We start from the raw sequence: 72,089 nt of genomic DNA on the forward strand, positions 1-72,089 counted from the left end.
AAAGTTGGTAATAGGAGATAGCGATGTTAGCGACTGTTTTCAGTCGCTAACATCTTGGCACGCCCACTTTGCAAGTCATTAGTGATAAATATCACTGACATGCAAAGTGGGGCCCAAGATGGTCGCTATCTCCTACTAGCTGTCGCTAACTGGTGTTAGAGACAGCTAGGTAATAGGGAGATAATTTTATCTCCGCTTTCTTGGCTTTTAAAGCCAAAAAAGTGGAGATAAACCCCCTTGATAATATGCCCCTAAGTTCCTTTCGCCGCCACTAAGCTCTGGCTCCAGGGTCTTCAGAGCCAGGCGAAGCGTCCTAGCTCCTGGAGGCCTCGCCGAGGGTACACAGCGCTGCATGAATTAAAGGGCGAGGGGCTGCCCCGGCAGGCCTCCGTCTGTAGCCCATCTACGGGCCTCGGTCCTGGGCCTGCACTCGCCCCTATGGTGAACCGCTATCGCTCTCCGCCAAGAGCCCGCGGTTGCCCAAGGTCACACTGGATCTCTCCGTTCCTTCTGGACGCGGGCTCCCTCCCTCGAGGCCGTTTCACACAGGCCCTGCCAAGTGGCCTCAGGGCCTCGGGACGGCGGCAGCAGAGATACCCCCGGCCTGGCCGCCGCTATAAAAGGGCCGGAGCCCGCATCAACAGCCATCTCGCCAGCACCTTCCCGGCGCACGCTGAAGCCCTTCTGTGATCTTGGGCGCACGCTGAACCCTCCAGTGATCTTGGGCGCACGCTGAAGCCCTCCTGTGATCGTGGGCGCACGCTGAAGCCCTCCTGTGATCTTGGGCGCACGCTGAAGCCCTCCTGTGAAGCCCTCCTGTGATCTTGGGCGCACGCTGGTTCTGCTCCGCTCTGCGCTCCGCAGCGCTTCGAGGCCTGCCGCGGATCATGCTGGCGGTGGCCCTGGTGCTGGCGCTCCTGCTCCCGGCGGCGGTGCACGGGGAGAGCCCCGACAACTCTCTGGAGAGCGGGGTGAAGCTGTGCGGGCGGGAGTTCATCCGCACCGTGGTCATGTCCTGCGGGGGGTCCCGGTGGAAGCGCTACTCCCCGGAGCCGGGCCGAGGCAGCACCAACCCCTACAGTGAGTACTCACGGTGGGGAGGGGGGTCTCCCCTTCTGCCCTCTCTGCCCCTCTACGACCCTCGGTAACTCTCTGTTTCTGCTCCTCTTTCTCTCTCAGCCCTCCTCGTCATTCCCCCCCCCACCCCTCACTGGGTCCTCGCACCTGCTGCCCGCTCCCCTCGGTGTCTCACACTCTGACACGCTTCGCCTCTCCCTCTCTCTCTCTCTCTCTTCCATGCTCTTCATTCCTCGTGTGTTCTCCCTTTTCTTACTTCCTCTTGTCTTCTCCCAACACTGATTCGTGCTCCGTCCTTTCAACTTCTCCTTCACTCTCTGTTGCACCCCCGCTGTCTCTCATCTCCTTCACTTTCTCTCTCTTCTTTTTTCTTTTGACTTTTTCTCTTTCTCCTGTTCTCCCCTTCCTTTTCTCCTCAGTTTTTCTTCTCCCCTCACTCTTTCTTTACCATTCCCTCCTTATTCTTCATTCCCTCCTCCACTCCCCTCTTTCTCCCTGATTGTTGCTCATAATAGGGCCCTCCTTTCGTTTCGTTTAGTGCGCCGAGAGCGTGACATTTATACTTGAAGTAAAGCCTTAAAAACGCATTTCAATGAGAGGACAACAGCCCAAGAGTAGCCGTGTAAACAAGCACTGGTAACTCCAAATAGCTCTCGTCTATGTAAGAGCGCTTGACTTGGCATTGGCTTGGTGTACACCAGCGTGGCTGCTGTTCAGCATGCCGACATGTTTGTGGCATAGAGGACGGCGGCGTAGAGTGGCCGCGCAGAGTGCGTGGCGTATAGTGGCGTGCCATAGAGTGGCGTGTTGTAGAGTGCAGGGTCGCAGCATAGTAGACTGCAGTGGCGTAGATTAGGGTGGTGCAGAGTAGACTGACAGAGTACCGTGGCGTAGAGGGCAGTAGTGCAGAGTAGAGTGGATTGGCGCAGAGTGCTGTGGCGTAGACTGGAGTAATGCAGAGTGGTGGCATAGAGTGCATTTGTGTAGAGTGCAGTAGAGGCGCGTAGAGAAGAATGGGGCAGAGTAGGCTGCAGTTGCGAAGAGTGCAGTGGTGTAGGAAAGACTGGCAGAGAGTGCTGCGGTGCAGAGTAGAGTGTCTTAAAGTGCACTATTATAGAGTTGAGTGGCGTAGAGTGGTATGATGCAGAATAGAGTGGTGTAGAGTGCAATGGTGCAGAGCGGCGCAGAACAAAGTGGCGTAGAATGTATTGGTTTTGAGTGCAGTGGTGTAGAGTGCAGTGATGCAGAGTAGAATAGAGTGGCGTAGAGTGCAGTGGCGTAGAATGTATTGGTTTTGAGTGCAGTGGTGTAGAGTGCAGTGGTTTAGAGTGGAATGGTGTATAGTGCAGTTGTGTGGTGCAGTGTAGCTTGAGGAATATAGCATGGAGTGGAACAGAGTGCAGTGTTGTAGATTATAGTGACAGAGTGGAGTGGCGTAGAGTACAGTGGTGCAGAGAGCAGTGGCGTAGAGTCAGTGGTGCAGTGACATAGAGTGCAATGGTGCAAAGAAGAGTGGCATTGAGTGCAGTGATGTAGAGTAAAGTCACGTAGAGTGCCGTGGTGAAGAGTAGATTGGCATAGAGTGAAGGTGAAGTGGTGTAGAGTGCATTGATTTGGAATAGAATGGCGTAGAGTGCAGTTGTGTGGTGTGCTGCAGACTGCACTGACATATAGTGGTGTGTGGCACAGAGTGTAGTGGTCTAGATTGCAGTGACATAGAGAGTAGAGTGGTGTAGAGTAGAGTGGTGTAGAGTAGAGTGGTGCAGAGTAGAGTGTCGTAAAATACAGTTGCATAGAGTGACAGAGTTCATTGGTATAGAGTACAGTGGCATAGTGTATAGTGTTGCAGAGTAAAGTGGCAAAGAGAGCAATGGCATAGATTCAGTGGTGCAGAGTAGAATAGAGTGGCGTAGGGTGCAGTGATGTAGAGTGTAGTGGTGCAGAGAAGAGTGGCACAGAGGGCAGTAGCATAGACTATAGTGGAATAGAGTTCAGTGGTGCACAGTAGATTGGCGTAGAGTGAAGTGGCGTACAGTACATTGGTTTTGAGTAGCATGGTGTAGAGTGCAGTGGTGAAGAGTGCAGTGGTGCAGAGTAGATTAGAGCAGGGTAAAGTGGATTGACGTAGAGTGGAGTGGTACAGAGTGGAGTGGTGTAGAGTGCAATGGTGTGGAGTGCAGTGGCATAGAGTGGATTGTTTAAGACTAGAGTGCATTGGCCTAAAGTAGAGTGGTGCACAGTAGAGTAGAGAGGCAAGAGTGAAGTGGCCTAAAGTGTGGGGGCATAGAATGGAGTGGTACAGAGTAGAGTGCAGTGGTGTGAAGTGGAGTGGTGCAGAGAAGAGTGCAGTGGTGTAAAGTGGAGTGGTGCAGAGTAGAGTCGAGTGGTGTAAGGTGGAGTGGTGCAGAGAAGAGTGGAGTGGTGTAAAGTGGAGTGGTGCAGAGTAGAGTCGAGTGGTATACAGTGGAGTGGTGCAGAGTAGAGTGCAGTGGTGTAAAGTGGAGTGGTGCAGAGTGCAGTGGTGTAAAGTGGAGTGGTGCAGAGTAGAGTGCAGTGGTGTAAAGTGGAGTGGTGCAGAGTAGAGTCGAGTGGTGTAAGGTGGAGTGGTGCAGAGAAGAGTGGAGTGGTGTAAAGTGGAGTGGTGCAGAGTAGAGTGCAGTGGTGTATAGTGGAGTGGTGCAGAGTGCAGTGGTGTAAAGTGGAGTGGTGCAGAGTAGAGTGCAGTGGTGTAAAGTGGAGTGGTGCAGAGTAGACTCGAGTGGTGTAAGGTGGAGTGGTGCAGAGAAGAGTGGAGTGGTGTAAAGTGGAGTGGTGCAGAGTAGAGTCGAGTGGTATACAGTGGAGTGGTGCAGAGTAGAGTGCAGTGGTGTAAAGTGGAGTGGTGCAGAGTGCAGTGGTGTAAAGTGGAGTGGTGCAGAGTAGAGTGCAGTGGTGTAAAGTGGAGTGGTGCAGAGTAGAGTCGAGTGGTATACAGTGGAGTGGTGCAGAGTAGAGTGCAGTGGTGTAAAGTGGAGTGGTGCAGAGTGCAGTGGTGTAAAGTGGAGTGGTGCAGAGTAGAGTGCAGTGGTGTAAAGTGGAGTGGTGCAGAGAAGAGTGGAGTGGTGTAAAGTGGAGTGGTGCAGAGTAGAGTCGAGTGGTATACAGTGGAGTGGTGCAGAGTAGAGTGCAGTGGTGTAAAGTGGAGTGGTGCAGAGTGCAGTGGTGTAAAGTGGAGTGGTGCAGAGTAGAGTGCAGTGGTGTAAAGTGGAGTGGTGCAGAGTAGAGTCGAGTGGTGTAAGGTGGAGTGGTGCAGAGAAGAGTGGAGTGGTGTAAAGTGGAGTGGTGCAGAGTAGAGTGCAGTGGTGTATAGTGGAGTGGTGCAGAGTGCAGTGGTGTAAAGTGGAGTGGTGCAGAGTAGAGTGCAGTGGTGTAAAGTGGAGTGGTGCAGAGTAGACTCGAGTGGTGTAAGGTGGAGTGGTGCAGAGAAGAGTGGAGTGGTGTAAAGTGGAGTGGTGCAGAGTAGAGTGCAGTGGTGTATAGTGGAGTGGTGCAGAGTAGAGTCGAGTGGTGTAAAGTGGAGTGGTGCAGAGAAGAGTGGAGTGGTGTAAAGTGGAGTGGTGCAGAGTAGAGTCGAGTGGTATACAGTGGAGTGGTGCAGAGTAGAGTGCAGTGGTGTAAAGTGGAGTGGTGCAGAGTAGAGTGCAGTGGTGTATAGTGGAGTGGTGCAGAGTAGAGTGGAGTGGTGTAAAGTGGAGTATGCATGGGGTGTTAGCGCGCATCGTTACAGACAACACATTTTCAATTACAGTGACCATTACATTTGCAGAGACATACCGTTTACTGACATAACTATACAGTGCACAAACTGTGTGGAAATGTCATCACCTATTGTATTGATTTGTTTTGATCATATTAAAAGATTGGTTTCCACCACACTTCAAAATTACAAAAAAAGGGCTACACTTTACACTTGTGCTCCCCTAATTCTGATACAATCTGAAATATCTGCACAGTTCATTTATAGACCTTCTTTTTAAATTGTGTGCTAGAAAAAGCCTTTCGTTTCAGAGCACCAGTGTCACATACATGCACCAACTTTGAAATCAGAGAAAGAAAAGTATACACCAAGCTCATTGGAAAGACAGTCTGACATTTGACCTCTGTCTTTGAATACAGAGCAAATGCGGCAAGATAAGAGCAGGATTTAAAGGCCTGTTTACAGAAAGCGAGCACTCGGGAGAATACAGTAAATAGGCTATGCTCCATGGGAGGGACAAACTTAAGCTGGGAACCCTAAAACAAATAAAGCCAGCAAATAAAAAGCAAGCACATGTGAGTTATAAAGCAAAAAGCCAATGGTAAGCAATGGGTGCAATGCATTGCGGGGGGAAGCTTTCAGAGTGTCCTCAAGAAGTCTTTAGCAAACCTAGGCTTTGACTGTACAGTAATTACACATCTTACACAGGGGACCCTCGCCAGATATTGTACTTCCCCGTTGTTTTCACCAGGCTCAATTTAGAGTTTCATGTAAAGCCAGGTCACGCCAATTTAGTAAATCTGGGTTTGCGTGAACATATCTGTGAAACCAAGCCATGTCGCGCTGCAGGCGCGTCATTCCCCACCATCCACTTCATTCCATGAAAATGTCGTCATTTGAAGTTACTTTGAACTCCCCCTAGACTCGGGCTCGCCCAGGATCACACCATTCGATCAACTGAAGGAGCCAGGACTCAATGTTAAACCCTTGTGTCCTCTCTTTGCTCCACATCAGCACAGGCGGCTCCGCCTAGGTCTGCAGGAGGGAGAGCAGAACACAATGTTAGATTGAGAACATGTTACAGCGCTTCGAAGCTTCGGTCTCAAACTACCAGGCCTGCGCAGGCGCAGAGCAGACAGCGACAAAGAGGCGCCGGTACCAACATCCACATGTCATTTCTTCTGAACAGTGATTCATTTCCCCGAGCTGCACCGTTGCTCACACCCAGCCCAGGTGCTTGGCAACACAGAACCTTTGCCAAGGGAAATATTGGTAATACAAACGCAAACACTGTGTTGGCACCAGTGTGCGGCCGCGCGGCTGCTGGCAGGGCAGGGCGGTGTTTAGGGCACCAGCATGCACAGAGGTGTCCACGTGAATGTCTCTAGGTATGGACTGGACTCTGTGGTTGGGAAGGGCAAAAGGACCAGCTGGGGCCATCGACAGGGGCAGGTGGCCTCTGTGGACTCATGACAGAGAAAACATGAATTGGCCAATAGTTCTTGGCTTTAAAAGGCAGAGCTATTGATTTAGTCAAGGCTTTTTTAATTGGCATTCACATGCAAATTCTTGTGTTATGAAGCAGGCATGCAGGTGACACCGACAGTAATCATGCAACGGATTCTCTGTTAAAGGCCACCATTGCGTTGTCGTGTGTCACGGCGCATGCACGTGTGTGCACCATGACTCATGTATGCAAGAGCACCATCAGGGGTTTAAGTGGGATGAACAAACTGGGGAGTCTCTCAAAGGGGTGTGGCCGCTGTAATTAAGGGCGTGGCTTAAAACATTTAAGCTAAAAATCTGTGCTTAGCATAGTGCGCCGCCCGACTAGTATTTTGCCTCTTCTGTCATTGTATCCAGATATATAATACAATATGTAACATTACACCTACAACAAGCCAGAACTATTGGCTTTGCCAGTGGTTGTTAGTTGCACAAGATAAATAAGCAACGACTATGGCTTCGTTGTGTACAATATTGAAAATGCTTCAGTTCTGAAATGATGAGACTGAAAGAACTATAACAAGTCTCTTTGACGTTCCATCAAAGGCAGTGAAGATTGGCGGCAGTGCTACTGCAGGGTTAAGATTTTTTTTCACCCTGAAGGTGTGGACAAAAATAGAGAGCCCGATAGAGACCCGTCTCGGAACCTGCTTTTTAGAACTGCTGGAGTTGAGCACCGGCAGGGCCCGGCCCACTTAAAGCCCTGTGCACCATGATGCATGTGTGTGTTCTGATTCACAGCAGCCACTGTTCATTTACTAGTATAGCATGGGGGCAGCCATTTTGGATTGGGAAATTAAAATTTGGAAGAGCACAAAAACAAGGGTACATAAGATCAAAAAAGGGAGTGAAAGGCATCATAGAACTGTTGGTTCTTGTCAAAATGCACGAAAATATTCAAATCTGGTATCAGTATGGGGAGCATCTGAGAGAGTACAAACTGTAGAATGGAGCAGTAAAGGAGAGAGATATTAAAGCATCAGTATGAAGTGCTCCATGTACAAGAAATATACACATCCCCTTTAGCTAGCACTGGAAGGACACAGCACATCCAATCAGAACACTGCAAGACCAAAGGGCTCTGGGAGGGACAAACGCCAAAATGGGGAGTGAAACCGCTGGATCAGAAAAGAGCAGACAACAAAGCTGTCCAAAGATGAGCAAGAGGCTGACCCAATGCCCACTCTAAGCGTATGTTATGTCTGCCAACATCCCAGATTCATCCGCACCATAGCCTCGCCGTGACCCGTTACTCTGAGGTTGCCGCTACACAGTCATACCCGACTGCGTTTCCTTCCTGATACTTTTTGTTACGTACCTACGACACGACAACTAACATTGACTGGGTCGGAAATATCACCGGTCTTTGGATTCTGAGCCACGCCATTTACAGCCCTGATGAGTCACAGGTATCGCCCTGTTGATGAAACACGTGCCGGCTGGCGTTTGTAAAATCTTTAAGAAAAGAACTACATAAAGCTAACGTGCTGGTTTTACCACATCACCGGTGTCAATCGCTTTTGTCTTTGACAACTGTATGATCAGAACTATTGACCATACGTGTGCCCAGTACTTGTTGTAAAAAAGGCAGCTACGGCTCTGTCGCCTAGACCTAAAAACACTCCTATTGACTAGCTAGCTGTTTTGAATGTTCAATACTGAGCAGATCTTTGCTAGCGCTACATTACACCTGTCTAGGCCTGTGCATACATTTATCACGCAAGGACAATCTTTAGAACAACTCTTTGCCCGCTTTAGCAGTAGTTCGTGGAAATATTCTATGAACTTTGCTTACACAGTATCGTAATTGTTTGTGCCGCTGGTGTCTGTCTGAGGTATTCTGGCATGGTTATTTGGCCAAGGGTAGTTTTGCAACACATGCGTAAGGCTTGGGTTATTTGTTCCACCAGATTTTGATTTCTGATGGTTAATGGCGTTTTTTGTTGTTGTAACAAATGGTAAAAAAAAAGCAAAATAAAACAAGTTTTACACCTAAAAGCACCGAGAACTACCGATTTTTATACAAACAGAATTTTTACTCAAAATACATATAAAACTCAATAGTTCTCACGTGAACCACGTGCACTCCTCATAAACAAACCTGTACAAATTCAGACAGCACTATTTTTGTCCCACACACACTTCTGTTGAGGGCAAGAGCCATCAAGATGTCAAAGTTTAGGATTAGAGTTTGGGCAAGGCAAGGGCTGGCAAATAAGAGAACTTTCCTTGAGTGACAGTGGCACAGTTTTACAACTAGACCAAAATGAAACTTCCTCGGCCAACTGGGCTGTTTACCAGGACCAGGAAGTCGTCCTTTGAGAGGTGGGACATCCTGCGCAGGGAAATCCGGGAAGGAGGCAGCATGGATGGTGGCTTGGGTGAGAGCAGGAGCCGAGGACGGCGAACAGTTTGCTCGCAGGGACCTCGGTGGAGGAGGTGTCGAGGCTGGGGACACATGTGCAGGGGATGAGCAGAGCTGGAGACATATGGATGTGGGACTCCTGATAAGCAATAGAAGTCCACCAGGGCCCTCTTTGCACGTTAATGACCTGTTATGCTTTGTTATGGGATTTTATAAAGCGCGCAGCTGCCCCAGCAACCGTGCATCCCAGTGCTATAATGCAACTGTCTTAGGCAAACAAGAAAACACACAAAGAGCAGTTATGCGGGGAAGAGGTGAGTTTTGATGGCTTTACGGAATAGAGAATGAATTTGGATGTGTCTGATCTGTGTGGGAAGGGAGTTCCAGAGCTTTGGAGCACGAACGCGGAAGGAGCGATCTTCAGCCCGTACTCTCTTAAACCGGGGGACAGCAGCCAAGTGCTGATCCATGGAGCGTAACTGGCGAGTGGGCATGCAGGGCAATATGAGACTGGCTAGAATAGAGGGAGATTGGAGAAACATGATTCTGTGGGCAATACAGAGGGTCTTAAATTGAAGACGTTTCTCCACTGGCAGCCAAAGCAGTTTGCTGATGCAGCCAGCGGTGCGACAGGTTCTCGGCAGGCCAAGGAGAGCCCGGGCCGCCGCATTTTGTACCCTTTGTAGACGTAGTATCTCTGCACCGTTGGCCCCAATATATAGGGAGTTAGCATAGTCCAGTCTGGAGAGTACTGTGGCCCGAATGATCACCTGACGGATGGTAGGATCAAAGAAACCCAGCATGGGTTTGAGCCCTCACAGGAGCCCGAAGCATACCCCGGCAACTACCTTAGTCTGGGCCTGAAAAGTAAGAGCGGAGTCTATCCAGACTCCCAGATTTTTGACTGCCGGTTCTGGATGCCAGCAGAAGACCCAGGGAGGATCGCCACTAATGCTCACTCCACACATGGTTGTCTTTGCCCACCAACAAGATCTCCGATTTGTTGGCATTAACTTGGCTGTCATCCAATCTGCAATGGCTGTTATATCTTCCTTAAACTTAAGTGCATCCTGCCCATACATAGTCCTCAGATAGTGCTACCGTCATCCCGCGTACAATACCACAGCTAAACCTCTGTTTTTGGCTACTGCTGCAAGAGGTTGGATATAGATGTTAAAAAGGGTTAGGCTAAAAGCCGAACCCTGCGGACTGCCTTGGTGGACAGCATGTACCTGGGACTAGAAGGGAGGAACAAACACCTGGTAAGTAAGCTCTACTAGAAAGGAGGTGAGCCAACCCAGGGCAGAACCGCCGACACCGATATCCTCCAAGCGCTGCATTACGATCTGATAGGACACAGTGTCGAATGCAGCACTAGGATCCAAACAAATTAACGCTGAGGTGCAACCGACATCTAACGTGCCCCTCAGATCTCCTGTTACAGGCAGAAGGGCGGACTAAGTGATGTGACGAGAGCGGAAGCCGTTCTGGGATGGGTCGAGCAGATTGTTATCTTCTAAAAACTTTGTGAGAGAGGCATTGATGTAGGCTTCGGTGATCTTACAGACCGACAGGAGGAGGGAGATAGGGCAGAAGCACTCTGGTTTGGAGGCATCCAGCATGGGCTTTGTTAACAGAGGGACCCCCTTGGTATGTTTACATGCAGTGGGAACCACCGCAGAAGATAGAGATAGATCGAGGAGTTTGCAAAAAGGGGAAAGAAGTTGAGGTAAAAATTTCTGGAATTGGTCCGGTTTGAGAGGATCTGCAGGGGATCCTGATTTAAGTTTGTTACAAATCGTGCGCATCACTTCTTGAGTGAGTGCCGGGAAGACAGAGAGTGCTGGGGCATCGCAGGACCGCAGGGAGGGGCTGGCCCTAGCCTCAGTGTGGCGGAAAGTTTTATAGATGATCTCGATCTTCTTGATAAAGAAGGCAGCAAGGCTCTTACATTGCTGATTAGAAGAAGGAGGGGTTACCTGAGGTTGCCCTGAGGATTTAAGGTCCTTGAACAGAGAGAAGACAGGTTTAGCAGGATTACTGCAGAGTCTGATCTCCTCAGCATAGTTGGCAGTGCTTTCCTTCTGGCTGGCTCTATGATAGTTCTTGATGGCTGCATGGTATTGCGTTTTCAGAATAGGGTCATAGTCGCGCCTCCATGCCCATTCCAGCCTTTTACAGCTTTTATGGATTGAGGTCCGGTTATCATTGTACCACGGGATGGGCTGAGTATTATGGCTCTGAGACCACCTGGCGGGAATGAGAGAGTCGAGGGAATGCGTCAGCCATTCTGAAAGGATACTCTCCACCACATCTGGGTTCTCGGGAAGACTGAGCGATTGACTCAAAAGAAGAGTGTGGAGCTGTTCGGAGTCGAGTTTAAGCCAGGGGTGCCTTAAAACTGATCTACACACTGTACCCTGAGAGGAGCCCACTCCCACTAGTGACACGGTTTCCAAATAATGGTCAGACCAGCTCATAGGAATAGGTGGATTAACTATGAGAGCGGGCAAGTTAAAAAGAACTGGTCCAGTAAGTGTCCGGCAGAAGGAGTACCTCCTGGGACGCGCTGGATCAGTTGCAAGATAAGCTGAGATTGCTGATTTCACAGTCACGACTGGCATCCAGATGTAGATTGAGGTCTCCAATTGGCTGGTCTGATGGCGAGCATACCAGAGGTTGCGATAAGCGCATCCCTGAGCCCTTTAGTGGCCCCGGAGGGCAATAGATGAAATTAGCATTGAGGAGAATCCTGAAGAGTGCACACTCACAGCCCACTAGGCCCTCTTTAATTAGGGGGGAAGTGTATCTAGTTTTAAAGATGATTGGGATACCACCACCCGGGCCCCTCTGTTGAGTGTCACAATGTTGTACCCCTGAGGCATGGCTAAGCCAGGTTCCGCCTCCGTGTTGTCAATGAGCCATGTCTCAGTAACAAAGAGAATATCCGGTGCCTCATTGTGAAGTAGATCAAACGCTTTACTAGGGAGTGGCAATTCACACTGAAAAGTTTGATAGAGTGCAGGGCAGGGGAAGGAGGGACAGCGTTAGCGAGAGAGCAGAATCCACACTGAATGCAGCAGAAGCCACATGAAATGTCAATCTGTAGTTCGGCATTATGTTAGCACAAAATGCATGCTCGGGTCAGTTTTTGGCACACGGGTGCATTTGAACAACAACACTGCAAAAAACGCTGCTTGTGTTCGTTCTGTTGTTCGCAGTAAGGGGAATATTTATGAAATATTCACGCAGCGCGCAGCATGTCACCGCGCTGCACTGCGTGAAAGGGAAAGGGCAGGAATGCGCCGTGCTTCACATCATACTGTGCACTCCTGTCATTTCCCTGCGCTGACGCACAATGCGCTGCCTGGCGCCAATGCCAGCCCCCTTGCACCACGGTGCAAGTGTGCTTGTGTTGTAAGCAGGATTGTTTTTGTGTGGGAAGGGGAACTCCCTGCACAAGAACAAACCCTCCAGGCATGTTCCTCTTTCTATGTGTGTTGCATTCTGCAGAACACAAAGAAAGAGGATTTAACAGGAAGAAATAATGATATTTCTCCTCGTTCCGCCTCACCTGAGGAGGCAAAGCATTTTGACGCATTCCCAGGCCTAGCACTGATGGTAACTCTGGGAATGTGCTGAAATCCATAGGTGAATGCATGGAAATACACATGGAACGCCGCCCTGGGGCAGAGTGAGGTAACCCAGCCATCTGCGCTGCATTGCATTACTATAGACTGATCAAGCCAAGTAAGAACAATAGTTACTTACCTGTAATCTGTGGTTCTCCAGTATTGGTGTCTTTCATAGATTCACATGCCTGCATCATTCTCCGTCGTCAGAGTGGGAGTCCCACGGTACATAAAAAAGCAATAATATGCCTATAGAAAACCCAAAACCTTGGTAATAACAAACCAGGAAGTAAAGTAGCCCTAAGCTACAGTGTAAAAAACTTCCACACTCATGACTATCCTAGTCATTTTGTATAGACCAAACTGCAGCCAATCAGGCGACAGGACCCACCAGAATGTTCTCCCCAGAGGCTCAGGCTCTCATATTTTCTCGCACAGGAGGGAAACCAACATAATTGCCTGAGGGAGCCTCTGGGGGGAGGTGGGTGGGCGCATGTGAATCCATGAAAGACACCAATACTGGAGAACCGCAGATTACAGGTAAGTAACTATTGTTCTTCTCCAGTATTGGGGTGTCTTTCATAGATTCACATGCCTGAATCAGAGTAGATAGCAGTACAAGAAAAAACATTATGCTTGTAAGACGCTTACAGCATACAGCAGATATGCATGCAAGGTAATAACCAATAACATGTTAGAAGCGTCTAAACAAGAGCATAGAGGAGGAGGGAGAACAGAGGCTCACCTTATTTGAAAAGATTGCGTAGAACTGCTCTTCCCACCAAAGCATCTGCATCACTTGCTGAGTCCAGACAGTAGTGTCTTGTAAAAGTGTGCCTGCTGGACCACGTTGCAGCTCTGCAGATTTGCAGGAGGGGCACACCAGCGAATAGAGAGGTGGAAGAGGAAACCGCCCTCGTAGAATGCGCTCTTGGTAAGGTCTGCAAGGGTCTTCCTGCCTGTTGATGACATAGCCCAATTGCTGACGAGACCCATCTGGCTATAGTAATGTAATGTAAATGCCGATTTGTATCGATGTGAGAAGGTGGCCTGATATGCAGTGCTCACTATTCTAGTGAACACTATGTATCAGTCCAGCAACCCTTATTGATGATTGGTTGTAAGTCAACCTTATAGACCAGCTATCCTAGTAGCGTGGATACGAGCAGTCTAAGGCTAAAGACTCGAGAGGGCGTGTTAAGCCAGCTGTTATACCACATATACCCCTTGAACACCAAGTGAAAGGACACCACACAAGTGTTATGAAAATAAACAGTTATTTATTAAGAATCACAACAGCCCTGTACTCTTTATGAGGACAGGGTACTTAGCACAAACCAAAACTCTTACAAAAATACTTAAGTTAGCACAGTATATACAAATGCCCGAGGGGCACGGAAAACCATATACTTGAAAAGTGGAATGCGAAATTACTAGCAGGTAAGTACAGTACTACTAGGCTTTGGAATCGCTAGGACTTGACTATAGAATCATTAGATTACTTCTAGGAGACCCAGGGGACTCGGGTGCAGTGTGTGCACTCTCACGCGAGATGCGGGACCAAGTCTATGGTAGCTAGGAATTGCAAAGTTAGTGTTCTCGGGCGAACCCGACCTGGTAGGAAGAAAACGAAAGTGGATTCTGACCCTTGGATACTGAGGCTATGCTGGGGCACCGAAATGCCGAAGTTACCTAGCCCAGGGGCTGCAGCTGCATAGGACTCAAAGGACGTCGGGAATCCTCGTTGACGGACCAGGAGCCTGGAAGAAAGAAGTTGCTGGCAGGCGACCAGTGAAGAAAGTTCGGTGGATCCAAGCCTGGATCGATGGAAGATGACACCTGAAAGCAGAGGGGACCAAGTTCGAGACTACTAGCCAGTAGTCAGTGGGCACCAGGAGGGCACCGGATGGTAGCCACCTCGACTAGGCGAGTGGGTGACGCTGTGCTCGGAGATCTCACGGACCAGGAGGCGTTGTCGGCGACCAGGATGGAGGAGCGAGCTGTCCCACGAAGATAGAAGCTGTCGGCGTCGCTGGACCCAGGATTGGGCAACAAAGCCTTGGCAAAATCAAGCCCACGCGGTGGACCTAAAATGGCGTCTGGAGTGGACCAGGAGGGTCCGGGGTGCCTCTCTTAAGGAAGGAAGCAAGGGCCAGTCTGGAGCAACCAGACCAGCAGCAGTGATGTCGTCGGGCGTCGTTCAGAAGGCCACAAGCCAGCCGGCTAGTAGCCAAACAACGCGGTGCACAGCAAACAGCAGAAGGGCCCCACGCAGATCGTGGAGATGCAGGGAGGCTGATCTTGGGTGCTGGAGCTGCGCAGGGTTAGGGCTTCTCGGACCCCAAAGCACTCACCAGTGGAAGACTCGGTGGGCTTGTTACAAAGAAGTCGTGCAGTCTTGGCGATCGTCGGTCCCTCGAGGTCTCGTCGCACTCACGGTTCTCAGCTTTGCTGTAGAGGTGAGTAGAGGTCAGAGGTGCCAGGGAAGCCGGGTCTCGTCGAGCTGGGTCGTCGGATTCGTGAAGAAGGACTTGCAGCAGACCGCAGTGTTCTTAGGATGGTGCCTGCGGATGCAGGGTGACTACTCCTTAGCCACAAGGGAGAATCTTGAGGAAGAAATCTTGAAGTCCTTTCGCAGAAAGTCGTGTCTTGATTCCAAAGATGATCTAATTTGAACAGGGGGCCCGCTCCCATCTTTATACTAAAAAAGGGGGCTGACCCGGTGACTAGGTCCTGCCTATGGGTGGGACTAGGAGGGGGGTGGTTACACCCCTCTGCCATGCCGGACTTCCCCAGGCCAGGGGCTGGTGTGCCCCTGGAACTGGTTCAGACCGGCCTATGCGTAGTGAGCACCGGGGTGCCACTCAGCAGTCACCTTCCTGAAAAGCCCTGCCTACCCAGGATACACAAAACCATGTCTGGGACGGTGCTAGCACCGCCCCTGACAGGAAACCCTTTGTCCAGGCTCCCCTCGCTGGAAGGACTCCCAGCTGCAGGGGGTCAGACTCGTGTCTGTGGTGGCAGCATCCATTTTGTGGAGCTGAGGCTTCGTTTAACTTTAACCGGGGTTCACAGTTACATACATGTCGTGTCCCTCTAGAAGGGTGGAATGCTAACCCCGTCGCCAGAATTGGCGAGGGGTTAGTATTCCAATTCGTATGACACCTTACTCGACATGTTTTGATAAAGCAATACCAAAGTTAGCATTTAACCACGAGGATTATAATGCACTTAAGAGTATATGGTATGCGTTATCATGGAACAGCTATTAGGACTTGGTTCCGCAAGCTGCAGACAGGCTGAGCTCATGCCAGAGCACCATCTCACACGATTCCAAGCACTCTGCCTTCAGGATTGTCAAGGCCTGCCATAGGAGTGACTGATAGGAATCTGTGTGTCCATTTTTAGGGTTAGATATAGGTATACTATATCTATAGCAAAGGGTGATTACACGACTTTGCCCCAGCTGTCATGCAGCCAGTTGTGTCAAATTTAGGAGGCCAGTCAGGGGTGGCATAATACATGCTTCAGCCCCTGGTAGGCCCTGGGTACACCTATGCCCTGAGTTACAGGGTCTGATAGGGTGGCCCAGTACCAATTGGAAATGCACCTAGGGTACATGGAATCCATTTTGAAGAGAGAGCAGTAGGCCTGGGGTCCTGATTGGCAGGGCCCCAGGTCGACTATGTCAAAAACCAGCTAAAACACAGGGCAAAAAGTTGGGGGCAACCATAGTCAGGAGGTACCTTCCTACAGTAATGTAATGTAAATGCCGATTTGTATCGCGCGACAATCGCTCCAAGGAGCATCTAGGCGCCCAAGAGAGGACCACCAGATGTTAGGTGGTCTCTATGCTTACTTGACCGAGACCAGGATTACACTAAGCTTCTGGCAGTTGTGTCTTGGAGATTAAAGATCCAGGTTTTTAGGTGTTTGCGGAAGTCTGTTTCTTTGTCCAATATTCTCAGCTGAGGGGGGAGAGTGTGCCATGCTTTTGCTCCCAGTACCGCCAGGGATTTGCCCCCTCGGGTTTTGAGTCTGAAACCCGGGACGGTGAGCAGGTTGGCAGTTGAGGAACGTAGTGCTCTAGTTGGACAGTATCTGCTGAATTTTTTCCTTAGATATAACGGGCCTAGGTTATGAACAGCTCTAAAGGTAATTAGCAGTACTTTAAACAAGACCCTTTTGTTTGTATTCCGTGCAGCCTTGGCGCAGTCTTCCATATGCCACAAACAGTTGGTCTGTCTTGCGAACAGTTGCCGTTCTTTGAAGATAGAATCTGAGACATCTCCTGATGTCTAAAGACTGTAAAGCTCTTTCAGCCGGTGATTGTGGATTTGGAAAAAATGTCTTGAGGATCACTGGCTCATTTAGGTGAAAATCCGATGGAACTTTGGGCATGTACCTAGGATTGGTACGTAGCACTACAGAGTCTGAGGTAAATTTCAAGAAAGGCGGTTTTGAAGTGAATGCTTGAATGTCACTGACCCTTATAGCCGATGTTAAAGCCAATAGCAAAGAGACCTTCCAAGTAAGAAACTTGAGATCAATCTTATGGATAGGTTCAAACGGGTGACGCATGAGTTGGGCTAGCACCACATTCAAATGCCAAGATGGAGGTGGTCGTCGAATCGGAGGAAACATACGAAATAGACCTTTAAAAAAATTGCTGGATTATTCTTGAAGAAAACAGAGAGTTCGGTCCGTCCAGACGGAATCTGGAAATGGCTGCCAGAAATACCTTTAGGGTTGAAAGTTCCAAACCCGATCTAGCCAAATGCAGAAAGAAAGGCAAAATTTGTTCTGGTCTAGCATGAATGGGATGCAGATCAGCAGTTTGACACCAGGCACAGAAACACTTCCATTTGAGTTTGTAGGTCTTAATCGTTGACGGCGCTCTAGCATTAGCGAGAACTTCTTGACAATCTTGAGGTATGTCTAAGTTGGCAAATTCCTTGTGTTGAGGAGCCAAGCTGATAATTTCAAAGAAACTAGGTCCGGATGGTACACTTGGCCCTCTTGAATTGTCAGGAGATTCGGTATTCGAGGTAGCTGTATCGGCCTGCACTTCCAGAGGAGGAGCAGCTCGGTGGACCAATATTGTCGGGGCCACCTTGGAGCAATCAGGATTAGACGACATGGTTGTCTCCTCATCTTCCTGATGACCTTGGGGATTAAAGGAATCAGCGGAAAAGCGTACACAAATATCCGACACCAGTTCATCGAAAGGGCATTCCCGCATGACTTCTTGTGGGGAATCCAGCTTGCAAAGCGTGGGCATTTCCGATTCTGATTTGTCGCAAACAAATCCAGGTCGGGATGACCCCACTCTTGGAATATTTGATCCAGGGTTGGTTGATGTAGCTCCCATTCATGATTGCATGCAGCAGACCTGCTGAGGGGGTCCGCTAGTACATTGGCAACCCCTGGGACATGGACCGCCGACAGATTGATGTTGTGATGCAGGGACCAATTCCAAATCTCCTGTGCCTGATGGGATAATCGGGCCAACCTTGTGCCTCCCTGTTTGTTCAGGTAATTCATGCTGGTTGTGTTGTCTGTTCGAATTAGAACCGTAGAACCCTCTAAAATTGCTTGAAATGATTTCAGGGCGAGAAAAATGGCTCGTAACTCTAGGAGGTTTATGTGCCACTTTTTCTGCTGTATGTTCCATTTGCCACTGATTGTCATTCCCTGAAGGTGGGCGCCCCAACCCTCCAGAGAAGCATCTGTGGTCACGATGAATCTGGGCACCTCTGTCAGGAATGCACATCCCACCTGTAAGTTGCACTTCTGCATCCACCATTGGAAGGAGTTCCTCATCCGAGTGGTTATGTTGATAACGTTTTCGAATGATCCTGCTACCTGTACCCACTGAAGAATGAGTTCCTCTTGCAAGGGCCTCATCCTTAGGCGGCAGTTGGGGGTGAGAGGAATACAGGACGAAATCATCCCTAGGAAAGACTTGAACTTGCGAACAGAAACACACTTTCTTGTTAGCAATGCAGAAGCCATTTTGTGAATCTTCAAATGCCTTTCTCTTGATATGAAAGGCGAGCTTTGTGTCCAGCGTCGCTCCCAAGAAAGACTTTCTCTGTGATTGAGTCAGATGAGACTTTTCAAAATTCACAGAGAAACCCAGGCTCTGAAGTAGTGACAGACATCTCTGAACGTGAGTTCTTGCTGTGACGAAAGAACTGGCCTTGATAAGGCAGTCGTCCAAATATGGATAAATCTGAATTCCTTCTAATCGCAGGTGGGCTGCCACCAGAGCTAAAATCTTTGTAAAAACTCTGGGGGCTGAACGTAGTCCAAAGGGGAGAACTTTGAACTGAAAGTCCCTGCCACCCACTCTGAACCGTAAGAACTTCCGGTGTCTGGGAAAAATAGGCACATGGAAGTATGCGTCCTGAAGATCGAGTGTTGCCATGTGATCCCCTTCTGAAAGAAACTGGAGGATTTCTTGAAGCGTCAACATTCTGAAGGACAATTTCTTTAGGTATTTGTTGAGGGCACGCAGGTCGAGGATGGGGCGCCATTCTCCCGACTTTTTGCGAATCAGGAAAAATCTTGAATAAAATCCTTTTCCTCTTTGATCGAATCATTGGATATATTTGGGAGAACAGCTCCTTGAGATGAGCTGGTGGTGGTCCTTTTGGGGGAGAATTTGGAGGGGCTTTGACGAATTCTAGAATGTGACCCCTGGATACCACGTCCAGGACCCATCTGTCCGTAGTAATGTTGGGCCAATTTGAGTAGTATAGGGATATTCTTCCTCCAATTTGCTTCAGGTTGGGTAAAAGTGGTGGCAGGATGTGTTTCTCACTTGCTCTTGTTGTCTCTTCCTCGATAAGAGGTTTTTCCTCTTTACTGAGAGTAATTGTTTCTCTTTTGACCTTACAATTGTTGTGGGTATGGTTGGTATCTTTGGATACCCTGCGAGTTGTTGTAGGAACGCTGTTGTGAATAACCTCCTCTGTAAGAGAAATTGCCTCTTCCTCTTGCGCCACGAAAGGAAGACTTACGAAATTGAAGAGATCCCAGTGACCGTGCAGTCTCTGTGTCTTTCTTTATGGCTTGTAAAGCCTCATCCACATGTTGCCCAAAAAGGAACTCTCCATCATAGGCCATGTCTATGATCTTAGATTGGACCTCCAGGCGAAAAGATGTAGATTTTAACCATCCCTTTCTTCTCAGAACAGCTGCACCCGCCAGCTGTCTGAAACCTGTGGCTGCCACGTCCACTGCAGCATCAATCATTTCAGATGAAACACATTCTCCCTCTTATAAAATCTTTTTGGCTTCAGATCTATCAGGCTCTGAAAGCTTTTCAATGTAAGGCGATATGTCCGACCACATCTGCCTGTCATATCTCCCAAGTATTGCAAGGGAGTTCGCGGCACGGACAGTAGTTGCCGCAATTGTTGAGACCTTCTTTCCTATTGAGTCGAGGCGTCTTCCCTCCCTATCCGGGGGAGCAGTGACCTGTGTAGATGGATTTTTGGCTCTCCTCTGAGCCACCTGGGTAACCACTGAATCCGTTTTAGCCTGGCAAATAAGGCATGCCGGTGACGTGTTAGGCGCCCTATACTTCTTATCTACCCGAGGTAGAACTGCAGGTAGAGAGTTTGGCGTAGCCATTACCTTCAGACCTTCCTTCCAGATAAAATCAATTATTGGGATGGACCAAACTTGTTTTTGCAGTAAATCTTTAAAATCATATAGGAAGCACTCATCCTGCTTAGCCTCCATTGTGAAGAGGAACCTCTTTGTTGCCCTGTCCATGATTTGGTGGAAGATTGCGATGTCCACCGGGGGAGAATCTGCCGTAGGTGGGCCGGCTGGAGAAGGAGTTTGTGGATTCCGGAGTTGGGAGCACACCACTGACCTCTTCCGCCGTATCGCCCCACTGCATCATGGTCTGTGTAGTTCAAGTATTTTCAGGAACGGTTCAAAGTTCAATTTTCAAAATATTTCACCTCAATCGGTGCAAGTAAGTACTTGTATTTAGATCATCTCTAGACACGAGCCTAGCTCGTGTTTCGGGATTGATTCCCTCATCAGTAGAGATAGTTTCGGGGTTGCAGAACAGGTGACGAGCCGTCACGGGCCTCGTTGCCCCTCTGGCGCGCAGGTGCATCTCCAACAAGCTCGTCAGCTATTATGGCTACAGGGAGCCATGAAAAGGGGATTCTGGAGTTGTGAGCACACCACTGACCTCTTCCGCCGTATCGCCCCACTGCATCATGGTCTGTGCAGTTCAAGTATTTTCAGGAACGGTTCAAAGTTCAATTTTCAAAGTATTTCACCTCAATCGGTGCAAGTAAGTACTTGTATTTAGATCATCTATAGACACGAGCCTAACCTAGAGAAGGAGTTTGTGCCTGATACTCGTCCCACTCCGACGATACTGACTTGTCGTCCACTTCGCCTTCTTCTCGTTCGTCCTCCGAAGTATTATTACCCTGCGTATGATGAGAAGGCCCTGGCGAAGGAGGTATTGCAGGTCGTGTCTCCGTAGTTAGCATCGGAGAAGCTGGTCTTGGAGGTCTTAGTGTTGCCATAGATGTTCTTGGCACAGGCGTGGAGAAGTGAGAATCACCTGATTCTGATGGGGTAAAGCGACAATAATAATCGCGTAACATATATTGGAGATTATGCAACAGGTCCAGGAGCATTTGCGTGGTAGCCGCAGACACAGGAGCCCGACCAGAAGGCTCAAGGAATTGTTCCTCCTCATCCTGCTCCACATCCTGAAGTTTTATAAGCAGCTCAGATGGGCTTCTGGCTGCACGGAAAGTGTCATCTTCATAGGATTCCTCTTCCTCAGAATCTAGTAATTTTTCTGGCAATTTTAATGGAGACAGAGTTGTTAAGGATGAACCACGCCTTTCCAAATTTTTATTTTTTTTTAAAATTTTTGAAAACCTTTATTGTGCATCAAGAAAAGAACAAATACGGGCCCACAACCAACCGGCCGGCCACGGATACGCCTGAAGCACCAAAGCATGCAATACGGCGACACAGTAGCATCTTATCACAAAAGCAAGCATTAGAAAATTATACTATCGGTCATAATGATACCGTGTCTCAGGAGTAATAAAGGTTTGTTTTATATTTTTTCTTGCAACCATTAAGTTCAACATTTGTGATTTTCGCATAAACAAAGTAACGAGAAGAGCGGAGTCCGTGCAGGCGTGACGTGACAGTAACAACACTATTATATGCAATCATCTACCCAAGCTCAATTCCTCCCAGGCGGCAGAGCAGCTCTGAATTTGTACAACAGGGTTACCATTACTAGCGTCATAAACAGCGTTCATCGCCACCCACCCATCAACAATCCCAAACACGGACCCAAGATATAGTAAAAGAAAAAGAGACGAAGGCGAAGAGAAATAAGAAGAAAAAGGAGAAAAAGAGGAAAAACAAGGCACCATAGAAACCGAAATCAAGAAACTAAAATCCCATCCCCCAACCCCCCACCCTACACGCATGCAGAGGCTACGGCCTACCCCCCCCCCCCCGGCAGTGTGTCTGTCGCCCCATAAACCCGAAATGTAGGTCAAGAAGAGGAGGAGAAAAGAAAAAGAAATATAACATCTGAAATATAGAGAGTAAGAAAAGATTATTCTAATCTAAAACTCCCATAAAAGAAGAAAAGTGAGGAGGAGCCCAACAAATATTAGGTCTCCCGGGCACCTCAGCCATACAACACCTCCTGCCCCATATACAATAACAAAAATAAACAACATACAGTACGGAATAAAATAGGGAGAGGCCTCACGTATCACAAGAGCTCGCATTGAGGAAGTGTCCCAACCCGAGTCACCACCCGCCAGTCAGATCCAATTCGTCACCCCCCCTCATGTGTATCAGCAAAAACAGTGAGCTGCGAGCGTATTATAAAGTGGGGAGAGTCACTACAGTCCGCACCAGTACACTGGAAAGAAGCGCTTCAATCTGAGACCTCACCGGCCAGGAATGTACAATTCGCCATGGTAATCCTCTAACCCTGGCCAGTCCGCACACGTCCCTCCGGCCAGAACCCTCGTAGGGCAACCCCCAGTGGCAGAACAAAGGAACAAAATGGCCGTTCTCGACAGGGAGATGTTGTTCCGAGACAAAATGGACGGGTCCCTTCTCGACCAGTTGCATGAACCCAACGGAGTGATGTTAATAGGTGCTCCCAATGTTGCAAGATAACATAGGACAGGAGCAGGGCCATCTGAGTGTGGGCATTCGAGCTAGCTAGATGCAGCGCCTGTGGCGCCGTCCTCGAGGGCAGCAAAACCACTGCAGGGATCATGAGCTCCAACAGGGGTGGAAACAGTGTAGCGCTAGTGGAGAAAGCAGGCAACAAACCACGTTCGCTAACACTGCCGGAGAGCTGAATTATGGAGCACTCGTGCGGCAACAATGTAGCCCGGGCAGGAGTCAGGATAGGCAAAGTGTTACAGTGAGGAAAGCAAACCGGCGGTGTAGCCTCCACCCTGGGCGCATCAGCCTCAAGTCTCTCGCACAGCGATAGGGAGCCTTCACACATTTCTGCCCTCCAGTCGGCAAGTGCAGCAAGGATCGAGCCATACGTTAGAGCAACCGGGGATTCCATCCCCTCCATAATCACAGGCTCGGCTCCCAAGTCGGTACAGTGCCCAGGGCTTCGCGGTACAGACCCATGCTGACCCGAGGCATCGTCAACAATCACCGCGCCCGGACCAGACATCTTCGAAGCTCCGCCGGGAGAATCACAAGGGCGTGTAGGCACAGCCAGCACAAGGCGAGAGGGACTTAGGTTGCTGCACCAGCCCAGGTCTTTTGGCAGCAGGCGATCCTTAAGAAAGCCACCCGTAGATAGAATCAGGCTTGTGGGGGAGCTGCGGTAAAGAGATGTCCGCCATCATGGGGGAGGCGCAGCGCACCTCACCTGTGGGTCCCGGCAACAGCGGCACTCTCGAGGACTCCCGGTCGGCAGGCACGCCGATTACAAGTTCAGGGCAGGCGCGGACATTACCAGAGAGTAACACCGGTCAGGACGCCAGGGTCGCTCCGCATCCGTCACCCCTCGGGACTCCAGCTGCCGCCAGCAACGCATCTCATCCTGGGTCTCAGACACGAGGGTAGAAGCGGCCGCCGCGGACAACTCGATGAGAACTCAGGATCGCAGGCAGGCAGGGACACCGGGGGAACACCAGTCAATGCGGCGCACTTTCGCCGTTCTCCCGCTATCACTCAACGGCAGGATCAAGAGCCTTTCCAAAATTGAAGCTGTGGTAGACGGTAGAGGTATTGTGGATGGCTTGGCTGACCATACTTGCATTTCCGTGCAGTTTGACAGTGGGGGCGTCGACGGTGCCACCGTCGACAGTGAAAAACCTGTATCCAACTGTGGAGCAAGAACCTTCGTCGAAATGTGTGTCCGTCGACGGTAACATTGTCGTCGACGATGTTTTCGTCGACGGAAGTGCCTTCTTCGTCGACGAGGAGGTCGTCGACGGGGGTATTTTTTTCGTCGACGGTAACTTCGTCGACGAGGATGTCGTCGACGGTATCTTCGTCGACGAGGATGTCGTCGACTGTAGGGCTAGCTTCGTCAACGCCATGATGTTCGTCGACGTTAGAGTCGACGACAGAGTACTCGTCAACGGTACCTTCAGGATCCTCGTCGACGGTGGGGGTCGACGATAGATGGTACTATCTTCGTCGAGGAGATGGGTCGAACTTGGACCTGAACCAACGTCGACGGTGAGGAGGCTGTAGACATCACCATAGCTGGTTTTGGTCACCGTAGATGTTGAAGAGGTGGCCACATGAAGAGATGACGACGGTGAAGCTGTATTTGACGCTGAAGTGGTCAAAGGTGCAGTCTGAGGTCAAATTTTATGAGAAGCTGCTTTGGAAGATGTAGATTTTCCAGTTTTCCTTGAGGTCGTACTAGGACCAGATTTAACAGGTGGAGAAGCTTTTTTTGAAGTAGAAGGCACGCCAGAATCCTGAGAGGATTGGGCTTTTTTCAACACCTTCGCCCCAGGAGAAGCTAACTCAACCTCCGCTCTTACTATAGGATATAGAAGACCCTGAGGCGATGCTCCCTACCTCAGAAACGGGGTTATCCTGGTCCTTTATCTTCTGGAGCCACAGGAGAAGATGACCCTCTCTGTACCTGAGGGTTTTCTGAGAAAAGGTTCTGCAGATTTTACACTCCTTCACCTCATGATCTGGATACAGACAATATGTGCATTTCTTGTGAGGATCCTCCTTGAACAGCAGCCTTAGCTTTCCACAAGAATCACAAGCCCTAAAAAGGGATTTAGAAGTAGACATCTTTAGAAGGTAAAAAACCAACCAAAGTAAGAAGAAACGGAGCAGAGCTCAGGGAGACTCCCTTCACATGACGTGCGGTAGAAAATCTGAGAGCCTGAGCCTCTGGGGAGAACATTCTGGTGGGTGCTGTCGCCTGATTGGCTGCAGTTTGGTCTATACAAAATGACTAGGATAGTCATGAGTGTGGAAGTTTTTTACACTGGAGCTTAGGGCTACTTTACTTCCTGGTTTGTTATTACCAAGGTTTTGGCTTTTCTATAGGCATATTATTGCTTTTTTATGTACCATGGGACTCCCACTCCGACGACGGGGAATGATTCAGGCATGTGAATCTATGAAAGACACCCCATTACTGGAGAACAGGGCCTTGCGTGGCTTGATGAATCAAACTTAAGAGTTGTGTCACTCTTGCACCCTGTTGCGTGGCCCAAGGGTAATGCAACATTTTATTATATATGCCCCTAAATTCTGATCACGAATCGTGCAATTAGGGGTACGGCGCATACGTTTGTAAAGTGCCACAATTTTGGGTGTTTTCACAAGCATAATGCAAAATTATTGACATTATGTACATTTCACCAACATAATATAAATATCAATTAGGCCAAATAAGATCACTTGGTCCTGCAGGATGAAACCCTGGTGAAAGATGTCAGCGGCCATTCGGGTAGAAAACCAGCAGGAAGAACACAAAGCACAATTATCAGAATTTAGGGGCATATATATTGAAATGTTGCATTACCCTTGCATCACAGTGATTCTTGACGTCCCCGGAGTCTTTTCAAATTTTCCAAAAATGAGTCTCACCTCCTCGATGGTCCGGTAGTTGAAGCCCATCTCCTGGTTTATGGAACACGCCTCTTCCTGATCCTAGATACACAGGATGCATGTATCAGAGCCCCTTTCACCTGAAGACCAGGCTCAGAGGGAACGGAGATAGTCCGTCCTCTCACCTCCAGGCTAGCCCTATACACCAAATGGTAACGAGTGTGAGTGACTATCCATAAGGGGAAAGGGGGGAAGAAGGAGAAGAGATAAGACATCTCTTGGATACTTGGCGGCTGTCGATATGGTACTCAACACAATTCGATCAAGGAAAAAACCCCAAACCAGACTGCAGTCTGCACGCCCGGTGACCATATATCCCTTGAACAAAGCAAACATACAATAGTTTACCAACACAGACCAAAACATACAGCACACATACTGTAGCCCCAAGGTCGGTCCCCTCCTAGTACAAGAGTCTAACTCATCCGTGATAATATAGAGAAGGGATACAAAGGTACACAATTCGCTATTTCTTCATAGGAAATAATCCAAGGATTCTTATTCCAATCATAGGAAAAAAAACAGGATACCCAGCACAGGAATAGGGACGAGGAAATACTTCTTCAGCGGTCGAGTCAAAGAACAAAAAGTCTCGTAAGAAATCAAGGTATAGAACCAGAAATAACGGTAGGCAACACGCCACAGTTCAAATGGGGAGAGAAAATGCCAGAATAAAGGACCCACAGAGCGAGGCTGCTACGCAACCATAGGCGGACTGTGGGACAGTGCACTGACCTAGTAACAAGTGTAGTGGAGGCAAGGCAAGAAAAGAGACAGCAAAAAACCAGAAGAGTCCTTTGTCCGGTGGTGTGGGTTTTCCAGGCATCCAGCGCAATGCAAGGAACTGCGCTGAGCAGGAATCCGAGCGTGAACCAGGACGTCTGAGGAGCCGGCAAGCCAGCACCCTTCTCCCGGACAGGAAAACGGAGGACGCGCTTTATATAGGTCACGCATCCTCCCACGTGACGTCCGCAATTAATGACAGCGCAAGTTCCTGCAAGAGCTCACATTCACATACACAAAACGGAGGCCTTCTGTAAGTCTGTGCTCCTTTTGGGCCCTCCTGGGGGCCTCAAGTGATCCCACCGGGGTCAGGCTCTGGTCAAAAGAAGCATTTTGCTGATAACAGTGCTTTGTTTTCAGTGTGAGCATCAGTAAGCCGCTCTGGTATGGGCCGTCACTAACATCTTTTGTCCTTTATATCTTGGCTGTGAGAAGGTGTCAAACAGGAAGGGACTCCAAATATCTCCCAAACCCCTGACCCCCGTTTCCAATAATCACACTGTGGATACTTGTGCGCATTAGTGAGGCCTGTCTGGCTCGAATAGTATGCCTGACAATCATGCATTTGATTGCATTTCTTCAAATGGTAACACAGAACTTAACTGCAGTGTTTAAGTCTAGACATATTCAAATATTGCCACTTTAATGGAATAATTATTATCTACATTAATGGCTTGGCCAAGGCACTAAAAGATGTAACTAGTGACGTACCATTTATCCAGGGGCATCCATTGCCAGTTTTATTATATGCTGACGACGCGGTCTTGATGGGAAGAACTCCCAATGCCCTTCGTCTATTGGTCAGAGGCTTTGTCCAATACATGGAGGGCTTAGACCTGCGCGTCAATTTTAAAAAATCCTTTATTATGCCCTGTGGCACCGGGAAATGTAAACTCAATACGATACATTTAGGGCCAGACAAATTAGAATCTGTTAGTTCATTTCCCTATCTTGGTTTGGTTTTCGCTGCGAACAGCTCGTGGTGTGGGCATAAGGCCCACGCCACGAGCAAGTTCTCGAAAGCCAACAATTCTATCCTGAGTTTGTCCCGACCTAAGAAAATAGGTGCCACTAGAGCTATTTAAAATTTTTTTAAGCTACAGTGTTTACCAGTAGTCACATACGGGGCTGAGGTTTGGGGAGCAGGAAAAAGTCCCGGGATCCAGCGTGAAGAAGCGCGATTTTGTAGGAAAATCCTGGGTGCCCCAATCTCCTCCACAGAATGGATTTGCCATGAGGAACTTAACCTTTCCTATGTATGCGACTTTATTAGATCTAGACCCGTTCTTTATTGGTTAAAGATCTGGAAAAATGATTCTGCAATTTTAACACAAAATATAATAAAAGACTGCCTTAAATGTGATCATGGCATGTCAATTCCCTGGCTCGCTGATGTTTTAAAAGCATTGAGCGATGTAAGCAGGGAACATCTTTTCTCCGATCCTAATAACATTGAAGTGAATGACAAAATTGAGGTCAAACAAGCACTGTATGCACTTTATAGTTCAGAACGAATGAAAAAAGAAACTGTCAAATCAACTGTTGTGCTTTATCAGAAAAATGAATTAAGTAGGAATAACCTTGCACAATACCTCACTTTACCGATGACGAATTGGGAAAGATCACTACTGTTCCGATTAAGGGCAGGCTCTATAAAAACTTTATTGGGATTTCCCTTGGGCTATCACCATGCAAATGATTACAATCCATGCCCATGTGATGGTATTAGTAAACAGAATGATTTGCATTTTTTATTCTTCTGTAAATTTTATTTAAAATATATTAATTGGTTTTTAACTCCGTATTTTATAAAACACAGACCCCTTTCATTAGGGGAATCCTATGCAATGTTATTGTCCCTGGATACAGATGAACTAATTTTTCACACTAGCACTTTTTTGAGAATTATCACATGTGCACGTAAAACCATGGAAAGCCCTTCTTAAATTGTTTACTTGCCCCATGAGAAATGCTTCAGTTTTTAAACTTATTATTCCATATCTGTTTTTAATGTATAAATTAATGTTTTTATTGTCTACTTTTATGAATTTTATGAAATTCGAATAAAGGTCTTTTGAATTGAATTGAATAGAATAATTGTGAAAACATTTGAAGGAAAGGCCCAAAGATTTCCCCCCTTCATGCTCTGGGGGAGGGGCACGGCATAAAAAAGCTTGAAGACTACTGCCCTAAACACTCCCAAAGGGGGCGCTGAATCGAAACGTCATGTCAATACATTGATAACCAGGAAATCAGGAGAGGAGGGTCAGAACCCAGGGGGTCATTTCCCCAATCTAATAGTAATGAGAAGGGGAACAAACTGTGCTTGAGGCGCGGGTCCTAACAGCAGGATTACCCATTACTGCTAGACCTCATGTACCCATTACTGCTAGACCTCATGTACGCATTACTGCTAGACCTCATGTACCCATTACTGCTAGACCTCATGTGCCCATTACTGCTAGACCTCATGTACCCGTTACTGCTAGACCTCATGTACCCGTTACTGCTAGACCTCATGTACCCATTACTGCTAGACCTCATGTACCAGTTACTGCTAGACCTCATGTACCCATTACTGCTAGACCTCATGTACCCGTTACTGCTAGACCTCATGTACCCATTACTGCTAGACCTCATGTACCCGTTACTGCTAGACCTCATGTACCAGTTACTGCTAGACCTCATGTACCCATTACTGCTAGACCTCATGTACCCGTTACTGCTAGACCTCATGTACCCATTACTGCTAGACCTTATGTGCCCATTACTGCTAGACCTCATGTACCCGTTACTGCTAGACCTCATGTACCCGTTACTGCTAGACCTCATGTACCCGTTACTGCTAGACCTCATGTACCCATTACTACTAGACCTTATGTGCCCATTACTGCTAGACCTCATGTACCCGTTACTGCTAGACCTCATGTACCCATTACTGCTAGACCTTATGTGCCCATTACTGCTAGACCTCATGTACCCATTACTGCTAGACCTTATGTGCCCATTACTGCTAGACCTCATGTACCCGTTACTGCTAGACCTCATGTACCCATTACTGCTAGACCTCATGTGCCTGTGTTTAAAGTCTATGCTTCTAGATATGCTATTTTATATTTTTTTTAACATACCATGAGCTGTGTCATCTTCTGAACACATTAAAGTAAAGGAAATGAAACAAATGCAGTACGGTAACATGTTATTGCGGAATGAAGTACTAATGCCTTATGTATGTCTTGCATTTCAGGGGAACTCCTGGATTGGCTGAATAGTGACCACTTCTTCTTGCTTCCTGACCATCTCAACTCCATTCCAGATGGTGAGGGGGAGGGCCAGGACCCCACAGGAGCAGCTGCACCCCTTGGAGGCGCCAAACTAGACAATCTTCTGGGACCCCAGGAAGGCCCGATGCACGAAGAGGAAAATGGCCAACTCATGGCTACGCCATCCCGTTCCAAGCGGAGCACGGGCCCTGCAGGCTCCTGCTGCAGGCGCGGCTGCACCAAAAGCGAGCTTGTGCGCTTCTGTTAGAGGCCACAGGGGAACCAAACCAACCCAACCAAACAAAACCTACCCGAAATCCACACAAAACCACAAGAGCAGAGCAGCCCTCTTTTCCCAGCGACAAGACTGACAGTGGGACTTTGTGCAATGCATTGACGTGAAAGATGACCCTGAAAATCTGTGCGAGAGACCCTTGAGGGGGCTACATTACATGATCAAATCTGTACCCAAGCAGGAAATAGTGCATTGATGTGAAAGATAACCCTCTAAAGATGTGTGAGAGAGTCTTGAAGAGGCTATAAGACATGATCAAATCTGCACCCAAGCAGGAACTAGTGCATTGATGTGAAAGATGACCTTAAAGGTTGTGTGACACTCTTGAGGGGGCAACAAGACATGATCAAACCTGTACCCAAGCAGGAATTAGTGCATTGATGTGAAAATGACCTTAAAGGTTGTGTGACACTCTTGAGGGGGCAACAAGACATGATCAAACCTGTACCCAAGCAGGAATTAGTGCATTGATGTGAAAGATGACCTTAAAGGTTGTGTGACACTCTTGAGGGGGCAATAAGACATGATCAAACCTGTACCCAAGCAGGAATTAGAGCATGTATGTGAAAGATGACCTTAAAGGTTGTGTGACACTCTTGAGGGGGCAACAAGACATGATCAAACCTGTACCCAAGCAGGAATTAGTGCATTGATGTGAAAGATGACCTTAAAGGTTGTGTGACACTCTTGAGGGGGCAACAAGACATGATCAAACCTGTACCCAAGCAGGAATTAGAGCATGTATGTGAAAGATGACCCTTAAAATCTGTGTGAGATACTCTTTCTTGAGGAGCTACAGGACATAATCAAATCTGTACCCAAGCAGGAATTAGAGCATGTATGTGAAAGATGACCCTCAAAAGATGTGTGAGACTCTTGAGGGGGTAACAAGATATGATCAAATCAGTACCCAAGCAGGAATTAGTGCATTGATGTGAAAGATGACCCTGAAGGTTGTGTGAGAGACTCTTTCTTGAGGGGGCTACAATACTTGATCCAGTCAGTACCCGTGAAGGAATCCGGGAACAACACCAAAAACGGGGTCAGCAGAAGCAAAAAGGATAACAGACTTTCTTTCCTGTTGCCACATGCTGTAGTTCTAGGTGCAAGAGGCGGGGCTCATGATTGGGACAGGTTGAGAGAGTAAAGGGGGCGGGACCCTGATACTGCCGGGCCCACATTGAAATGCTTGGTGGCCACTCGTGCAGTGTTTATTCAATAAAGTACCCTGTTCTGGTGCTGTGAAGTGCATGGCATCGAACATTTGACTTTAACCCTCAGGGGAGGGCGGGGCTTGGGAAGCAGGCACCTTAAAAGCGCTAGGACTTCACCGCCCACTCAGGGACCTCCACAGCCCCAAAAATACATGTGCCCGAGTAAGGGCTAAGGAACCTCAAACCAATGAGGACACAGTAATATCACAAGTCCCTCTGTGGCAGACTGGGAAGCAGCACTCTTTGCAAGCCTCAAGTTGGTCCCTCTGAAAGGGCTTCAAGGTTGGGGGCAGGGTCAGTCGACAGGGACTTTATAGCCAAATCAGGAACAGTTCCCGACTTTGTACAGGAAAACAGAGAAAGCACCTTTTTTAAGCTTGATTTATTTTGATATATCTGTTATTTTGTGCAGCCTAAATGTGTTTATTGTTTTTACGAAAACTATGACCTCTATTGGTTGGACACCTCTGAGGGGGGGGGGGGCACCTATGAGGGCGGGGCAACTCTGAGGGTAGGGCTCGGGCTAGAGAGAAACGTAAATAAATCAAATATTTAATAGCGCATGGCAGGAGTGATGGAGAGTGGGGAAATAGATGACATGAGCCCTTGGCCCTCCTGTTCAATACATTCCCTTACATGCTATTGGCTTCCCTATACACATACCTCTCCACAGACCAAGATATGCAAACTGGACACCGGCTGCTTTGGAAAATAGATCTAGCTATCGGCAATTACTGGTTTAAAATATCCTGCGCTTCGGACGGGTTCCCTGCTGCTTTGTTTAGGGCGGCACACTGATCAATAAAACGCCAACGGCCGTCCAGAGGAAACGGTTCTTCGCATGTATATTCTGGCTTCTTCTGTAAAGGTGATCGCTGTTGGTCCTTTTTCAAGGCTGTAGCCAATGGATGCGCCGTTCTCAGGGCGAGCCTCCGATGGTGGCGAAGCTGCGGCCAATCGCAGCGCGGCTCCAGCGATGACGCGGCGGCTCGAGAACCACTCCTAGCGCGGCGGCACTGAGGGGGCTCGACCGCCTCAGCCAATGGGAGGGCAGCTCCTTCGTTCTTGCTCTCCGCGGCCCCGGCGAGGTCCTCAAGTTATTCTCGGCCCCGGGCAGCGGCGGCAATCAGGGAGGCAGCGTTTGCACCGTAGTAGGAGGCGGCAGAGCGCTCGGGGTGCCACTAGTGCCTTATCAGATTCGGGGGCGTTCCCGAGAATCGGCTTTCGGCTGACGTAGCGTGACGCAGCCAAAAGCCAAAAATTCTCGGGAACGCCCCCGAATCTGGTCCGAGATTGACGGACAGAGCCTTCTCCCAATGGCTAGCCTCCATTTATGGAGCTAGCCAATGAGAGAGTGGGGACGGTCCAGTCCCCACACACAGATATCATTAAGTTTTTCCTAGTGCATGCGTACTTCGTACGCATTGGCTAGGCAAAACGTAAAAACAGTTCATGTTCCTTGAAGAGACATGTGCTGCTTTTAAATACAAGTTTAGGCAACACCAATAGGCCTGGTTTGCCCTTCAGAGGGCTAACAAAAATGTTTTTTAAAATTCTGCTGCACTTAAAAAAACAAAAAAAAAACACACACAATTGTTTTCTGCATCTAGTGCATTTATGAGATAAAGAATTGAATCTGCCATGATTCAGTCTGCTTTTGAAGTGGAAATACGTTTTCATGCCAGAAGTGCAAGCTGCGGAATGATACACCCAACAGCCAAAACAGCTCTGGGTGCATTCGAAGCCCACTCTATGCATATCTGCAAGAATTGGCGACAACAGGTCTGCAGACAGCTGTTCTGTCACGCTAGACCTAAAAAATATTCCCCCTGGACCTCTGCCTACTTGTTCCTAGGGCGCCGGGACAGCTTCCCGGCGCGAACCAGACACCACCCTAACCTCAGTGTCTGTACCCCAGCACACCCCTGATATATTGCATTACAAATGTCAGTTGGGAGGGGACAGTCCTTTCACGCCACCTCCCAGTTGTGATTCAGAAAGAGTCCAAAAGCTTGGTCGGAAGGACTTTGGCAGCATGCCTGGGAAGCACGGCTTCCTGCTGTTTCGGGGTCACAAAGCGTGTGATCTTGTGAGTTGCAGGCTCTGTGACTGCTTGATGCAGTGATACAGAAGGCCATTGTGTTTTATTCTTTTCCAGCCAGACGGACTGTGAGAAGGGGCTTCCATGTGGGATATGTACGGGGTGGGCATTCGACCCTCAATGCTAGTGGCATAGAATGGGTGCCATGGATTTAACCCAGCACGAAAAATGGCCCCAGGCGCCTAGTTGGGTAGTAAAAAATAGGCATAGTCTGAGAGCCAGGGCTGCGGTGAGACTGCACCTGCTGCGCTAGTCATTGGGGCTCTTTTGAGGCTAAGGGGTGAGGACAGCATTGGGGAGTTGATTCCTCCCCTCCTTACTCCTTTAAGGCACGCAGACCTGTTCCGCAACTTGTTACGTATGCCCACAGCCTTGCTTCCACCGCCGGCCACACGTGCCCGCCAGATTTCTTCCTGGTCATCTGGCATTGGCTGGCCAGCTGAGGGTAGGTCTGTGATTGGTCTGTGTTTTCACTTTAAAGAAGCTACACCGCTGGTGGACAAGGCTTCTGACATTGCTTGTTTTTTCAGCATGGCGAAGAGTCCGGGTAGTTCACAAGAAGCCAGGAAGTCCACCATAGGCCCAGGAGGGGCGGGTCCACGCTACGTTTTCACAAAATACATTTACATAGAAGGAATCTAAATAGAGTTCATTTATATCCTAAGCCGTTTTCTAGAACATATGCCACAGATCCAGTCCTACTGGACTCCCATTGGACATCCCTGTCACATGAAGGGCCCGAAGACAAGCCCCTGCTCTCACAGGCAACCTGTACAAAGACTTGAACTAGAATATGCTTTCCAAGGTGGCTACCACCTGCTCTTCTAGGCGCTTGTTGGTTTGGGGGCACCTTATCGCACGCACTCATGTTCCGCGACAGGCCGCAGGACATGTACAGAGTTGTATGGTGGGGGCATATATTGTCTTTGTTACATGTTCCCTCCAGAGGCACTGAGTGGCCCTTACGCTTGATAGGTACATAGCATCTCTGCCCACGTTGGACAAGGGGTCTCGCAGATGCCATCGCAGAGCACACACAGCCCTTTACAAGGTGCCCCTTTCCTGCATCTATTTCACACAGCAGCTTGGGATTCTAGTGGGGTCTCACTCCAGTCCAAAACTTGACATACTTATGGGGGGTATCACTCTATTACAAAACGTGGCTATCTTCTGTGGGGTCTCACTTCATTACAACACATGGCTACCGCCTGTGGGGTCTCACTCCATTCCAAACGTTGCTATCTTCTGTGGGGTCTCACTCCATTCCAAACGTTGCTATCTTCTGTGGGGTCGCACACCATTACAAAACATGGCTATCTACTGAGGGGTCGCACACCATTAGAAAACACGGCTATCTACTGTGGGGTCTCATTCCAATACAAAACTTGACATACTTATGGGGGGGGGGGGAGGGGTCTCACTCTATTACAAAATGTGGCTATCTTCTGTGGGGTCTCACTTCATTACAAAACATGGCTACCGCCTGTGGGGTCACACTCCATTACAATACGTGGCTATCTTCTGTGGGGTCTCACTCCATTACAAAACCTAACTATCTTCTGTGGGGTCAACTCCATTCCAAAACATATCTTCTGTGGGGTCTCACTCCATTACAAAACTTAACTATCTTCTGTGGGGTCTCACTCCATTCCAAAACGTGGCTATCTTTTGTGGGGTCTCACTCCGTTCCAAAACATGGCTATCTTCTGTGGGATCTCACTCCATTCCAAAATGCGGCTATCTCCTGTACAGTCTCACTCCATTCCAAAACCTGGCTATCTCCTCTGGGTTCTCACTCCATTACAAAACTTAATTATCTTCTGTGGGGTCTCACTCCATTACAAAACATGGCTATCTTCTGTGGGGTCTCACTCCATTCCAAAACGTAGCTATCTACTGTGGGGTCTCACTCCATTACAAAACCTGGCTAACTCCTGAGTGGTCTCACTCCATTCCAAAACATGGCTATCTACTGTGGGGTCTCACTCCATTACAAAACTTAACTATCTTCTGTGGGGTCTCACTCCATACCAAAACGTGGCTATCTACTGTGGGGTCTCACTCATTACAAAACCTGGATATCTCCTGAGGGGTCTCACTTCATTTCAAAACGTGGCTATCTCCTCTGGGGTCTCACTCCATTACAAAACTTAACTATCTTCTGTGAGGTCTCACTCCATTACAAAACTTAACTATCTTCTGTGGGGTCTCACTCCAATACAAAATGTGGCTATCTCCTCTGGGGTCTCACTTCATTACAAAACGTAACTATCTACTGTGGGGTCTCACTCCATTCCAAAACCTGGCTATCCCCTGAGGGGTCTCACTCCATTCCAAAACATGGCTATCTTCTGTGGGGTCTCACTCCATTCCAAAACGTGGCTATCTCCTGAGGGGCCTCACTCCATTCCAAAACGTGGCTATCTCCTCTGGGGTCTCACTCCATTACAAAACCTGGCTATCTCCTGAGGGGTCTCACTCCATTCCAAAACCTGGCTATCTCGTCTGGGGTCTCACTCCATTCCAAAAGTGGCTATCTTCTGTGTTGTCTCACTCCATTACAAAACGTAACTATCTTCTGTGGGGTCTTACTACATTCCAAAACGTGGCTATCTACTGTGGGGTCTCACTCCATTACAAAACCTGGCTATCTCCTGAGGGGTCTCACTCCATTCCAAAACGTGGCTATCTCCTCTGGGGTCTCACTCCATTACAAAACCTGGCTATCTCCTGAGGGGTCTCACTCCATTCCAAAACCTGGCTATCTCGTCTGGGGTCTCACTCCATTCCAAAAGTGGCTATCTTCTGTGTTGTCTCACTCCATTACAAAACGTAACTATCTCCTCTGGGTTCTCACTCCATTACAAAACTTAATTATCTTCTGTGGGGTCTCACTCCATTACAAAACATGGCTATCTTCTGTGGGGTCTCACTCCATTCCAAAACGTAGCTATCTACTGTGGGGTCTCACTCCATTCCAAAACGTAGCTATCTACTGTGGGGTCTCACTCCATTACAAAACCTGGCTAACTCCTGAGGGGTCTCACTCCATTCCAAAACATGGCTATCTACTGTGGGGTCTCACTCCATTACAAAACTTAACTATCTTCTGTGGGGTCTCACTCCATTCCAAAACGTGGCTATCTCCTCTGGGGTCTCACTTCATTCCAAAATGTGGCTATCTCCTCTGGTGTCTCACTCCATTACAAAACGTAACTATCTTCTGTGGGGTCTTACTACATTCCAAAACGTGGCTATCTACTGTGGGGTCTCACTCCATTACAAAACCTGGCTATCTCCTGAGGGGTCTCACTCCATTCCAAAACCTGGCTATCTCGTCTGGGGTCTCACTCCATTCCAAAAGTGGCTATCTTCTGTGTTGTCTCACTCCATTACAAAACGTATCTATCTTCTGTGGGGTCTCACTCCATTCCAAAACATGGCTATCTTCTGTGGGGTCTCACTCCATTCCAAAACCTGGCTATCTCCTGAGGGGTCTCACTCCATTCCAAAACCTGACTATCTCCTCTGGGGTCTCACTCCATTCCAAAACCTGGCTATCTTCCGAGGGGTCTCACTCCATTCCAAAACCTGGCTATCTCCTCCCGGGTCTCACTCCATTCCAAAACGTGGCTATCTTCTGTGGGGTCTTACTCCACTCCAAACGTTGCTATCTTCTGTGGGGTCTCACTCCATTACAAAACTTAACTATCTTCTGTGGGGTCTCACTCCATTACAAAACCTAACTATCTCCTGAGGGGTCTCCCTCCATTACAAAACCTGGCTATCTCCTGAGGGGTCTCACTCCATTACAAAACCTAACTATCTTATGTGGGGTCTCACTCCATTACAAAACCTGGCTATCTCCTGAGGGGTCTCACTTCATTACAAAACGTGGCTATCTCCTCTGGGGTCTCACTCCATTACAAAACTTAACTATCTTCTGTGGGGTCTCACTCCATTACAAAACCTGGCTACCTCCTGAGAGGTCTCACTCCAATACAAAACCTGGATATCTCCTGAGGGGTCTCACTCCATTATAGAACTTAACTATCTTCTGTGGGGTCTCACTCCATTCCAAAACGCGGCTGTATTCTGTGGGGTCTTACTCCATTACATAACGTGGCTATCGTCTATGGGGTCTCACTCCATTACAGAACTTAACTATCTTCTGTGGGGTCTCACTCCATTCCAAAACATGGCTGTATTCTGTGGGGTCTCACTCCATTACAAAACATGGCTATCGTCTATGGGGTCTCACTCCATTACAGAATGTAACTATCTTCTGTGGGATCTCACTCCATTACAAAAGGTGACTCAGCAAATTGAGTGAAGTCTCAACCCCTCAAGATAATTGACTACCTTCAGTGGGGCCTCATGACTCACTAACTACAGCGGAATCTCACTCCATCCCGAACACACTATTAGTGCCTGTGGGTATATCCGCTCTACACAAACAGCATGCAGTAAAATACAGGTTAGTGGTGTTTTTAGGGCACTACCCACATCTCTTGTGTCATACACTGCGGCGATCTCATACACTGCAGTGGGGTCTCACTCTTTAGAGCGGAGTTTTCATTAAGTGCTGTCCTGTTCCCACATCACTGGACTCACAGTGGTCTCACTCCTCATAACAGCACCGCATATACAAGAGTAGCATCTCATTTCTCACATCATTGCTCTCAGGTACTGTCTGATACTCTGCAACAGGGTCTCACTCCTCACATCACCCTCACATACACAAGACAAGTCTCACTCTTCATATCACTGCTCACCCCCACCGTAATACACTCCTCAAGACCTGGCTCTTTGAGCAGTAGCGGCACCCCCCTCCCCTCAGCGCCTTGAGACCCTCAAGGGTAAGTAGCGCGCTTTACAAGTAAATGTAGAGGTACTTGTATAGTGCACAACTACCCGGAGGCCTCTCGGCACTTGTACGAATACCGCTGAGGAACCCTTCCTGGCCTTTCCCTGTGAAGTGCCCACTCCTGGGCACCCCCAAGGTGGAGGCCAGGCATCCTTAGCGTTGTGGGGGCCGTTGTGGAGATTAAGCAAGCTATTTCCCAGAGTTGCAGAGTGGGACTCCATGATTGGAATAGGCACCGAGGCGAGAATTATCAGGTCCGAGGAAATTGAGCCCAAGACCCGCTGAGGCGGGAATTGAACCCTGGTCCCGGGCCAGACTTCTGCATCAGGGTCTGCTGCCCTAACCATTGAGCCACACTTCTCCTGATTGATTGATTGATAGTGCAGTCTTACTTCTCAAGTCACTGCATTCATGCACTACTCTTATCCTTAGTGTCTCTCGCATACTCTAGAGTGCAGTCTGACCCCACACAGCACTGTCTCACACCCTATACTGGGGTCTCTCATCACATATCGTTCTCTCATGCACTGTGCTCGAGTGCTATGCCTCAGTCCGCCGTCACGCACACTGGGGCAATGTCTCACTCTTCACAACATTGGGCTGTTACAGCACAAAGGCCTGGCTCCTCACATCACTGATTGCTCACATTACAAAGGAATCTCACTCAGGCGTAGGGTCTCACTCCTAAATTCACAAGTCTTTCACACCGTAGTGGGATCTCACTCCTCTGATCACTGCTTCAATACACTGCAGTAGGATGTCAAACCCTCTAGTGGGGTCACTGGTCACATGCACCGTGTTGGGTGTCACGCATCATTACACCCACGCTGGAGTAAAGTCTCACTCCACACAGCACTGTTTTGCCCCCTCACTGGGCCCTCAGATGGTGCTGCCTTCTGCTTGTGACAATGGCAGAGGGTGGTTTAGAGGTTGCTGGGTCGCCTCACACAGATGGTCTCGCTCCACATAATAAACTATAAATTGCTTTGATATATTGATTTCCGGACTCACGGTGTAGCGCTAGCACTGCGTGGATTTAGCGTAGCGCTACCACTGCATGGATTAAGTGTAGCGCTACCACTGCATGGATTTAGTATAGCGCTAGTGCTACGTGGATTTAGTGTATCGATACCACTGCATGGATTTAGAATAGCATTAGTACTGTATGGATTTAGTATAGCGTTACCACTGCATGGATTTGGAATAGCGTTAGTACTGTATGGATTTAGTATAGCGCGACCACTGCATGGATTTACTCAGATTAGCATGTCACTGGTTTGGATGTAACAGATACTTGAAATGAAAGGTTTATTATGCAATAAAGCCTGGGAATTTGTGTAATTTTCCAGTGAGTGGTGTTTTATTCTTGACTTCAAACATCAGTGCTTCACTCCTGCCACTTCTTAGCTGGTGCATGCACGACAGAGCCACCATCATTCATTCATCACTGAGAAGGTGGACTTTACAGGAGTCATAAAACTCACTGGCGGATCACTGGCCTGCTAGACTTCATAGGGGGCTCACTCACAAATGACTGCCGTGCGAGACATCACCGGTGTCTCTCTCATCACTGACCTGCGAGACATCACAGCTGTCTCGCTCATTTCTGCCCTACAAGACATCACAGGTGTCTCAATGACTCACACATCACTGCCCTGTGAGACTCAGCAAGAGTGTCAGAAATATTACAAACATGCGATGAGGAGGCAATGTCCTACGTAGATGACATCTGACAGACGATGAATTACTTGAACTCTTGAGCAGGGTGTACCACATAATTGTGGGATTTGCCAATTTGGGCTACAAATTTAATTTCAAGAAATCTAAAATTGCCCATCTCAGTCTCCTATTTTGGGGATATGAGCAATCAATTGAAGGCAAGAGCCTGGCAGACAACTTTTTAGAAAAGTATGCGCTGCTCCAACCTCCAAAGAATCTAAAGCATTTAAAATCCATTTTAGGATTGCTAAATTTTGGCAGAACATACATTGTGGAATATGCAGAAAGTGTAAAAGCTTTCTACAACTTAATCAGACCTGATTTCATAGCATTTCAGTGGACAGAGGAACACACAGATACTCTCCATACCGTTCAGGCTGACATGATAGCATCCAAACATTTGCACACACGTGTGCATTCTATCAACTTGGTGATCCGGGTGGTCCTGGGTCTATCAGGATATACATACATCACTTTCAATGAAGGTGAGACTGTCCCAATTGCATACAAATCACATTTCTACATGAATGCTGAAATACGATTCGCGGCCACAGAAAAAATACTGACAGCAGTACAAACTGCTGTAGTGAGAGAAAGAGCACTAGCACAGGGAAAACGCATCATAGTTTAACCCCAGTAACAACTTTAGAAGCTGTTACCAAAGCGAGAATTCCAAATGCGAAAGCACTGTATCCACAATGGATACAGTGGGTTAATTCTCTCGGTGCAATAGATGTAGATTACAAATATGATCCTACATTAAAAACACAAGTGTTCCTGCAGTACGAACCAGAATACCTGCTCCCAAATTAAATCTTGCCTCTAGAGAAATACGAATATATAATTTACACTGATAGTTCTGCTCAGCCTGCCATTGGAAGTAAATAACAGTATAGCGCAGCATGTACTATAGTGAAGGGACATATTCCGACTGGTAAGTTCCATCCCAGCAATACGACTACACAATCTCTAGGAGATTGTTCAGCATAGTTGACAGAGCTGAAAGCCCTGCTACTAGTACTACAATATATATAGCTGGAATTCCCCACACTGATAGTGTGCAATTCGTTCTACTGAGTACAGTCTTACAATGAATATCTTCATTATTGGGGCCAGAATGGGTTTAGAGATTCCAAGGGTTGCACAATTAAACATAAATTGTTATGGGAACAAGTGGCAAAGCTGAAAGCATGCCTGCCATGGGCTCAAGTTGCTCACACCTTGAGTCATCAGCATATTGGCGTAAAAGTTTAAGGGAATTCACTGGCTGATAAAGCCGCCAGGGCAACTGTGCGAACTGCTGCAGTTGCTGCGATCACTCGTTCTAGCATGAGGATAGACAGAGACATACTAATAGCTGAATGCCTTGAAGAATGGCTCTGCCGTTTCAAAAGGCTTTCCACTCAAGTATTCCTATATATTAGATGTGTAAAACACACCATATGCTCAAATTCCAGGAGTGGGGGATAGAGTTATACTAAACATAGATCGCAGATTAGGCTTAATCCTAGCTGCACATCAGGATCTGGGGTCAGCACACACAGGAGTCACTGCTACAACTTCATTAATGAAGCATCAATTCTGGTGGCCAAGTTTGTATACACAAATGAAGGTTTATGTCTTAAAGTGCGACATCAGTCAGCAGATGAAAGGTTCCACGGTAGCACGGCCACCACAAACACCATTACTCATTTCAGACAGACCTCTCGCATGTGTCTATTTGGATCACTGCGGCCCCTTAAATTCAGACGGACTTACAAGTACATCTTGGTGGCAGTAGGTTCATGCTCTAGATTTCTATGGGTTTGGCTTCAGTGCTCGGTTGACACTCAAACTGTTATAAAGGATTTGTGAATCTTCATTGGGACATACGCAATTGGCACGTTACATTCCAGCCACAGCCCTGAGTTTAGCTCTCGGGCTTACAAGGAAGCAATAGAAAGTATGGGCATGGCCCAGCAAGGGTATTAGGTGTGGGTGGTAGTTGGGTCAATTATCTATATGGGGTCCAGAGGGCACAAAAAATATGCCAAGAAGTTCCTTGGGAGGACGTACCCCCTATGAGATACATGTTTGGGACAAAAATGTGGGTACCTGACCAAGATTGTGCCAGCACCGTGGCGGATGTAAAACCATTTGAATTGAATGATCATTTGGCTGTCATACAGGAACTCAATGAATTCCGGGCATTCCAAAGCAACGTCCAAGTAAAACGCATCGCCAGGGCTGAAGTGAAACCAGTTACAGCAAGGCCTGTCTGAGTCCCAAAGACTGGAGACCTGGTCAGAGAAAAGATCGTGGACAAAAAGGAGTTTGGGCCATCCTACAGAACACCTGTACCTGTCTTGGCGGTTCAAGGAACAAGAAGAACAATAGTTACTTACCTGTAATCTGTGGTTCTCCAGTATTGGTGTCTTTCATAGATTCACATGCCTGAATCATTCCCCATCGTCGGAGTGGGAGTCCCACGGTATATAAAAAAGCAATAATATGCCTGTAATAACGAAAAAACCTTGGTAATAACCAACCAGGAAGTAAAGTAGCCCACAGCTACAGGAGCAAAAGCTCCCACACTCATAACTATCCTAGTCATTATGTATAGACCAAACTGCAGCCAATCAGGCGATAGCACCCACCAGAATGTTCTCCCCAGAGGCTCAGGCTCTCAGATTTTCTCGCACATGAGTGAAACCAACATAATTGCCTGAGGGAGCCTCTGAGGGGAGGTGGGCGGGTTGCATGTGAATCTATGAAAGACACCAATACTGGAGAACCACAGATTACAGGTAAGTAACTATTGTTCTTCTCCAGTATTTGGGGTGTCTTTCATAGATTCACATGCCTGAATCAGAATAGATAGCAGTACACATAACCTAATGCTCATAGACGCTAATAGTATCATAGTATACATGCATAATGATAAAATGCAAAAGACATGGTAAAGGGTCTAAAAAGAGCATAGAGGAGGCGGGAGAACAGAGGCTCACCTTATTGGAAAAGATCGCGAAGAACTGCTCTTCCCACCGAAGCATCTGCATCACTTGCTGAGTCCAGGCAGCCTTGTAAACGTGCGCCTGCTGGACCACGCTGCAGCTCTGCAGATTTGTAGAAGTGGCACCCCAGCGAACAGAGCAGTGGAAGAGGAAACTGCCCTTGTAGAATGCGCTCTTGGTAAGGCCTGTAAGGGTCTTCCTGCCTGTTGATGACAGAGTCCAATTGTTGACGAGACCCATCTAGCGATAGTCTGTTTGGACACTGCACAGCCTTGGCGCAGTCTGCCATAGGCCACAAACAACTGATCTGTCTTGCGCAAAGCTGATGTTCTTGAAAGATAAAACTTGAGGCATCTCCTGATGTCCAAAGAGTGTAAAGCTTGCTTAGACGGTGTTTGTGGATTTGGAAAAAATGTCTTGAGGATTACCGGCTCATTTAAATGAAAGTCCGATGGGACTTTGGGTATGTACCTTGGATTGGTACGCAGTACCACCGAATCAGAGGTAAATTGTAAAAAGGGCGGTTTAGACGTGAATGCTTGAATGTCACTGACCCTTCTGGTAGATGTTAAAGCCAATAACAAGGAAACTTTCCAAGTAATAAACTTAAGGTCAACCTTATGTATCGGCTCAAAGGGGTGACGCATGAGCTGGGCTAGCACCACATTCAAATGCCAAGCAGGAGGTGGTTGTCGAATCGGAGGAAACATACGAAATAGACCCTTGAGAAATTGCTGGATTATTCTTGAAGAAAACAGAGAGTTCGATCCGTCCTGACGGAATCGGGAAATGGCTGCCAGAAATACCTTCAGGGTTGAATGCGCCAAACCCGATCTAGCCAGTTGCAGGAAGAAGGGTAATATTTGCTCTGGTCTAGCATGAATGGGATGCAGATCAACAGTCTGGCACCAGGCACAGAAACGCTTCCACTTGAGTTTGTAGGTCTTAATCGTTGATGGTGCTCTGGCGATAGCTAGCACATCTTGACAATCGTGAGGAATGTCTAAGTGGGTGAATTCATTGTGTTGAGGAGCCAAGCTGATAATTTCAGAGAAACTGGGTCCGGATGGTACACTTTGCCCCTCTGGACTGTCAGGAGATTCGGTATTCGAGGCAGTTGTTTTGGCCTGCACTCCGAGAGGAAGAGAAGCTCGGTGAACCAATATTGCCGGGGCCACCTTGGACCAATCAGGATTAGACGACATGGTTGACTCCTCATCTTCCTGATGATCTTGGGAATTAACGGAATTGGCGGAAAAGCGTATGCAAATATTCGACACCAATTCATCGAAAGGGCATCCCCGCACGAGTCTCTGTGGGGAATCCAGCTTGCAAAGCGTTGGCATTTCCGGTTCTGATCTGTTGCAAACAAATCCAGGTCGGGATGACCCCACTCTCGGAATATCTGATCCAGGGATAGTTGATGTAGCTCCTATTCGTGATTGCTTCCGGCGGACCTGCTGAGTGAGTTCGCTAGGACATTGGCAACCCCTGGGACATGGACCGCCAATAGATTGATGTTGTGATCCAGGGCCCAATTCCAAATCTCCTGCGCCTGATGGGAAAACCGGGCCGATCTTGTGCCTCCCTGCTTGTTCAGGTAATGCATGCTGGTTGTGTTGTCCGTTCGTATCAACACCGTAGAGCCCTCCAAGATCGCCTGAAAGGATTTCATGGCAAGAAAAATGGCTCTTAATTCCAGCAGATTTATGTGCCATTTTTTCTGTTGCATGTTCCATTTGCCACTGACTGTCATCCCTTGGAGATGGGCGCCCCAGCCCTCCAGAGAAGCATCCGTGGTCACGATGAATCTGGGTCCTTCTGTCTGGAATGCACATCCCACCTACAGGTTGCCATCTTGCCCCCACCACTGGAAGGAGTTTCTCATCCGAGGAGTTATGTTGATGACGTCCTCGAATGAGCCTGTTATTTGCACCCACTGACCACTGAGTTCCTCCTGTAAGGGTCTCATTCGCAGGCGACAGTTGGGGGTGAGAAGAATACAGGACGAGATCATCCTGAGGAAAGACTTGAACTTGCGAACAGAAACACACTTTTTTGTTAGTAGTGTTCAAGACATCCTGCGAATCTTCACCTGCCTTTCCTTTGATATGAACACTTGGGAGAGTCTTGTGTCCAGCGTGGCTCCCAAGAACGACTTCCTCTGTGATGGAGTCAGGTAAGACTTTTTGAAAATTCACCGAAAAACCCGGGCTCTGGAATAGTGATAGACATCTCTGAACGTGAGTTTTTGCCAAGTCATATGGAACTGGCCTTGATAAGGCAGTCGTCCAAATATGGATACATTTGAACTCCCTCTAATCTCAGGTGTGCGGCCACTGGGGCTAACATTTTTGTGAAAACTCTGGGGGCCAAACGTAGTCCAAAGGGGAGTACTTTTAACTGGAAGTCCCTGCCAGCCACTCTGAACCGTAAGAAGTTCCGGTGTCTGGGAAAAATGGGCACAGGGAAGTATGCGTCCTGAAGGTCGAGTGTTGCCATGTGATCCCCTACTGAGAGAAACTGGAAGATTTCTTGAAGCGTTAACATTCTGAAATATAATTTCTTTAGGTACTTGTTGAGGGCACGCAGGTCGAGGATGGGGCGCCATTTCCCCGATTTCTTGCGGATCAGGAAAAATCTTGAATAAAATCCTGTTCCCTTCTGATGTTGAGGTACCTTTTCTATTGCTCCTTTCCGAATCATTGAGTGTATTTAGGAAAACAGCTCTTTGAGATGAGCTGGAGGTGGTCCTTTTGGGGGAGAATTTGGAGGGGCTTTGACGAATTCGAGAATGTGACCTCTGGAAACCACGTCCAGAACCCATCTGTCCATGGTAATCTTGGACCAATTTGAGTAATATCGGGATATTCTTCCTCCAATTTGCTTCAGGCTGGGACAAAGTGGTGGCAGGATGTGTCTCTCACTTGCTCTTGTTGTTGTCTCTTTCTCGATAAGAGGTTTTTCCTCTTGATTGAGAGTAATTATTTCTCCTTTGGCCATATGTTTGTTGACAGTATGGCTGGTATCTTTGATTTCCCTGGGTGTTATTGTAGGAGCGTTGCTGTGAATAACCTCCTCTGTTTGAGAAATTGCCTCTTCCTCTTGCGCCACGAAAGGAAGACTTTCAAAATTGGAGAGAGCCCAGCGACCGTGCCGTCTCTGTGTCTTTCTTTATGGCTTGTAATGCCTCGTCAACATGTTGACCAAGAAGGATCTCTCCATCATAGGCCATGTCCATGATCTTTTTCTGGACCTCTAGACGAAAAGATGTAGCTTTTAACCAGCCTTGCCTCCGGAGAACAGTTGCTCCCCGCCAGCTGCCTGAAACCTGTGGCTGCCACGTCCACTGCAGCATCAATTATCTCAGATGAAACGCTCTCTCCCTCTAGTAGGATCTTTTTTGCTTCAGATCTATCTGGTTCTTCAAGCTTCTTGATGAAAGGCGATATGTCAGACCACATCTGCCTGTCATATCTTCCAAGTATTGCAAGTGAATTTGCGGCTCGGACCGTGGTTGCCGCAATAGTTGACACCTTCTTCCCTATTGAGTCCAGACGTCTTCCATCTTTATCAGGGGGAGCAGAGACCTGTGCAGATGGATTCTTGGCCCTTCTTTGAGCTGCCTGCGTAACTACGGAATCCGTTTTAGCCTGACCAATAAGGCATGCCGGCGACGAACTAGGTGCTCTATATTTCTTATCTACCCAAGGTAGTACTGCGGGTAGAGAATTTGGTGTAGCCATTATTTTCAGACCTTCCTTCCATATAAAGTCAATGATTGGAATAGACCAACTTTGTCTTTGCGGCAAATCCTTAAAATCATATAAGAAGCATTCGTCTTGTTTAGCTTCCATAGTGATGAGGAACCTTTTCGTAGCTCTATCCATAATCTTATGAAAGCTGGCAATGTCCACCGGCGGAGAATCCGCAGTAGGCGGGGCCGCTGGGGAAGGGGTTTGTATCTGATAGTCGTCCCAATCCGACGATACTGACTTGTCGTCCAATTCACCGTCTTCTCGTTCGTCTTCCGATGAATTTTCGCCCCCTGCCTGATGAGATGGTACTGGTGAAGAAGGTATTGCGGGCCGTGCTTCTTCAGTTGTCATTTGAGAAACTGATTCTTGAGGTCCTAAAGTTGCCATAGATGTTCTTGGCCTAGGCGTAGAGACATGAGAATCGCCCGATTCTGAAGGTGGAAACCTGCGATAATAATCGCTCAACATATATTGGAGATTCTGGAATTAATCCATAGGCATTTGCATGCCAGGTGCAGACAGAGTCTCCCGACTAAAGTGCTCGTAGAAATTTTCCTCCTCCTCCTCCTGATCCAAATCTTGAATTTTTATGAGCAAGTCCCAAGGGCTCCTGGCCGCACGGAAAATGTCGTCCTCATAGGATTCTTCTTCCTCAGAATCCAATAATTTATCTGGCAGTTTTAATGGAGACAAAGTTGTGGAGGATGAACCATGTGGAGGAGCGAAGCAGTGGTAGTCGGTGATGGCAAAGGTATTGTGGATGTTTTAGCTGACCACACTTGCATTGCCGTACAGGTTGACAGTGGAGGCGTCGATGGTGCCACTGTTGCTGATGACAAGCCTGATTCCCTCTGCGTTGTCAGATCCGTCGTCGACAGAGCGCCCGTCGACGGTAGCGGCTTCATCGACAATGAACTCGTCGACGAGGTTGTTTTCTTCTTCGTCGACGGTGTCGACGTCGACGGAATTGTCTGCTTCGTCGACGAGGAGGTCATTTTCTTCGTCGACGGTAACTTCGTCGACGAGGATGTCGTCGACGGTAAGGCCCTCTTCGTCGATGGCAAGATATTCGTCGACGCCTGAATCGACGACGAAGAGCTCGTCGACGGTACCTTCAGGATTCCCGTCGACGGTGGAGCGTCGACGATCGATGGAACTATCTTCGTCGACGGGATGGGTCTAATTTGTACCTGAACCAACGTCGATGGTGAGGAGGCTGAAGACATCACCATAGCTGCTTTTGGTGAGGAGAAAGTCACTGTAGAAGTGGAAGTGGAAGAAGTGGCCACATGAAGAGATGGCGACGATGAGGCTGTTTTTGACTCTGCCATGGCCAGAGGTGTAAACTGAGGTGAAATTTTTGGAGCAGGTGCTTTGGAAACTGTAGATTTTCCAGATTTCCCTGAGGGCGCAGATTTCACAGGAGGGGACACCTTCTTGGAAGTAGTAGGCAAACCAGAATCCTGAGAGGATTGGGCATTCTTCAACACTTTCGCCCTAGTAGAAGCCACCTCAACCTCAGTCTTTCTCTTCCTTGAGGAGACAGAAGACCCCTAGGCAATGCTCCCTACCTCTGAAACAGGGTTATCCTCGTCCTTTATCCTCTGAAGCCACAGGAGAAGACGACCCTCTCTGTCCCTGAGGGTCTTTTGAGGGAAGGTACAGTATATGCATTTTTTGTGAGGATCCTCCTTGAACAGCCTTAGCTTTCCACAGGAATCACAAGCCCTAAAAAGGGATTTAGAAGTAGACATCCTTTGAAGGTTAAAAAACCTACCAAAGTAAGACGAAACTGAGCTCTGCTCAGGGAGACTCCCTTCACACGACGTGCGGTAAAAAATCTGAGAGCCTGAGCCTCTGGGGAGAACATTCTGGTGGGTGCTGTCGCCTGATTGGCTGCAGTTTGGTCTATACATAATGACTAGGATAGTCATGAGTGTGGGAGCTTTTGCTCCTGTAGCTGTGGGCTACTTTACTTCGTGGTTGGTTATTACCAAGGTTTTTGAGTTATTACAGGCATATTATTGCTTTTTTATATACCGTGGGACTCCCACTCCGACGACGGGGAATGATTCAGGCATGTGAATCTATGAAAGACACCCCAAATACTGGAGACCAGTGCTTCTTCTGCCTCTTGCCGGCAAAAAAGAAAAAAGATTAGTCTCCAGCGATCTGATCAAACCAAACTATGTGGCTGATTCTCAACAGCAGGCCACCTGGAATCCTGAGTAGCCGGAGATCTACTCTCACTACTGTACATGAAGTTCAGTGGAAAGACTAATAATGTTTCAAGACACCTCTGCGCAAGATGCCGGAGTAGCAAATAACAGAGTCTGAATTACACCTGTTGAAACTGAACAACATCAAAATACAATTGACATGCAAATTGCAATTCGGCCCAATAATGAACTTTACATCAATGTGCCTGCCCTTCACAAGAAGCAACTGCCAGTTCTACAAACACTGCTGAGCTCCCAAAGATAGATCGAACTGCATCTGGCTACTTCATCAACTTCGATGACTTTCCTTCAGATCCAAGTGAACCTGAGTAATCGCCACCCATTTCCAAGAAAGAAAAATTTCAACAATTCTATCTCTGGCTCAAAAAGACTTACTTTGTGTCTCCTTGGCTGCATCTTTGGTTTGCATTAGGGATCCTGTTCCTGTTCATTTGGATTGGTATAGTAACTGTCTTTTTCCTACTACTAAATGGACATTACCTCCCACAACGCTCTGCAGTACAACCTGTGAACTTGGTCTTGAAGCCTCATATGTCATCACACCGTCAACAGAGGGACCTGTCCCTAGTGAACATTACAGAAGTTCCAGTACCGGATGGTATAGTTTGGGATACAGTTTCATATGATGTATTTGGGCCTATTGAACATTTGAAAATTCCACATGTATTTAAAATGTAATTGAATTATTTCATTACCCCGAGTATACTCTCTGATGATTGGGACATTGAGACAGTAAATACTATGCTCTCAGATTTAGAACAATCTGCTGCATTTTCTTACAGGGAATTGTACAAAGATACACCTGACTTCGACAGTATGTATTGTTACCAACATTACGGTCCTCACTTTTTGCACAAAGCTAGTGTCCCACGCACTGTTAAGGCTTACCATCAATGGGAACAATTCTCAACACCACGAAAGGTAGTTCTGCCAAATTCGCACAGAAATGTGCATACTTTTTAGGGTTCAATACATTATACCCAATGTCATATTACTATAAATTAGTACAGACGAATGCAACTGCGAAGAAAATGATGCTGACAAATACCAAGCTCATACATTCAGCACCTTTTATCTCCCAACTGTCTATACAGGGTTTAGACGATTGCAGGGACACGATAGACACAAAATACATCAGAGGGACGAAAGATTGGCAGGTACAGGGTTCTTAGGCTTTATTTAGAGCTTGCCTCATACCATTACAGATAATATTCCTAAACAGAACAGTGCAACAAACTACCTGCTACGGGTTGGCAAAAATAAAAGACCTGAAAACACGGAGTATCCTCTTACCCATACCTATTCAAGGTTTTTCAAATGTCACACTGATAAGTGAGGAGATGCTGGGTGCAATAATACAGAATGGTATATACAATTCATCAGCTCCCAATTGGAAGGGAGGGTTGGTTTGGCCTATCAACACAAATAAGTGTCAATCGGGATTCAAGGGTACCACCAGAGCATTTAGTATCCATAGGCCTGACCCAGTGTTAGGAAGTTGTGCCTAGAATGGCTAACGACCTCAATACTATTACAGGTGAAACACTTGTCCCTTCTAGCTGACAACATGGATCTTAGGGATTTCTTGCTAGGTCCCATGAAACCGCGTAAAAAATACTTTTTACATGCCATCTTTAATGAACTATCCCAACAGGATGCTGCTGAGAGATTACATTAGATTGACTTAACCTAGAAAAGACCCTGGCTGTGGTAGACAATGGCATAACCACACTTTCTTCACATATTTATTCAATGGGTAACATTGTGTCCTCAGCAATTGGCATAATGGAACAAGATTTGTCTATACTACAACATGGGCAATCTCAATTCCGCTCCATTGTGCTTTTAAGCTGGACGCTACAATCATTGCTTTCTGGCCACGTGCCATGGCAATACAATAACGGCTCAAATCTGTTTTCGGTTTACAATCTGACTGACAGACAGTTGACCATGGCACGCAGAGATGCAAAGTACACCATGCTGCTCATTGAAAAGTTACAGAAGTTACCATTTACAGTAGCAGAGTCACAGTCTACGGAATGGTTAATTCATGGCTATATCACACTGCCAATCACAACATTCCAGTTTCAATAATGGCTTAGATACATCCAAGCAGGCAGGTATGAAGCGTTGGGTGAAGGATACATACCAGAAACCTGGGAGTTACTGTATAGATCTAGGTGCAGAAATATGGACACTGAACTTTTCATAAGTGGAACTGACAGTGAGAGGGCTTTAAGTGGATCCTTAGTGTATAAGGAGTTCTGCTTCATGGAGTGTGTAATGCTTCGAAAGCAAACTTATCTTACTACTTGAAGGGCTCCTCATCTGCGGTGGTTCATCCAGTGTTCGAGTTGCTCTTGACAGACAGTGATTTAATGCCAAACGATCAAGGCTGTTGTGGTATGGTGCCAGGTATCGCATATCTAGTCACAGTAAACTTCAGGGTTGTTTGTTGTAAGCAAGTATTGTTTCCCCTGGCTCGCACAGTTAAGGAGGCACCACTGTGGCCTTCATTGAATTTTTCCAGTATAAGGTTTGATTCACTGAGTAGACTGAAATCCATGTTGTTTCAACAAAATGTGGCCTTAACTTCAGCCCAAGAGACTTTTGATCTCCAGGTTGCAAGGTCTTTGGCAGAGATACAGGCCCTGGTCGGTACAAACTTCCATATCCATTTCGAAGAAATGGTTAATCGTATCTTTAACATGTCTGATACGAATGGGATCGTACACATATTTAAGCGACTTGGATCAGGTCTCGTAAACACCTTTCAAACCATTTTCGGAGTAATTCCTGCTTTCATACACTCCGTAATTGGAAGCGTTTTTGGAGGGCTTCCTTTGGTCCTGCTATCAGTACCAGACAGCCTGATTTTAATTCTATTGCTTCGCAATGGACATCTCAATCCCTCAAGACATGGAGAGAACACTGCTGTAACAACGTTGTCGTGAGCGTATGGTGTTCTACCTGGGCACGCCTCGGCTTCAATAATGAATAAGCATTGATTCCTGTCTTTTAGACCGGTCTGGCTAGACTGTGTCCTGTCTGTGTTCCGTTGCCTCTTCTGCAGATTTGGCTGCATGTTGGACCTGTGTCTGACACTTCCATCGGTTGCGCAGACGGACATAGAAGTGCACCTGGAACCCTTGCAGGCCCACGTGTAGAGTTGTCCACAGCGTATTCCCATGTTAATGACGGCTATTCTAGAGCCGCCAAGGGATGCTTCCGCTCCTGTTGCAAGGGATATCCACTCTGCTCCAGAGGTACAAGCATCGGTTCCAAGTGTGCAGGCATCTAATTCTTACCTGGCAGTTGCTGTGGGAACCAGAGAGGACCATCTTTGCTCACTCAACATGATACTGGAAGTTCTGGAGGGATTGCCAGCTGCGGATACGATGTTCAGCGATGTTGAGTCTTCAGCGCACGATTCATAAACAATCTGGCCTCTCCTTTGCTGGGAACTATTTGGTGACTTTTGACACATTTACCAAATTGAAGGTCGAAAACTGACTGTGTTTTATTTTTCCTTCTCTGCTCTAACTGAGCATAGTGGCTTTCAAGGGGCTCAGAATAATGACAACCACATATACAAGCTTCTAGGGAAAAATAGCTTTTTTGTATGGACGTTATATTTGACTTTTTAAACTGCTTTTATTATGTTTCATTGTAATAGATTTTTATGTCTTTTAATAGCGTTAGCTTTATCATTACGTAGCTGACCATGTTGACCTTTTGATGAGGAGTGGGTGTCATGTCCTTTAGGATAGTTCTGTCATATATACCCCATTTTGCATACATTGTCCAATCCACATGACAATAACTATTCTAAACAGGTGACCTTTTACCTAGTAGCTTGTTCCTGTCTCTTCGACACCAGGCTCTCTGTACTCTATCATAATCCTCGTACCTGACGTACATAAACATATCCTCCGGCACTGTATAATTATTCTGTATAAGGGTCACCACTTTTTTTTATCCTTGGCCAACAGCCAGCTGTGCATGATCGCATTTGTTTGGAAATCATACATGATTGCTTCCAAAACATTTGTGGTTGTTTTCAAACCATATCGATTCTAGAAGAAACTCTGGAGTGACCACGCTGGTATAAAAGACCCTTATCCCCCCTGCAAATTAGAGGAGAATTCCTTCCAAGCTGACATGTGGTCCTGCGTGCTGAATCTTCGACATGCAGCAGTCTAACATCCCTTACAAAGTGTCATCCTCAAAGCAGACAGGGTCCTTCATTCTCAACCATCAGGTGAGGGGGTTAGTTCTTCCCTAGGGGATTCTTAGCTACATACATGCTACACATACATGTCTATGCTGGATACATTTAGGCAAATTATTTAGGGCGCAAATTTTAGGAATATGCAAAAGCTACTGTTTTTATCTGAACTGATTATGTTCATCTTATTAGCACTATGTTAGAAATGTATCTACCTTTTACTATATTGGTACTAGCAATCTCTTTTGTATGCTTCTGTCTCCTGATTGCACATATGTTTTACACAAGACTGTCGCTGGACCAATAAATACTTATTGAAACGTCGTAATCACCATCCTGTGTATTTTCTGAGAGTAAGCTTGCACGAGTGACTGAGCAAAAAGTACCGTACTGTTTTCCACGATCCCTGAGAAATCAGGGTTGTCATGTTTAGGGGTTGTCAGAAACTACGTAAACCACTGTAAGATACAGGGGGGGGGGGTAGTAGCTCACTGTAGAGCTAGCTGGTTAACGGCTGACATATCCTGTGGGGGTGTCCGGAAGCGGTTTGGACAAAAAGCCCTCAGTTTAGGCCATCCAAAACGCGCAGGTGCTGGGGGTTCCTAGGAACTACATGACACTAGTGTGCTAGGAGTCACTATTGCCTCATCAACACACACATACTCACACAAACACAATTGTGTGCCAGGTTTCACAGTTGACTCACTCACATATCACTGACCTGCTAGTTACAGGTCTCATGAGCAATCACCAGGAAGGAGGCCTTGAGTCTCCATCCCCTCAAGAGTAGGAGGAGTGAAGCAGACTTCCTTTGACTGTGCAACAAAGGTTTGGAGTTCACTCCCACCAGCTCTACCTGCCGCCCCTTGTCTAAACCCTCCTGTGCCCCAGGCACTGCCGCTGAGAGGCCGCTAGTGACTTGCACTTCACTCTGCTACTTTCAGTCCTCCTTGCATGGGCAGTGGATGACTCTTACCCACGAGGGGTCTTGAGTTTCTTCTTTATTGACCATGATTTGTACCTCTGTATAAACAAAATATATACAAATGAAATAAAAGAACAAGAATGAAGGGCCTCTGGTTGATTGTTTGTGCAGTGCTTCTAGCTGAAACCAGAGACAAAAGTGTGTACCTTTCCTTCTCCCTAAGCAAACCAGTGTGTGTCGGTGTATACTTTTCCTTGTACCCGAGTCAGTCTTTACTGAATAGGTGTTTGTTCTCTTGTTCGTGTATCCTGGTGTGTGTGTTTATCTGTGCATGTATCCAAGTGTGTGTTCGTCTGCGCATGTATCCATGTGTGTGTGATGTTCATTTGTGCATGTATCAAGCTGGTAGGTGTTTTCATCTGTGCATGTATCCAGATGTGTGTGCTCATCTGTGCATGTATCCAGATGTGTGTGTTAATCTGTGCATGTATCCAGGGGTGTGTGTGGCGTTAATCTGTGCATGTATTCAGCTCTTTGTGTTCACCTGTGCATGAATCAAGCTGTGTGTGTTTTTTTTATCTGTGTGTGTTCACCTGTGCATGCATTACATTGATTTTCTTGTAGTTCCCCAACCTGAAGGAGCCAATATTCCTTTACACAAGAACATATTTGTTTCATGAAATAAATGCCAGTTGTATCGGTCTGTTGTATAGAAAGGAAATTAATAGAAGAGTTTTATTCTAAAAGAAAATGACTCCAATCCCATTCTGTGTGTATAATGTTTTTTACAAGACGTACATCAGGCTGTTAAAACTATGAGGACAGACCTAAAAACGCAGATAGACTAGGCAAAAAATGCTGGAAACAGGTTTTCAAGATGGTCAGAGTTCTATCCTCCCTAAATTAGAGAAAGCTATCAGGAACTCCAAAGAAAGCTTTGAGGAGGCCTCTGCCTTATTTGTAGTGAAGGTGAAGAAGATAGAAAGCTACTTCACACATCTTATAAAAGCATAGAATTTTATTAATAAATCGCTGAAATCTGAGTACACATCATTATGTTTGTATTTATTTTGTATGTGTGTGATGCATGTATTCTTAGTATAAGATTTGTTTTTGTTTTTATTATCTGTGTAAAATCTTTAGTAGTTATTACATTTTTTTGTTCTAATTTTGCATTTCTAGTCCCATAGTGGGATGTGGGTTTATAGGGGAATAGGGTGGGAAGTTATTTAATTGCCTCAAATTGTAAAGCGCTCTGATATCCTTCGGGATCAAGTTCGTTCTATATAAAACTTTATAAATAAATAAATCCTGGTGTGTGTGTGTTGTATTCAGCTCTTTGTGTTCATTGGTGTATGTATTAAGCTGTGTGTGTGTTCATCTGTGCACGTATCCAAGTGTGTGTGTGGTGTTCATATCTGAATGTATCCAGATGTATGTGATGTTCATCTGTGCATGTATTCAGCTCTTTGTGTTCATCTGTGCATGTATTCAGCTCTTTGTGTTCATCTGTGCATGTATCAAGCTGGTGTGTGTTTTCATCTGTGCATGTAATCTACATGTTTGCGCTCATCTTTGCATGTATCCAGATGTGTGTGTTAATCTGTGCTTGTATCCAGGTGTGTGTGTGGTGTTCATTTGTGCAGTTATACAGCTTTGTGTTCATCTGTACATGAATGAAGCTGTGTGTGTGTGTGTGTGTTCATCTGTGCATCTATCCAGATGTTTGTGCTCATCTGTGCATATATGCAGACATGTGTGTTCATCGGTGCATGTATCCAGGTGTGTGTGTGGTGTTCATCTGTGCATGTATTCAGCTGTTTGTGTTAATTTGTGTATGTATCAAGCTGTTTGTGTTCATCTGTGCATGTATCCAGATGTGTGTGTGTGTGTTCATCTGTGCTTGTATCCTGGTGTGTGTGTGCTCATCTGTGCATGAATCCAGATGTGTGTGTGTGTGTAAACCTGTGCATGTATCCAGGTGTGTGTGGGCGGTGTTCATAGGTGCATGTATGCAGTTCTTTGTGTTCATTTGTGTAGGCATCAAGCTGTGTTTATATGTGCCTGTATGCAGATGTTTGTGCTCATCTGAGCATTTATCCAGATGTGTGTTCTTCTGTGCATGTATCCTGGTGTGTGTGTTTATCGTATGTATCTAGGTGTGTTTTTGTGTGTTAACCGGCGCATGTATTCAGTTGTGTGTGTTAATCTGTGCTTGTAACCAGGTGTCTGTGTGGTGTTCATCTGTGCATGTATCAAGATGGTGTGTTTTTGTGTGTTCATCTGTGCGTGTATCCTGGATTGTGCGTTCATCTGTACATGTATCCAGGTGTGTTTCTGCGTGTTCATCTGTGCATGTATCCAGCTGTGTGTGTTCATCTGTGCATGTATCCAGGTGTCTGTGTGTGTATTTAAGAGCACAGTTTGCAGTTTCTCAAGTCTATGTGAAAGAGGCAGGAGATAAAAGTAAATACCTGACACTTTCCCTGTGCTTCCTGTATGGGATGTTTGAGTGAGGGCAGCCTGTAGCTTCTCTTCTGTCACCTGTCTGAGGAGTTGGGGTGGGCGATACATTCTGCTCCACCGGCGGAGTTTTGGCCATTCTGCGTTATGCATATAACGCATTGCATAACGCAGAGTTCCAGCCAAATTCCGCCAACCACTGCATGGCAGAGTATTTTCTCACTTACGACTCGCCAACAGTAAGTTAGCGAGTGAGAATTGGCATTCCCTAGTGTGTTTTCGGGTGCAAGGAGGGCACCCGGCAAAATTTGTCCAACACGGGCGGTTGCAACCGTTCACGGTGAGAAAGCTGCTGCTAGGGAATAAATAAGCTCCCAGCGCTAAAAATGGGCTCACGCAGCGCGGTGCGCCGATTTCCGCCCGTTCGTGGAACTCCTCAGAATCTTGCATTGTTTTCATGTAACTCCGTGGAATTCTGTGGAGTGCAACTCTGCGAGTTTCTCCCAGGCCTACTGAGGAGGTGTGTATGTGTGTGAGTCCCTGAGTGTGTGAGGGTAGCAGCTTGTAACTTCCCCTGTACTTCATGTGTGTGTTTGGGAAGCCTGTGTCCAGCTGCCCTTGTGTTATCTACTCCCTGGAGAGGGAGAGGGTGTGTGTGTGCTGCAAAAAGTGGGTGAGCAATGTTACAGTAGGTAATGTCCCTTCTGCTTTTTCCATGGAAAGTGTGTGTAGGGCAGCCTGTACCTGCTCTCATGTCACCTGCCTGGAGAAGTGTCTGTGCATGTGTGTATGCATGCATGCATGAGTGAGTGAGCGAGGTAACAGCCTGCACCTTCTCTGGATCTCCTGTCTGCACCGTGATTCTCTCCTGGGAGCATCCTTGTCACCTACTAGTGATGTGCAGGTCTGGGTTGCCAGGAATGTCAAATTCAAGTGCGAAAACTTCCTGCACAAAAATCTTTATTCAACAAAACAATGTTCACACTGAATATGGCCTCAGCAGAGGCAGCGTGCATCCGAGCTCCCTGGCCGTTATTGTTTGTTTGAACTCTCAGTCATGGCTTTGGTTTCTTGTTGATCTGTGAGGTGTTCTTCCAGATGAGATGCTTTTCAGTCACTGCTGTGTGGGACACAGGTCACCCTCTGAAGGGTTATATTAATGGCAGCATATTTCTTGAAATTGGCTTCGGTTCTTCGTATTGGGCATTAGCAGACAGACATTCCTTCAACATCTCGTTACTTGTCTCTCTGTCGAGTTCGGCAGTTCTTGTGAAGCAAGGAGCACCTGCTGCCCTTCCTGGGGACGTTCAGCCCTTTACACCTGTGGTTCCCTCCTCCCTACCTCTGGCCATCTGCAGCAACAGTCTCCTGCCGGAGATGCATGCTAGGGGACAGTCTGCAGCTGCCCTGTGTCTCCTGCCGGAGATGCATGCTGGGGGACAGTCTGCAGCAACAGTCTCCTGCCAGAGATACATGCTAGGGGACAGTCTACAGCCGCCCTGTGTCTCCTGACAGAGATGCATGCTGGAGGACAGTCTGCAGCAACAGTCTCCTGCCGGAGATGCATACTAGGGGACAGTCTGCAGCAACAGTCTCCTGCCGGAGATGCATGCTAGGGGACAGTCTACAGCCGCCCTGTGTCTCCTGCCAGAGATGCATGCTTGGGGACAGTCTGCAGCAACAGTCTCCTGCCGGAGAATCATGCTAGGGGACAGTCTGCAGCAACAATCTCCTGCCGGAGATACATGCTAGGGGACAGTCTGCAGCCGCCCTGTGTCTCCTGCCAGAGATGCATGCTGGGGGACAGTCTGCAGCATCAGTCTCCTGCCGGAGATGCATGCTAGGGGACAGTCTGCAGCTGCCCTGTGTCTCCTGAGATCCATGCTAGGGGACAGTCTACAGCCGCCCTGTGTCTCCTGCCGGAGATGCATACTAGGGGACAGTCTGCAGCAACAGTCTCCTGCCGGAGATGCATGCTAGGGGACAGTCTGCAGCAACAGTCTCCTGCCGGAGATGCATGCTAGGGGACAGTCTGCAGCTGCCCTGTGTCTCCTGAGATCCATGCTAGGGGACAGTCTACAGCCGCCCTGTGTCTCCTGCCAGAGATGCATGCTAGGGGACAGTCTGCAGCAACAGTCTCCTACCGGAGATACATGCTAGGGGACAGTCTACAGCCGCCCTGTGTCTCCTGCCGGAGATGCATGCTAGGGGTCAGTCTGCGGCAACAGTCTCCTGCCGGAGATGCATGCTAGGGGACAGTCTGCAGCTGCCCTGTGTCTCCTGCCGGAGATGCATACTAGAGGACAGTCTGCAGCAACAGTCTCCTGCCGGAGATGCATGCTAGGGGACAGTCTGCAGCTGCCCTGTGTCTCCTGAGATCCATGCTAGGGGACAGTCTACAGCCGCCCTGTGTCTCCTGCCAGAGATGCATGCTAGGGGTCAGTCTGCAGCTGCCCTGTGTCTCCTGAGATCCATGCTAGGGGACAGTCTGCAGCTGCCCTGTGTCTCCTGAGATGCATGCTAGGGGACAGTCTGCAGCAACAGTCTCCTGCCGGAGATGCATGCTAGGGGACAGTCTGCAGCTGCCCTGTGTCTCCTGAGATCCATGCTAGGGGACAGTCTGCAGCTGCCCTGTGTCTCCTGAGATGCATGCTAGGGGACAGTCTGCAGCAACAGTCTCCTGCCGGAGATGCATGCTAGGGGACAGTCTACAGCCGCCCTGTGTCTCCTGCCAGAGATGCATGCTAGGGGACAGTCTGCAGCTGCCCTGTGTCTCCTGACAGAGATGCATGCTAGGGGTCAGTCTGCGGCAACAGTCTCCTGCCGGAGATGCATGCTAGGGGACAGTCTGCAGCAACAGTCTCCTGCCGGAGATGCATGCTAGGGGGCAGTCTGCAGCAACAGTCTCCTGCCGGAGATGCATGCTAGGGGACAGTCTGCAGCTGCCCTGTGTCTCCTGAGATCCATGCTAGGGGACAGTCTACAGCCGCCCTGTGTCTCCTGCCAGAGATGCATGCTAGGGGACAGTCTGCAGCAACAGTCTCCTGCCGGAGATGCATGCTAGGGGACAGTCTGCAGCTGCCCTGTGTCTCCTGCTGGAGATGCATGCTAGGGGACAGTCTGCAGCTGCCCTGTGTCTCCTGACGGAGATGCATGCTAGGGGGCAGTCTGCAGCAACAGTCTCCTGCCGGAGAATCATGCTAGGGGACAGTCTGCAGCAACAATCTCCTGCCGGAGATACATGCTAGGGGACAGTCTGCAGCCGCCCTGTGTCTCCTGCCAGAGATGCATGCTGGGGGACAGTCTGCAGCATCAGTCTCCTGCCGGAGATGCATGCTAGGGGACAGTCTGCAGCTGCCCTGTGTCTCCTGCTGGAGATGCATGCTGGGGGACAGTCTGCAGCAACAATCTCCTGCCAGAGATGCATGCTAGGGGACAGTCTGCAGCTGCCCTGTGTCTCCTGCCTGAGATGCATGTCAAGGAACAGGCTGCAACTGCACCTGTGTCTCCTGAGATGCATGCTAGGGGACAGTCTGCAGCTGCCCTGTGTCTCCTGTCTGAGAGCATGCCAGGGGTAAGTCTGCTGCAACTGCACCTGTGTCTCCAGAGATGCATGCTAGGGGACAGTCTGCAGCTGCCCTGTGTCTCCTGCCTGAGATGCATGGCAGGGGTAAGTCTGCTGCAACTGCACCTGTGTCTCCAGAGATGCATGCTATGGGATAGCCTGCAGCTGCCCTGTGTCTCCTGCCTTAGATGCATGCCAGGGGACAGTCTCCTGCAACTGCACCTGTGTCTCCAAAGATGCATGCTAGGGGACAGTCTGCAGCTGCCCTGTGTCTCCTGCCTTAGATGCATGCCAGGGGTAAGTCTGCTGCAACTGCACCTGTCTCCAGAGATGCATGCTAGGGGACAGCCTGCAGCTGCCCTGTGTCTCCTGCCTGAGATGCATGGCAGGGGTAAGTCTGCTGCAACTGCGCCTGTGTCTCCAGAGATGCATGCTAGGAGACAGTCTGCAGCTGCCCTGTGTCTCCTGCCTGAGATGCACGGCAGGGTAAGTCTGCTGCAACTGCACCTGTGTCTCCAGAGATGCATGCTAGGGGACAGTCTGCAGCTGCCCTGTGTCTCCTGCCTGAGATGCATGGCAGGGGTAAGTCTGCTGCAACTGCACCTGTGTCTCCAGAGATGCATGCTATGGGATAGCCTGCAGCTGCCCTGTGTCTCCTGCCTTAGATGCATGCCAGGGGACAGTCTCCTGCAACTGCACCTGTGTCTCCAAAGATGCATGCTAGGGGACAGTCTGCAGCTGCCCTGTGTCTCCTGCCTTAGATGCATGCCAGGGGTAAGTCTGCTGCAACTGCACCTGTGTCTCCAGAGATGCATGCTAGGGGACAGTCTGCAGCTGCCCTGTGTCTCCTGCCTGAGATGCATGGCAGGGGTAAGTCTGCTGCAACTGCGCCTGTGTCTCCAGAGATGCATGCTAGGAGACAGTCTGCAGCTGCCCTGTGTCTCCTGCCTGAGATGCACGGCAGGGTAAGTCTGCTGCAACTGCACCTGTGTCTCCAGAGATGCATGCTAGGGGACAGTCTGCAGCTGCCTTGTGTCTCCTGCCTGAGATGCATGCCAGGGGACAGTCTCCTGCAACTGCACCTGTGTCTCCAAAGATGCATGCTAGGGGATAGCCTGCAGCTGCCCTGTGTCTCCTGCCTGAGATGCATGCCAGGGGACAGTCTCCTGCAACTGCACCTGTGTCTCCATAGATGCATGCTAGGGGATAGCCTGCAGGTGACCTGTGTCTCCTGCCTTAGATGCATGCCAGGGGACAGTCTCCTGCAACTGCACCTGTGTCTCCAAAGATGCATGCTAGGGGATAGCCTGCAGGTGACCTGTGTCTCCTGCCTTAGATGCATGCCAGGGGACAGTCTCCTGCAACTGCACCTGTGTCTCCAAAGATGCATGCTAGGGGATAGCCTGCAGCTGCCCTGTGTCTCCTGCCTTAGATGCATGCCAGGGGACAGTCTCCTGCAACTGCACCCGTGTCTCCAGAGATGCATGCTAGGGGACAGTCTGCAGCTCCCCTGTGTCTCCTGCCTGAGATGCATGGCAGGGGTAAGTCTTCTGCAACTGCGCCTGTGTCTCCAGAGATGCATGCTAGGGGACAGTCTGCAGCTGCCCCGTGTCTCCTGCCTGAGATGCATGCCAGGGGTAAGTCTGCTGCAACTGCACCTGTGTCTCCAGAGATGCATGCTAGGGGATAGCCTGCAGCTGCCCTGTGTCTCCTGCCTTAGATGCATGCTAGGGGAAAATCTACTGCAGCACCTGGGCTTCCAGATGGAGATGTATGTAAGGGGACAGTTGAAACAACGCCTTGTTTACTGCTTGAGATGCATGGCAGGGACAGTCTGCAGCTGCACCTGTGTCCCCAGCCTGAAATGCATGCTAGGGGACAGTCTGCAGCAGCACCTGTGCTTCCAGCCCTAGATGTATGTTAGGGGACAGTTTCTCCTGCATGAAAAGTATGTGACGAGACAGTCAATTTTGGAAAAGGTGATGGACAGAGTTTCTGAATGATGCAGAATACTCCTACCCAGTCAAGAGATCAGGGCTTGATCCATCACCGTTTTTTAGCTCACTGCACCATCCCAGCTCAGAACCTGGCTACATGCAAATTAGTCTGTTCCTGTCCCAGTGCATGATGGGAACAGGACAGACCAAACTACCAAGCCAATTCTTCACCAGAAAGGAGACAAGCTACCGGGGACCGGTTTCTGGCATTTCAGCCGTCATCGGCCCGGCTTGCTTGAATCCTGATGGTGCAATGAGCTAGGGACTCACGTCTGAGTATACTCTCCCACACTTAGTGTGGATAAAATCAATTTTGGAAAAGGTGATGGACAGAGTTTCTGAATGATGCAGAATACTCCTACCCAGTCAAGAGATCAGGGCTTGATCCATCACCGTTTTTTAGCTCACTGCACCATCCCAGCTCAGAACCTGGCTACATGCAAATTAGTCTGTTCCTGTCCCAGTGCATGATGGGAACAGGGCAGACCAAACTACCAAGCCAATTCTTCACCAGAAAGGAGACAAGCTACCGGGGACCGGTTTCTGGCATTTCAGCCGTCATCGGCCCGGCTTGCTTGAATCCTGATGGTGCAATGAGCTAGGGACTCACGTCTGAGTATACCCTCCCACACTTAGTGTGGATAAAATCAATTTTGGAAAAGGTGATGGACAGAGTTTCAGAATGATGCAGAATACTCCTACCCAGTCAAGAGATCAGGGCTTGATCCATCACCGTTTTTTAGCTCACTGCACTATCCCAGCTCAGAACCTGGCTACATGCAAATTAGTCTGTTCCTGTCCCAGTGCATGATGGGAACAGGGCAGACCAAACTACCAAGCCAATTCTTCACCAGAAAGGAGACAAGCTACCGGGGACCGGTTTCTGGCATTTCAGCCGTCATCGGCCCGGCTTGCTTGAATCCTGATGGTGCAATGAGCCAGGGACTCACGTCTGAGTATACCCTCCCACACTTAGTGTGGAGAAAATCAATTTTGGAAAAGTTGATGGACAGAGTTTCTGAATGATGCAGAATACTCCTACCCAGTCAAGAGATCAGGGCTTGATCCATCACCGTTTTTTAGCTCACTGCACCATCCCAGCTCAGAACCTGGCTACATGCAAATTAGTCTGTTCCTGTCTCAGTGCATGATGGGAACAGGGCAGACCAAACTACCAAGCCAATTCTTCACCAGAAAGGAGACAAGCTACCGGGGACCGGTAGCTTGTCTACAGCTGCCTGTCTCTTGCATGAAATATATGTGGGAGACAGTTGACAGCCGTACCTGTGTCTCCTGCATGAAATGTATGTGAGGAGACAGTCTACAGCTGTACATGTGTCTCCTTCATGAAATGTCTGTGAGGAGACAGTATACAGCTGTACATGTCCCCTGCATTAAATGCATGTGAGAGACAGCTAACGGCTGCGCTTGTGTCTCCTGCTTCAACAACATGTGAGGAGACAGCTAACGGCTGCGCTTGTGTCTCCTGCTTGAACTACATGTGAGGAGACAGCTAACGGCTGCGCTTGTGTCTCCTGCTTCAACAACATGTGAGGAGACAGCTAACGGCTGCGCTTGTGTCTCCTGCTTGAACTACATGTGAGGAGACAGCTAACGGCTGCGCTTGTGTCTCCTGCTTGAGGTGAATGTGAAGAGAGTGTGAGGCTGCCAGTGTCTCCTGCATGACAAGTATGTGAGGAGACAAATCTGCAGCTGCATCCGTGTCTCCTCCTCGAGGAGATTGTGAAGACAGTCCGCAGCTGCACCTGTGCTTCCTGCATGAAACGTATGCGAGGGAGAGTCTACAGCTGCATCTACATCTCTTCCTTGAGGTGAATGTGAAGACAGCCTACAGCTGCACCTGTGTCTTCTCCTTAAGGTGAATGTGAAGATACACTGCAGCTGCACCTGTGTCTCCAGCTTGAGGTGAATGTGAAGATAGTTTGTAGCTGCACCTGTGTCTCCGCTTGAGATGATTGTGGAGAAAGTTTGTAGCTGCACCTGTGTCTCTTGCTTGAGATGAATGTGAAGATAGTTTGTAGCTGCACTTGTGTCTCCGCTTGAGATGAATGTGAAGATAGTTTGTAGCTGCACCTGTGTCTCCCGTTTGAGGTGAATGTGGAGGCAGTTTGTAGCTGCACCTGTGTCGCCCGTTTGAGATGAATGTGAAGATAGTTAGTAGCTGCACCTGTGTCACCCGCTTGAGGTGAATGTGAAGATAGTTTGTAGCTGCACCTGTGTCTCCTGTTTGAGATGAATGTGGAGACAGTTTGTAGCTGCACATGTGTCTCCCGCTTGAGATGAATGTGAAGATAGTTAGTAGCTGCACCTGTGTCGCCCGCTTGAGGTGAATGTGGAGACAGTTTGTAGCTGCACATGTGTCTACCGCTTGAGATGAATGTGAAGATAGTTAGTAGCTGCACCTGTGTCGCCCGCTTGAGGTGAATGTGAAGATAGTTTGTAGCTGCACATGTGTCTCCCCCTTGAGGTGAGTGTGAGATAGTCCGCAGCTGCACCTCTCAGTAGCTTCAGTAATGCGTGGCACTGTAAAGCAGCTCCTGTGTCTCGGCTCTTCCTCTTACACCCTGTGGCTGACCACATACGAAGGTCAGAAGACATCCAGGGGGGCTCGTAGCTCTAGCCCCCCATGTTGCTGTGGCTGCGTTTCAAGGTGTCCACACTAAACCCAAGGTCACTGAAGGTTGGTCTTTCCTTTGGTTTGGAGTCCCAGCACCTCTGCATCAGGCTGTAAACCTACAGGATGAAACCAAGGGAACAGGAGTTTCATGCATCACCTTCTAGGCCCTCAATATGACATCAGATTTAAGAACTTAGGTTCAACGATTGCTAAGCATCCTGTCAAAGAAAAGGAAGGCTGCACACTATTTTTTTTAATATTGTCATCATTGGATAAATAGTATATTGCCTTTGCAAGGCAGACTTTAAAATCTGAACATTGGAATAGCTACTAACAAAGTGACTGAGCAAAATGCAGAAAAAGCTTAAACAGCCCAAGCAAGGTAGCCTGAAAAACATACTCCTCTCCCCTACTATCAGCAGTGAGCTGGCACTTTAAGCGGTCTCTAACGTCACAGACCAAGAACCAAAATTCACAAAGACTTTTTCCCAGACTGGCTGAAATTTACACTCCATTTAGTGTTGACATCCGCTGGGATGTCCGGAAGCAAGGCGCTCCTACTCCTTGAAGGAAGCATTTGAAATCTGGGTTTAGGCCACAGATTAGATGCTGAACTGACCATGTCCTGTGAAGTAGAGCATTTAGGAGCCTTGCAAAGAGAGGGCTCTAAGGACTAATAATCAGGCCCTACAGTCAAACACGTGTGGCTTTAGAAAGGTTGTAGGTGGAGGAAAGGGGTTGGGGTTGGGGGCTGCAGGAATTAAGGACGGATGGATTTCACTAGGCACGGGCAACATTTAATATATTTAGGTTACAGGCAAGGTAGGAAAGGTCCAAGGATTCCAAGGCTTAAACAGCGCTTTGATAAGCTGCTTTTGTAGGTGAATGGAGACACACTCGAAGCTCTGGACCTCTTGGGCTTCATACAGGAATGCAAGTTTGAAAAGTGGAGAGTGTGTACTCCATGAGGGATCACAAATGTGCTTGTTAGGATTAATATCCGTTCTTTCAAGTCGTCATACAGAGGACAGAACTATTTCAGGTTGCAGTGTAACATCTTTATTGTTTTTTAGTGGAACATGGACAGCCGACACGTGTTTCGCCCCTTCTTGGCGAATTGCGCCGGGGCTTTCTCAAGGCTATTTCCACATATACAGCGTATATTATTACTGTTTCCAATTTTGATAATATCCAAGATACAGAAAGTTCAATACTCGAGGAGCAAGAGTTCTTCTGTGAGTTTTTTGGGCTGATGGCGCAGTTCGGTCCCTGCTCCCAGTCCTCGGTCTGCGGGTTAGTTTACGGGTTGAATCCCAGGCTGGGGATTGAGAAAGCCCCGGCACAATTCGCCAAGAGGGGGCGAAACACGTGTCGGCTGTCCATGTTCCACTAAAAAACAATAAAGATGTTACACTGCAACCTGAAATAGTTCGGTCCTCTGTATGACGACTTCAAAGAACGGATATTAATCCTAACAAGCACATTTGTGATCCCTCATGGAGTACACACTCTCCACTTTTCAAACAACATTTAATATATGCCGGCCTGGTATAATCAGAATCTCACTGTTCATGATCGAGGTTACACCATTACGCCATGTCACGTAATATAGACTTCATTGTTATAAAATAGTGCGCCGGGAGCCCAGGAAGTGCACAAACAAACCCGAAAGAAGGTGGTGGTTTGTGTCGCACATGATTGTGGGTGTGCATATTTTCAGTGCAGCATGCCTCCTTGCAAATAAAGACAAAAGAAAACCAAAAAAAGGAGGATGCATTTTGCTCTTAAAAATGGTGCAAAATGAAGGAGCCAGCGTATGACATGATAACATGTAGATTTGTGTAATTTGTAGGGCATTACACCTGATTTCTGCAAAGGAAATGATCTGAATTCCACTGCTTCTTAAGCTTCCTAATGAGCTGATGAGGCTCCTGTACGTCCTTTTCCCACCTTCTCTGACTCGGAGCTCTCAAATCTCGAGGGCGAGTGCGGTGCAGTAAAGCGACACAGAGGGCTCTGCCATGTTCTAACGCCTGGTTGTCGAGGCACGTAAGTACCACACACATCTTCATATTCCTAGTGCAGCTGTGCTTGTTTCTGCAGCTCCTGGGAGGAAGAGTCTGCCAGATTCAGAAGCTCATCAGCCACAGGATAGCTCTGGGAACAGAGCTGGATGGGCAGGTGAGCACACGAGGAACCACCAGAGGGGAGTCACATGTCCTCTAGGAATGGACATTGTTATATAAGTAGGTCAGCAGTCTAGCTGGCCCAGACAGAAGTGAGGTGCCGGGAACTTCCTGGGAGGAGACAGGAAGCACTGGTTCCCCTCTCACTGAACCGAGGGCAGCTGAGAGAAGAGGACGTGTGGAGAGTAGCTCCTCAGGAGTAGGCCATGTAAAAGAGCTTTGAATGAATAAAGATGAGTTAATAGAAACAAATCTAGAACAGGACAGGGAGCATTCTGGAAGAGCGACAGGGTAATCGAGGGTAAGCAATCAAGCATCACTCATTGGGTGTGAGTTTCACACCTTGTGCTTAGTCTCAGCCACTTCTTGTAGCAGAGCCTCACTCATTGAGAAGGAGTCTCACACCTTCAAGCATAGTCTCACTCATTGGGTGTGAGTTTCACACCTTGTGCTTAGTCTCAGCCATTTCTTGTAGCAGAGCCTTACTCATTGAGAGGGAGTCTCACACCTTCAAGCATAGTCTCACTCATTGGGTGTGAGTTTCACACCTTGTGCTTAGTCTCAGCCATTTCTTGTAGCAGAGCCTCACTCATTGAGAGGGAGTCTCACACCTTCAAGCATAGTCTCACTCATTGGGTGTGAGCTTCACACCTTGTGCTTAGTCTCAGCCATTTCTTGTAGCAGAGCCTCACTCATTGAGAGGGAGTCTCACACCTTCAAGCATAGTCTCACTCATTGGGTGTGAGTTTCACACCTTGTGCTTAGTCTCAGCCACTTCTTGTAGCAGAGCCTCACTCATTGAGAGGGAGTCTCACACCTTCAAGCATAGTCTCACTCATTGGGTGTGAGTTTCACACCTTGTGCTTACTCTCAGCCATTTCTTGTAGCAGAGCCTCACTCATTGAGAGGGAGTCTCACACCTTCAAGCATAGTCTCACTCATTGGGTGTGAGTTTCACACCTTGTGCTTACTCTCAGCCATTTCTTGTAGCAGAGCCTCACTCATTGAGAGGGAGTCTCACACCTTCAAGCATAGTCTCACTCATTGGGTGTGAGTTTCACACCTTGTGCTTAGTCTCAGCCATTTCTTGTAGCAGAGTCTCACTCATTGAGAGGGAGTCTCACACCTTCAAGCATAGTCTCACTCATTGGGTGTGAGCTTCACACCTTGTGCTTAGTCTCAGCCACTTCTTGTAGCAGAGCCTCACTCATTGAGAGGGAGTCTCACACCTTCAAGCATAGTCTCACTCATTGGGTGTGAGTTTCACACCTTGTGCTTACTCTCAGCCATTTCTTGTAGCAGAGCCTCACTCATTGAGAGGGAGTCTCACACCTTCAAGCATAGTCTCACTCATTGGGTGTGAGTTTCACACCTTGTGCTTAGTCTCAGCCATTTCTTATAGCAGAGTCTCACTCATTGAGAGGGAGTCTCACACCTTCAAGCATAGTCTCACTCATTGGGTGTGAGCTTCACACCTTGTGCTTAGTCTCAGCCATTTCTTGTAGCAGAGCCTTACTCATTGAGAGGGAGTCTCACACCTTCAAGCATAGTCTCACTCATTGGGTGTGAGTTTCACACCTTGTGCTTAGTCTCAGCCACTTCTTGTAGCAGAGCCTCACTCATTGAGAGGGAGTCTCACACCTTCAAGCATAGTCTCACTCATTGGGTGTGAGTTTCACACCTTGTGCTTAGTCTCAGCCATTTCTTGTAGCAGAGCCTTACTCATTGAGAGGGAGTCTCACACCTTCAAGCATAGTCTCACTCATTGGGTGTGAGTTTCACACTTTGTGCTTAGTCTCAGCCACTTCTTGTAGCAGAGACTCACTCATTGAGAGGGAGTCTCACACCTTCAAGCATAGTCTGAGTCATTGGGTACAAAAGTAATTCCTGGTTCCACAGTCTCACTCATTTGGAGTGAGCCTCACACCCGGGAGCACAGTGTCCTTTTCACTGGGTGTGATGCGCATCATTGGTGGACAGTCTCTCCTTCGCATGCCAGTTTCATGCTTTGATGGACAGTCTTCCTCAATGGGTCCAAATCGAATACCTTTAAGGAAAGTCTCGCTCACTGGACAAGAGATTACTTATGGGCAACAAATATTACCCTGTGATGGGTGAGTTCTACATCTTGGACCACAGCCTTAAACAGGGGTGTGAGTCTCATGTTTATTCTCAATAAACAGGGGTGCGCCTACCTGCATGCACAGTCTCACTTCCAGGAGTGAGGCCTACGCATCAGAGTAGTCTCACGCACTGGGTGTGATTCTCAATTCTCAATGCACAATCTCACTAGCGTGGAACATTTTCAGTGGCGCCACTGATGTAAACAGATTTGTGCACTGAAGATTATGGTTCAAATCCCCTCAAACGTTCCTTGTGTGGACTTTCAAAATTGAGATATCTGCTAAGACCTCACCTGGGGCAGTTGGCCATGAATGTACCTAGTTAGTGGAGTGGAGTCAGACAGCTGAAGGGCCAGGGGCAGGATTTCAAAAGACACTTCCATTTGCATTGTCATCCCTGCAGAGACAACATGTGAAACGGCCATCCTTTGGGGGTAGGAAATCCAGGTTACAGGGATTCAGAGGGGAGGAGAACAATTAAGGGAGACAGTTGGTGGCACAGGGAGTGGTCTGCATTACAATTCACTCCGTCTTTCAAACAACCACTGGCAAAACCAATAGGTTTGACTTGCATTTTGAGTCCTGGCTAATACATTTTTTTTAAAGTCTTCTGGTGTGGAAAAAAAACAAAAAAATCATTGCCTTTTGTACTCAATGGTTATAAGACATGAAAAATGTAATGAGGGTTGATTAAGAGTAATTTGAGAGGCAAAATAGCGCCTCGGTCATTGCATGAACTCCATAGGAGGTGAAAGTGTACATTCAAACAGCCAATAGCAAACAACGAGGAAGAGCATTTCCCCTGGGAGGAGCCAAAATCCAGCCCATGTCTATTTGTTAAGCATTATTAACAATAGGTGTTACAGGTAGCTGCACGGACAAGCCAGAACAAAAAAACAACCAACTTAGACGTCGATTAGGATGGCAGGCGGACTTGTGTCCGTCTGCCACCCCCGAGGTGGAGGAACCGTCCGCAGGGGCAGCGGTGTTCCCTCCATAGGAATTAGGATGTGAGCGCCACCCTGGCGGTCACATCCTGTATAGTTAACTTTGCAGCGGGTGCTGCTTAAAGCAGCACCCGCCGCAAAGTTAAAAATGCATGCTCTGTGCATGCACATGCAGGGGGGTACCATAGGTACCCCCCATGTGCACCCCCCAACATCCTGGGGCCCCGCAAGGAGCCCCCAGAAGCAAAGGTCCACATGCTTTACCACGGTGGAATATCCGCCGCGGAAAAGCATGTTTATTATTTATTTTATTTAAAACATTTGTATAGCGCGGCTGTCGCCTTGCAGGCATCCTGGCGCTGAGTATCTCCAGAGGGGGGGAAAACACGGGTGCAGAAGAGAAGTGGCCAGGAAGTTAACATTTAGGGAAAAGCCAGGTTTTGACCCGTTTCCTGAAAGGGAGGAGTTCTTTCGTTTGACGGATGTCTAGGGGCAGGCTGTTCCAAAGTTTAGCAGCCGCAACTCTAAAGGATCTACCTCCGGTCCTAACTTTTTTGAATATCGGTACTTTTACAAGGCATGCCATTGTAGAGCGAAGGGCTCTAGTTGGGGTGTACCAGTTGAACAAGGCTTGTAGAGAGCGGGGCCCGAGTCCCTGCAGGGCTTTGAAAATCAGACAAAGGGCTTTGAAGGCCACTCGCTGTTTCAATGGGAGCCAATGTAGTTCGGCCATCGCCGCTGTGGCAGATGATCTCCTAGGCCAACCAAGGGCTAATTTAGCAGCGGCAGATTGTACTCTTTGGAGTCTGTCTAACAGCATAGCTGGAGACTCGAGTAGCAACGCATTGCAATAGTCGAGGCGACTAAGAATAGTACACCTGACTATTAAAGCCCGGGCCTGTAAGGGAAGTAGTGGCAGGATCTTACTTAGAGAGCGAATAAGGGCCGAGCAGGTGGATACTGTTTTCGCAACCTGGGCCTCCATGCTGAGTTTATTGTCCATCATAACACCCAGATTACGGACAGTGATGACCGGTTGGCGTTTTTCCGAGAATTCAGGGGGCCAAAAATCCACCGGGAAACGGCGAGGGATCCGACTACCAGCACAGAACAGAACCTCGGTTTTGGAGGTGTTAAACTGAAGTGAGTTGTGTAGCCAGTCAGCTGTGTCTCGAAGACAGTCATGAAAGGATTCCAAAGGGATCGATTCCTCACCCTCCCAAGAGAGGATGAGTTGAGTGTCGTCAGCGTAATTGATCGCCTCTAGCCTATGTGACTTTATTAACGTGATCAGTGGTTTGAGATATACGTTAAATAAAATCGGGCTAATGGATGAGCCTTGAGGCACCCCGTGAGACACCGGGGAGAAAGCCGATTGAAACGGAGGAAGGGACACAGCGTGCTTCCTATCCCGGAGGAAGGAGCAAAACCAGTGCAGAGCAGTGCCACCCACCCCGGCCTCTCTCAGTCTCTCCAGCAGAGTCCCATGATTAACCGTATCGAATGCGGCAGACAGGTCCAGCAGAATCAAAGCTACTGCTTGGCCCCTGTCTGCACGCATTCGAAGGTCCTCCATGGCGGTGAGTAGGGCTGTTTCAGTACCATGGGCTGGGCGAAAACCAAATTGTATTTCGTCCAAGAAATGGTACCGCTCCAAATGTTTGGAGAGACATGAGCTCACCCAACGCTCAGCAATTTTTGCAGGGAATGGAAGCAGGGAGATGGGTCTGTAATTCTGCAGACACTCAGGATTTAGGGAGGGTTTTTTTAGCAATGGTGAAACAAGAGCCTGCTTCCAAGAAGCAGGAACTGAGCCGCTACCCAGAGATTGGTTGCAGATCCTGCGGAGAGTGGGAAAGAGTTCCTCTCCGGAGGCCTTACAGATTTTGTGGGGGATGGGGTCCAGAGGAGATCCAGATGAAATACCGCGAGCCAGTCTATCAAAGTCTGCCTCAGTGATAGGGGGGAGCTCCAGCAGACAATCCGCAAGCTGCCACCCTGGATTCTCAACTCCGATGTCTATAGTACCTTCCCCAGAGCAAGGGGGGCCAACCAATGTGGGGGAGGTGCTCAGGTTACGAATAATGGCAGCTATTTTTTCGTTAAAAAACAGCGCAAGGTTGTCACAGAGGGCCTGTGTGGGAAGAGTCGATTTTTTTGATGTCCCCGCACCCATCATAAATGGCTGGCGGTGTCTTGCAGACACCGCCACCATATTGTGGTCCACACCCGCGGATCAGCAGCGGACGGACCTGCCGTCCGCCGCTGATCCCATCGCCATCATAATCTGGCGGTGGGTGTTTTCAAGGACCGCGG

At 48.1% G+C, this 72,089-nt stretch overlaps 2 protein-coding genes across 2 annotated transcripts in view; one reads left to right on the plus strand and one right to left on the minus strand.

The window, feature by feature from the left end:
• The first annotated feature begins 887 nt into the window (after positions 1-887).
• Positions 888-31,446, plus strand: INSL3 (insulin like 3). Its single transcript, XM_086946800.1, has 2 exons — positions 888-1,080; positions 29,499-31,446. The coding sequence occupies exons 1-2, from the start codon at positions 888-890 to the stop codon at positions 29,780-29,782; spliced, it is 477 nt and encodes a 158-aa protein (XP_086802926.1). The 3' UTR covers positions 29,783-31,446.
• A 32,645-nt stretch (positions 31,447-64,091) lies between these two features.
• JAK3 (Janus kinase 3) overlaps positions 64,092-72,089 on the minus strand; it is a 321,936-nt gene continuing 313,938 nt past the window's right edge. Inside the window, exon 24 of the mRNA XM_086946801.1 lies at positions 64,092-64,633. Coding sequence (XP_086802927.1) covers positions 64,517-64,633 — 117 coding nt within the window. The 3' untranslated portion in view covers positions 64,092-64,516. The remainder of the gene's footprint in view (positions 64,634-72,089) is intronic.

The sequence above is a fragment of the Lissotriton vulgaris genome, chromosome 12 (genome assembly GCF_964263255.1).
Source record: "Lissotriton vulgaris chromosome 12, aLisVul1.2, whole genome shotgun sequence".
Classification (NCBI taxonomy): Eukaryota; Metazoa; Chordata; class Amphibia; order Caudata; family Salamandridae; genus Lissotriton; species Lissotriton vulgaris.

Excerpts from the sequence above, each read along its gene's own strand:
- INSL3 (XM_086946800.1), top strand. The coding sequence starts at position 888 with ATGCTGGCGGTGGCCCTGGTGCTGGCGCTCCTGCTCCCGGCGGCGGTG. Across the intron at positions 1,081-29,498 it reads AGGCAGCACCAACCCCTACA|GGGAACTCCTGGATTGGCTG; the intron begins GTGAGTACTCAC and ends CTTGCATTTCAG.